Source organism: Panicum virgatum, chromosome 8N (genome assembly GCF_016808335.1).
Source record: "Panicum virgatum strain AP13 chromosome 8N, P.virgatum_v5, whole genome shotgun sequence".
Taxonomy (NCBI): Eukaryota; Viridiplantae; Streptophyta; class Magnoliopsida; order Poales; family Poaceae; genus Panicum; species Panicum virgatum.
The window spans coordinates 9,724,882-9,796,970 of NC_053152.1; the positions used below are offsets into that span (position 1 = coordinate 9,724,882).

Genomic DNA, 72,089 nt, shown 5'->3' on the forward strand with positions numbered 1-72,089 from the left:
CTCTGCAATTCACCGTCGACGCACGCACGTGTAAGCGACTGAGCGTCTTTGCACCACACAAATGAGTGAGACGTACGGTTACTCTCTCTTTTCTTTTTTTTAAAAAAGATAAGTCAATAAACAAATAACTGAGTAAGTGATAATAAATGGCAATATATATACTCACCACTATATTCACAGAGTGACCCAAGATCTGCAGTTGTTTGGTTCCAGAGGTTAAATTTTAAGCTATGTCACATTTAAGAGAATCTTAATATTTATTAATATTAAATAAAATCTGATTAAAAACTAACTGCAGAACTCTAGGACTAAATTGCGAGACGAATCTAGAAAAAAAGATTTTTGATTTTGCAGTCTTCCGATGCTCCAGAAAATTGTGGTTTTACTAGGTGGGTCGATCCTGCACCAATTGATTCTGTTTAGGAGTTCATCGAGTACCTCCAGATAAAGATCTTTGATCTAGAATGCAAGGTGAACCATTATGAGGAAGTGAGCGAGGGTAACAAAGACGACGAAGTTGATGATACCAGCAATGCTGCCGGTTCACAGGATGAACCATGCACTACTCCTTACTGCAACTGCCCTTGTCACAAGAAGAAGGGTCCTGCGCCTCCGGCACCACCGCCTGCACCACCTGCAATGGGTGGATACTGCGGAGAAGGCTCAACGCAGTTTGCTACGTGGGGGTACGGCTACTAGGACTACCCTAGTGGTAGTGACATGCTGCATCGTTGTGTTTGTTCTGTTTTTTTTTAAATTTACCTAAGGCATGTTAGGTTAGTCCGGAATCTGTTTACCAGCGTTTGCAACGAGTTCTTCCATGCCACTACATGTGTGATGTGTGTTTCATTATCGTTGTATTATGATGTAAAATTTGATGGTTCACATTATGTACTGCATTTCTTAGTTCTTATTTCTTATCGTTATATTAATTAAATGTGTGCTTTTTAGTATTCTAGTGACATGTTTATACTTCGATGCTCCATTACGACTAAGTACGATTCAAACTCGACATTATGTACATGTCCAGTGAATGCAAGTTAGGTACGAGACATACATACAAGCATAATACAACATTAAAAATACTAAATGCGAATACATCTTAAACCGATGAACATCATATGTTATAGATCATGGCATAAAATCATCTAGGTCGTCATCCCAGTTGACAGATGGTGGTGCTGCAGTTGGTGTAGTATGGCTCGACGAATCTCTTGACTTTCCCTCTCTCTTTTCTGGATCTACGTTCATGTACAGGGGGAGGAACATCATGTGTTGGAGGCCATGGTTTGGGGGACATGAAGTCATACATGTCGTCATCCCAGTTAACACAAGTTTGTGCTGCAGGTGATGCAACATGACTTGACGAACCTCTTGTCTTTCCCTTTGTCTCTTTTCTGATTCTAGGTTCATGTACAGGGGGAGGAACATCATGTGTTGGAGGCCATGGTTTGGGGGGCATGAAGTCATCCATGTCGTCATCCCAGTTAACACAAGTTTGTGTTGTAGGTGGTGCAACATGACTTGACGAACCTCCGGGCATCTGTTCTTGCACAGGCCAAGTACTATCACCCGAAGATCTTATCCGCCTCCTTCGTCTAGTTTGCGGCATAAGTCCACCACCGAAGATACATACCAATTTACGGAAATTTGGTATCATTTTGTTAATCAACTCCGTGTCCTCGGGGTAATCCTAGCATATAATTAAAAAACAATGTTACTGTTTCATAAATATGGATTCGAAATGACGGACGTGATTACAACTGAATGAGAGTTACCTTAATGTGCATCTCATACACCTCTTGCCGCATCCATATCTTACAAGAACTTTGTAAGAATCCAATGATATTAGGATGATTCGCTAGTTCACATACTCTCATGTATATCTTCCGACGTTCTAGCAGGTGTCCATTTACATCTTGCGTCGTAATACCTCGAAATAATGTGAAATCTTTAAACTCTAATACTTTGGACAACACCATCTCTATCGTACCATCCACTAACGGATCCAACTTCTTACTGATAACAAGATGGATCATGATATCAAGTATTATACTAGATTTTTCTTCGGTCCATGAAAATCCTCCACAATTGGAGGCAGTCATTGCCTTATGCTGCAATATCAATAAGGTACTTTCATAATTCTATTCTAATTAATAATTAATTTAAAAACAAATCTATAATAGTACTGAAATTGTAATACTAAATGAGTGTTCTAAAGCACCAAATCTAATTTAGCTAATCCGCTAATTAAATTAAATTTTTATACAATATCAATGGATTCATACGGAAGTTACCGGTAGATCATAAGTACGCAATTCGGCAGAGCTTCGCCGCTTTTCTTCTCCTCACCCCTCTCTTTTTCCCTAAATTTTTAGTCTCAAATGACAAAGAGGATGGCGGCATATGGCGGCCAAGGCTTATATAGGGGGAGGGGACCCTGTCACCCCCCAATGGGCGACAGGCCCTTGTCGCCCGTTGGGTGGGCGACAGGCCCTTTTTTTTTGGCCAGGGACCTCGTTGCGAATTTGAAGAAAAAAAATTACACTTAGGGTCTGTCGCCCTAAGGGGGGCGTCCGGGGGATATTTTTAAAATATTTCAAAACGGACATGTATTTTTGAAATTTTTATTTTTTAAAAATATAAAAAAGAAAAAATGGCGCCACTGGCCACTGCGGATCGCCGGCCCAGTCCCCGTTCACCTACGCTGCCCGACTGGGCCGGTGTGGTCATCATGGACCGCGCCCGTCTCTTGCATGGTTTGGCCCAGCAGGCTTTTCTCTTTGAAGCCACGTGTGGTCTGGACAAGTCTACCTATAAAATAATGGGTGTTTGTTTGAAGCCCGTCTCTTTGAGATACTTCAATTAAAACATCGATTATCCATAAGGCCTCGTTCGGCAGGCTCGGCTCCAATCCAGGCCTGTTTTGCAACCGGGCCAGGATCAAGTGGATCCTGGGCTTCTCACTCAATCCCGGCCCAGAAAAATTCCCAGCTCTGAAAAGTTCTAATGTGCCTCAAAAGCTTGTTCGGCTGGATAGGATCAGCACTGATTCACATAATGGTAATCTCAGATTGATAATTACATAATACATACTAATAATCTCATATTGATAATCAAATAAAACCATCGTACACGTGCAACATGCAAAGAACCATCATAGTAACAATGGGTGCATAAACATCTAGTTTTCAGAGAAATAGGGCACCAACATTCAATAACATGCGGCAAACTAAAACAAACTTGACAACTAAAACTTCAAGTTCTACATGACAAACTCTGGTAGCAACATGCGTAGAACAAGACTATATTACAAGAACTGCATATCTGAAGCTTCAAGCAGTAGTTTGTGTTGCTTCGCTGGTTTTGTAGTCACTGCAAAGTTAAAGGATTTCTAGGTTATAATGCTGATATAAGGCACACTAAAGCATAGAAACAAAGATCAATGCATATGCAGCAGCCCCATGTGATGTGAGATCCTCTCCTATGTTGTTCAATGCAACAGTGAGGTACCACCACTACTGTTGCATCAGCATTGGTGTGATAGTGAAACCATGAGCCTTAACAAATAAATAGGTAAAGTAGATATCAAAAATAAAGTGACTTGAAGGAAGTGGTTCCACGGGAGCAGAAATGTTTTACCTGCTAGACCATCTCATTTTTTAGCCAAATCAAAGATGATTACACATCTGCTTCATAGCCACAAATGAAAGCCTCTCTATTGTCTTTGCTCTTGATGAAGATCGCATATGCTTTTGCCATTTCTTCCTTGATCACTTCTAGTGTGTTCAGAACTGAGATGCACCTTTTGATAGAGAAATCATTACTTTTAGCAGCCTCATTTTCTCTAGCCAGATGTGCATCTTCTTCTTCTACTTCCTTAGCGCAACATGCAGCTTCTTCTTATGCTTACTTGGCTTAACATGCAGCTTCTTCTTTTGCTTGCTTTACTATCAGTGCAGTTTCTTCTTCTCTCTTTTCCAGGAATCTCTTCATCATTTCTTCTATCCTTGAACCCCTCTTAGGCCTCTTTTCTTGATTTCTTTGTGTGTGTTTTGATGCAGTAGCAGTTCTTCACAGTCCACTTTTTTGAGCAGGTGCTACCTCACGGATATCATCCAAATCTTCTCCATCATTCCTTTGATCCAAGCCTTTAGTGGTCCTTCTTTGAGCATCATCATCCCTTTGAGCATCATCATCATCTTCATCTAGTAACTCTTCTTCTTCTTTTTCTTCTACATCAACAATTTGTTGAAGTGGTTGTTCATCTTGTGATGTCTCCAAAGAAGTGCAATTGTAAGTCCCATCCGCCAGATGACCTGCATGATAACAAGGAAGTAATAACTAAAGAAATAGTCTTTTTATAATTACCGTAATCATATCACAAGAAATATATTATGACAGTAGAACCTACCATCATAAAGCTCCCCCAAGGCATCACACAAAAGAAAGCTTGCCATGTTATTGTGAAATTTCTTTATTTTAGGGAATGACTGCACATTCAAAGAAAACCACATAAAATATGAGGTTATCACTAAGAGGTTATCGATAGAATTTCTTGAAGAAACCAACTTACCACCATGAGGTTATTCCACATAGATGGTGGTCCTTCAACCATATTTCTTTTTTCATTCCAGCTAGACCCGCTCTGTCTCCTTGCCTCTTTGAGCATCTTGTAGTGCCCTGGTATTGAAAACCAAAACGTCTACACCTCTGCAGTGGCTGGTTCTGGTCTTGAGTAAAGTTCAGAACTACAGAAGCAGCAGTCACTCCTATCTTGCGGATACAGACAGCACGCTCCAGCATTTTTGAAACTTGCAACGAGTAGCCAGCATCAGATCCCACATACTAGCCTCACAACCACTCAAGAGTATCAGCACTAAACTTGGGCAGACCAGGCGAAGGATTTCCAATATAAAACCAGTCGTTCGGCCAATGGGGATTCATCGAAATCTGGGGCACTCCAAATACTTTCCGACTACTTTCTGGAGCAGTTCCAAGTGCGCACACCCTACTCTATCCATCCTCTCGGCAAATGGGAGTTGTATGAGCTTGTATAGGCTATGGAAGAACTCAAAGTGAGGCTCAATACCCAGAAAAGTCTCACAAAATTGCACGAAAATGGATACATGCAGGACCGACTAGAGTTGAATCTTATAGAAATAAAGAAGCCCCTCCAGAAATCTACTCACAGGCATCAAAAGGCCATACTCAAGAAAAGAGGTGAATAAAACGACCTCAGAATCCTTAGGGGCATTAAAATCTTCCCCCTGGGCACTCCGCCAGGGACATTCCCCCTCAGATTGCAAAAAGAATCTTTGCTCCATGACTTCCAAATCTTCGAAAGAGCACTTACTCCGCGGCCATGACGCATCTTCCGCATACTCCCCCTTGCGCTTCATTTTTTCCCTCGCCCGGAGTCCGCGGGTTTCTCCATCTCGATTCTCTCAAGCTCACCTAACGCTCGGGGGCTGCCGATGCGAAACACCCTCATGGGTTTTTGGCTTGGATTAGGAAGGCAAGAGGGCAGTGGAAGAAGATAGCGATGATGGCCAGGGTAGAAGGCGAAGAGTTATAAGATCGGATTTATAAACTCCGCAAGTGGCAATCCCATAATTACATGGAATCCGGAACAACCCGTTACCTATTTCAGTGCGGATTAGGTCACAATTTCAGGAACCTTACCATGAAAGGGCAAGGGCGAAGTACGCCATTATAAAAATTGAATATGCCACGATGCCTACGAACCCTACTTCCAAATTTGAAAAAAAGGGAAGAAAGGCTCAGGGGCTATCGACTAATTAAAATCTATTTAAACCATCTTTCTGGGACTATATTCCAAAAAAAAAGAGGAATGAATCTACCGATACAAACTAGGGTAGACTATATGGAATGAATCGACCATTAACCGATACAAAGCTTCAAAGCTTGTTATTCCTAGATGGGAATAAATATTTTACATCCAGAAGAAGAAAGTACCGAAGACCAAGGAGGCACACAACAGTCACAACATCGCAAGTCCTCTTCTTGCATGTTGAAAAGGAACTTCTCCTTCCTTCTGGATATCCTACAACGAGGAGTACTCTCATGACTGGAGATGCCATTTCTTGGGAAATCTAATAAAAGAATATCGAAGAGTATGACACAACCAGACTGCTAATATCCTTGAAACTCCTTCCACCCCTACAATAATTGGGACAAGACGCCTAGGATAGACATGATGGGAGTTACTTGGATGAAAGCTTAGCTCACAAAAAGCACTCTTGTGGCCTGCAAGTACTCTTCTAGCACCAGTTGCTGGAAAGACTACTCGTTGCACCCCCATATTTGAAGATCTTTGAAGATTTCAAGACCACTAGGGCAAGAGCACCTCGCAGCCTCAGCACAGCTCGTGAAGTACTCGGAGAACATGATCCACGCAAAGTTTCAGGAACTACTCAATGGCCCAGAAGTACTCGAAGATCTGCGACTACTCGGCTACGAAGAGCTCGGGGGCTTGTCAGACCCGGGGCCATAAGATATCTCCTATGGAATGGTCCTGTGCGAGATATAGGCTAGGAGACATTATGTATAGCATGTCACCGTCCGTATCTTGTACCAGTCGGTTTAGATGGAAATTACTCGGGACAAGCTCTAGGAGATAGACCGACTTAGGGTTTCCATGTAATCATGCTCCCCCGGCCTATATAAGGGCAGGCAGAGACCCCTCTCATTCATCTGAATACCCCATAGTGCATAGAGACTTCCTCCCAACATGTACCCAAAGCAATACAAACCACACAGGATGTAGGGTATTATTCAACATCTGCAGCCCAAAGCTGTCTAAACCCTTGTGTTACTTGCGTCATCGTGTTCTTGATCTCGTTGGTCCCCCACGATCATCTCTCTACCTGAGGGTATCCCTAGGTAGGTGTGACAGTAAAAACAATGACACCCTTCCAATCCCTCCAATCCCCTTATGGAGGGGATTAACCGAAAAAGGCCTTAGGAAGCTCTAGAAATTGGTGTCACCTGGTCTATCATTGGTGTTCGAGCTCAATTTTGAGCCTCGACCAACCTATGAAGCTCTTACAGTCAAAATTTTGTTCTAGTCAGTCAGAGTTTGATCGAATTTGAACAAAGATCCTCTAGCTAAGTCCCTTTTCTCTTGGCTAGACCACCGGCATTAATCGGACCACCAACCTACACTAGAGCCCCCCCCCCCCCATGCATGCCTCACGGTTGGACCATGACACCACCTGGTCAGACACAATCACACAATACTTGAGCCAGTAGGACCATGACCCATGTAGGTTATGACACAACCCTTGTTTGTCTTCTCTTTTGTTATGTATGCATTCTCCTGTTGGTATGTGTCTACACACTCTTATTATTTGCAATCATCTGTAGCAGTGTTTTATCGATCACTAACCAAGCTATGTGTGGTAATCATACTATAATTACTGGTTAGTGCAACTGCCATAAAGTATCACTTTTGACATTGTACCCATAATGCACTACCGGACTCGCGTACTTTGCCGAGTGTCACAGACACTCGGCAAAGGCCGAAAAATACTCGGCAAAGTCTTTTCCGAGTGTAGCACTCGGCGAAGCGCACACGGCCTTTCTTCTATTGGCGAAGCCGGCTTTGCCGAGTGCCTTTTCTCGGGCACTCAGCAAACCTTTGCCGTGTGCCAAGCCGCACTCAGCAAAAAAAGTTGAAACAGGATGGACGAACAGGCGAACAGGCGAACGGAACGGGACGTCGAAAACTTTGCTGAGTACCAGAAGCGTGGCACTCAGCAAAAATTCAAACTTCGCCGAGTGCCAATCTGGCAGCACTCGGCGAAGTTTGGCTCTTTGCCGAGTGCCACACGTCTAGCTCTCGGCAACGATTCAAATTTCGCCGAGTGCCAATCTGGCAGGACTCGGCGAAGTTTGGCTCTTTGCCGAGTGCCACCCGTCTTGCACTCGGCAACTATTCAAACTTTGCCGAGTGCCTAAGTAAATGCACTCGGCGAAACCTTTTTCAGTAAATAGAAAAATAGTTTCTTTGCCGAGTGTCTGGGTAAAAACACTCGGCAAAGCGTGCTGTTTTTTTATTCTGTTTATTGTGTAATAACCACATTCATCATCACAAATATAGCATATATACAATCCAGACATTTAATACATCATATATAAGGCACGTCCATCACAAATATCACATAATAACACAAATATATCACGCTACACCGCACGAACATCATAAATAGCACAAGTCCAACATCGATGCCATAAGTTATACGTTCAACAAGCACAAGTCCAACAAATTAAACAAGTCTAGTCCAACAACAAGTCTGTAGAACAAATACCATAAACAACTCTAAATCAGCTAGGTGGCCACTTCGACGCTGTCTGTGCCGGTGAATGCTCGTCTGGAGGCTCATTTGACTCCCCAATCGATTGATTCTGCAAAAAAATTTGACACAGGATTACAGCTCACATAAAAGGCATGAAAACTGGGCAATTTTCTTATTATCTTACATTGCCAACTCGTATTGATATGAGGAACATGTCAATATAGCAACGGCAAATAGATTTAACAAGAATGTAAGTTACTAACTTAGTTGAAAATGCCAAGTGACCTTCATTTCAAATCTCAAGCAGCTCTCTATCTTTCATCATGATTGAATGTAGTTAAATATTTCTTGAGTTAGCATGTTTACATGACCGAATTTTCCTGTCTTTTCTTAGGTGACGGAACAGGATTCTATATATAAAGTTAATAGCACTGCAACACCCTTTTTTCTTGAAGAGATCAGCAGTAACTTCAGTGCCCAAGATTAGCTTAGGCAATTACAAAGCATATCCTTCATTGACTTAGCTCATCTATATATCAGCTGTGATACCTTCTAATCATTCTTATTAAAGCATATCCAACCACTAAGTGAGTCTAGATGGGCAATTTGAATATGTATGTGCAAGCAAAGTAAATGTATATATCATACTCACAGGAGTGCCTGTAGCGCCAGATGGAGGAAAGATAGAAGGAAGGCCTAGCGGTGGCAGCGGTGGTGGAGGCCAGGGCATCGTTGGCGGCGGTTGATAGTTGATTGTCGCGCCAAGGCCTTGGAGGTATGAGAACATGGTCTGCATCTGTTGTTGCGCGGCCCGTCGCTCAGCAAGAAGCGCCTGCTCCATCCTCTGCCGCTCCTGCATTCGCTCTTCCTGCCACCTACGCTCTTGCTCCTGCCTTAGCGTCCGCTCCTCCTCCAGCCTCGCCTCGATCTCCTCCCGCCTCTTCATCTCTTCGTCCATCCGGGCCTATAAGATTTCACCCAAATGTTACAAAGCGAACAAAAGATAACTAAAAGCAACGAACGACAAATGGAGCAGAAATAACCTGGATTGCACGCACGCTGGCCACTGAAGTCTCAGGCCATGGGCGTATTGGCGGGGTCGAGTCGGTGGTCCTTGCCCGAAGCTGGGAGAGAGTCGGCGTACTGGCTATGTCGACAAGGCTGTTGGCGATCCAGTAACGGCCGTGCTTCTTCCCTCCTCCTTCCCTCATGATGGCTTCTCCAGAAAGTGGCTGGGTGGCCGGATCCCATGTGTCCCCATGGAGCGTCCTTCCCATCTCCGTGTACGCAGTGATGCGCGTGTGGACGCTCGGGTTGCTGTACGCCTCGGGTGGATCTGCCGGGTTGTAGGAGACGTCGGACGTCGCCCTGCCCTTGTGCGCCATACAGTATGCCTGGAAGTCGTTGCATTCCTGGTCTTCATGTGACGACGACTGCAAGCAAAGAGAAAGAATACAATGATTAGTGAGAATGCAGAATTTAGAGTTTGAAAGTACCAAAAAGTGTAATGACTTACCCAAGTATCCCTGTACTCGGGAAGGCCTCGGCTGCCTTGATGGTGTGGCGCACCTTGCATCAACAAGCGGCGCTCCCGGCATAAGTTGTGCCGCTGAATCCACTCCTCGCTAAGCCACATGTCCACCATCATTTCCCAGCACGCACCCTTGCCGGCGCACCAGTTCGGAGGCACCTACACGTAATGGAAGCAAAGTGTATGACATTTCAGAAATTGAAATTCAAAAGAAATGAGTAGTGATTTCGTCATTTACCCTCAAGTATTGTTCCCGCGTGAGGAACATATTTCTTGCTATGTCCTTGCCGACCTTCCTTTTTTTCCACATCGGCGCAGTAGGTAATTACGGCCTGAACACGCACCTCGTAGTGCATGTCCTTCACTAGTTTGCGACATGCTGTGTCAGCCACCTGAGCCGCGATGGCCTCATATCCTGGCTCACACCTGTAGAAATCCTGCATATAGACTCGATAATTGCAGTCAATATTCAAAGAGTTTCAAATGTATGGTAACTATTCACCAATATAGTGCGACGACTTACCCAAAATTCTCCCACCACCCGTCTCGCCTTGTTGCCGAAGGACCTCCCTTGCCGATCTTCTGCATCTGGGACGGCGATGTAGTGGTCCCACGTGTATGCCGGCTCCAAGATCCCGGCATGCATCACCAGCCCAGGGAAGAGCTCCCTGCATAGGGTTCCCAGGATGCCGTTGGGCTTCCTTTTGTGGGCACCCTCCTGCATGCGCACCCAATACCTGTAAAAGTGTATAACATAAAGTATTAGTGTCTTGTCATTTTGAACATATGAATTGAAAAATAAATGCCATTGTGCATAACATAAAGTATTACCTGTCCGGTATCGGTCGAATCATCGGGCGTCTCGCAAGAGGTATCGGCCGCTGCGACAGTTGCGACGGTCCTCTCAACCACACCGCCCTCGTATCTCCTGCTGCATCCTCCTCCTCCTCCTCCTCCTCCTGGTCCTCCTCCTCCTGTCTCGGCTCCTCCTACTCCCGCTCCTCCTTGTCCTCCTCTTCCTCCTCCTCCGCCACCGCCGCCGCCGTCAAATCTGGAGAAGGTGTCCTCTCCCTCCTGCTCCTTCTCGTCCTCCCCTGGCCTCCACCACCTGTCTTACCTCCTCTCGTTCTCCCTGGCCCTCGTCCCCAATGCCTCCTGGACTCCTCTGAGGCATAGGACCCCCCTGTTGCACTGGACCCCTCAGGAGCCTCTTGCTCTCCACCACTACTCCTGTACAAGGCACTCAGCAAACTCATCTTGCCCCCGCCTGGCATTTCGAATCAATAACCTACAATGAATAATTGTAAATGAATCAGCAAAAATGAACAATAAATATATCTACAAATATGCAAAATCAGTTCATAGAATTAAACAATTCGGTTAGTAGCAAATTAAGCAAAATAAAATAATATATATATACATAGAATTAAATAATTCAGTTCATACATGTACTAGAAATAGTCATCATGATCAGGATTAGCTGGATCATAATCCTCATCATCACTATTAGGCTCCTTGACGTAATCAGCATTATTCGAAGGAGGAATGTCATCTTCACTGTCTCTACCCAAACACAGCCGCTCGAGTAATTCTAAGTCATGAGCATTTTCAACCTCATCTCCAGCTTCCTCGTCAGCAATCCTTTCATTGTCCACTTCCATTCCCATCACGTCACTTAAGTCTATCTCGAAACTCCCTTCTAGTCCTTCTTCTTGAAAGAACTCTCTGCCATTGTTGTAGTCTTCATTGTTTGGGACAGGAAGTTTGCCGTGTGGCGATACCTTATACACAACATCCCAACCCTGAAGACATTTGTCAGTTTGGCACGGATATGAGAGATAATAAACTTGTGTGGCCTGTTGAGCCACAATGTAGACATCGTCGCCTGGTAACTTTGAATCCTGACGAATTTCGACTAGGCCAACATTTGGGGTCCGCCTGGTTAATGTAGGATCAAACCAATGGCATTTGAAAATAACAGGAGTCAGTGGTACCGAACCGTGAAACTTGAGTTCGTATATTTCTTCAAGTCTTCCATAATACTCGACCCCATCTTGGCCTGGCGTAAAGACTCCAGTATTAGTGGTTTTTCGATTGGGCCGACTTTGCTCGTATCCTGTTGTGTGAAAGCGATATCCATTCACGTCATAAACGTTAAATGACTTAACCCTATAGCTAAATCCATCAGCCACTTGTCTCAACTCGGCACTCATAGACGAATCGGTTTGCCCCTGAAAGCGAAAGGGACGAAGTTCGTCATATGGTTAAATGACTTGAACCTATAGCTACAGCAAAGATCCTGTGAATCGGAATTTACCTTTTGTTGCAACCAATAAATGAAATCGGGCTGTGAATTTCCGGCACCATTTTTAAGAAGAGATTCCGATTCATTCTGGGTCGGAGACCTTGAGCGACGCCAGAGTTGACGAAGAAATTGCCTGTGTGAAATATGATCAAGGGGTTGGATGCTGCTTAGTGCAAACGCAAGAAGATGTTAAATGAGAAGCTGAATCATGGACACGTTAAATGAGAACTTACCCTATGTACGGCTCCACCTCAGAAAGGTTGGTCAACAAATAAAGCATGATACGGCGCCACTCTTCATGGTTCAGGGTCTTGTACCTTGCATCACTTGCACTTCCAAGTTGCCCTCGGAAAATGCTGAGAATCGATTCATTATCGCCAGTATTGTAACGAGGAGGTGGATTATGCACGCTGGGAAGCTTCTCACCATATTATTTAGTCGTGAAGTTTGACACCTCCTCCAAAATATATGCCTCAGCAATCGAAGCCTCAATTTTGCATTTATTCTTACATTTCGTTCGAAGAACCTTCTGGCATCTTTCAACTGGATAGCACCAACGGAACTGCATAGGCCCTCCCATTCTTGCCTCATAAGGCAGATGCAGAAGCAAATACTGCATTGGATTGAAGAAGGCTGGTGGAAAGATCTTCTCCAACTTACAGAGCAACACGGGAGCCATTTTTTCCATGTCCGCAATAACAGCCCGAGATAACTCCTTAGCACAAAGCTGACGGAAAAAATTTCTCAACTCTGCTAGCGCGAGCCATACATTATCAGGTAAGTAGCCTCGAACCATCACCGGAAGAAGCCGCTCAATCCATATATGGTAGTCATGACTCTTTAGCCCGTTGATTCGCATAGTAGTCAAGTTCACACCCCTCCTAAGATTCGCTGCATATCCATCAGGAAATTGTAACTTTTGGATCCACTCTAATGCTTCTTTCTTCTGGGCCCTCGTGAGGACGAAGTCGGCCTGTGTCTTCTTCCATTTCCTCCCGGGTCCAGGAGTCCTCATTTCGTATCTTGGTCTATCGCACAACATTGCCAGATCCACTCTTGCCTTTACGTTGTCCTTCGTCTTATCAGAAATATCCATGACTGTTCCAAAAAGTGCCTCCCCCCAATTCTTTTCAGTATGCATCACATCAATGTTGTGTGGAAGTAGAATATCATCAATATAAGGGAGCCTCCACAGCCCAGACTTCTGAGTCCAAGCATGTTCCTCACCGTACCCAACAAAACCACCGTCATCGTTGACTCGGAGAGCGTCTATCTGAGCATGAATCGCAGCACCGGTCATGATTGGCGGTGCAATTTCTGTAACTTTTACACTTTTCGTGAAGCTCTTAACGTCTTATCTAAAAAGATGGTCAGCGGGGAGGAATTGTCGATGTTTGTCAAACGACGAATACTTACCCCCCTTCCTCAACCAGATGAACTGCAGAGCTGCCTTGCATGTTGGACATGGAAACTTCCCGTGAGTACACCAGCCACAGAATATGCCATACGCGGGTAAGTCATGCAGAGAGAATTGGTACCAAACATACATTCTAAAATTTGTCTTTGTTGCTCGGTCATAGGTCCACACCCCTTCGTCCAATGCCTTGACCAAATCATCAATCAGAGGCTCCATGTAAACACTCATTTTATCAACGACACGAATATGGACTGTCGTTGAAATAGGACCCCTGGAGGGAGATTCAGAGGGATAACAAACACAGGCCAGCATGAGTATGAGGCAGCCACCATCCCATAAGGATTGAACCCATCTGTTGCAAGCGCAATACGTACATTACGAGCTTCATTAGCCTTGTCACGATGAATCGTATCAAAATTCTTCCATGACTCACCATCGGATGGATGCACCATCTTGTCAGGGTAGTATCGAACACCTTTCTTGTGCCAGGTCATCTGTTGCGCGGATTCCTCGGTCATGAATAGTCGTTGGATCCTAAGAATGAAAGGAAGGTAGCATAGTATTTTCACGGGAATCATGAGCTGCTTCTTAGGCTGACCATCACCAGAGTCCACTTCGAGGAACCTAGAGGCTTTACATTTTGGACAGTAAGCATCTTTCTCATGCTCCTTCCTAAATAAGATACACCCATTTGGACAAGAATGTATCTGCTCATATGGCATCTTAAGTGCACCGAGAATTTTCTGTGCCTGATACATTGACTTTAGCATAATGTGATTTTCTGGAAGCATGCTTCCAAACACAGTCAACAGGTTGTCGAAGGCGTCTCGGCTCAGGCTAAACTGAGACTTCAAGGCCATTAGCCATCCGATGCCGTCCAGCTGAGAAACCTTTGTATGACTGTGAAGTGGTTTCTGTGCAGCCTCCAACATCTCGAAATACGCCTTTGCGGATGCCTCTGGCTCCACCTCCTGTGGTCCTTCACCGAAATGTGCTTCATGATAGTCATGTAACATGTCTCCAACCCCACCATCAGCATCACAATCATCGATGCGTTGCCTCACGACCTCATCCCTCATACGGTGGCCTTCACCATGAAAGATCCACCGGGTGTAGTCCGGCGTAAATCCATACTTGCAAAGATGTTGGCCCATAACCTTCTTCGTTTTCCGTTTCTTATTTCCACATCTGTTGCACGGACACCACAAGAAACTCGATCCTTCAGCCTGACTCCACGCGGCTTCCAAAAAATCATTGGTCTTTGGAATCCATTCATCGGTCATGGTAGCCTGACTTGGACAGCCCGTGTACATCCAATGACGGTCATCCATCCTCTAGACCGGAGTGAGAATAAAAATCAAATGCAACTACGTGTTGTCCCTACATTCTAATAGGTGAAGGTAGGTCCTAATCCCACCCGAGGATGAGTACATACGGTCAGTTTTCATGGTCCACTACCATCCGAGACAAAATTTTGGCAGCACCTACCCGCTGTTCTCCAGATACACGTCCCGAAAGGGAGATTGTGTATCCGGAGAACAACGGGGAGGTGATGCCGAGACTCTGTCTCGGATGGGAGTTGATCATGGTAACTATCCGTATCTACACATCCTCGGGCTGTCCAAATAACGTGGACAATTCGAAAGAGATACAATTATAGATATGCAAAGATCCGCATATCTCAATTGTATCTCTTCCGAACGGGAGACGCCTAACTAGGTTGCGGTTCCATAATCTATGAACATTATCAATAACGGGGGCAGTTGCATTGCTTACCGAGGGTCGGCGGTGTAGTCGTGGTCGGCGTGGAGTGGACTCGCAGTTTCGGCTTCTCGCCGAACACGTCACGGGCGGCACCGGGGGCGGGAACGGCCGCACCGGGGCGGGGTCGCGGCGCACCGGGGGCGGGGGCGGGGACCGGCCACTCCGGGGGCGGGGTAGGGCGCTTAGGTGGCGGGGAGGGGCGCGCAGGACCGGGCCGAGCTCCTCCTCCTCCGGCGGCGCTCGGGGGCGGCTCGCACCAGGGGCGGGGGTGGGCACCGGGGGCCGTGCCGAGCTCCTCCTCCTCTGGCTTGGCGGCGGCGGCGCTCCGGGGGCGCGGCAAGCCGGTGGCCGGGCGGGGCGCGGCTGCTCCTCCTCCAATGGCGGGGAGGGGGAAGGGGGCCGGGCCGAGGCCCTCCTTATCCGGCTTAGCGGCGGCGTGGAGGCAGCAGTGCTCCGGCGCGTGGAGGCGGCGGGGCGCGGCGCGGCGCGCCGGGCCGGGTGTGGAGCAGGCGGCGCGGCGCGCCGGGCCGGGTGTGGAGCAGGCGGCGCGGCGGCGTGGAGGCGGCGGCGCGGCGGAGTGGATGCGGCGGCGCTCCGAGGGCAGGGCTCCAGGGAGGGGCGGCGCTTCGGGGACGGTGCGCCGGGGAGTGGAGGCGGCGGGGCGCGGCGCGGCGCTCCGGGGACAGCGCGCCGAGGCGTGGAGGAGGCGGGGCGGGGCGCGGCGCGCCGGGGCGGCGGCGTGGAGGCGGTGGCGCGACGGATTGGACGCGGCGGCGCTCCGAGGGCGGGGCGGCGCTCCGGGGACGGCGCGCCGGGGCGTGGCGCGCCGGGGCGGGGCGTGGAGGCGGCGGCACGGCAGAGTGGAGGCGGCGGCGTGAGTGCGGGTGTGTGCGGCGTGAGTGAGTGCGCGTGTGTGTGCGGGTCGGCCACTTAGCTGGGGGCGGGGGCAGAGACTTTGCCGAGTGCCAGATCACGGCACTCGGCAAAGACACGACCGCTTTGCCGAGTGTCCTGATCTGGCACTCGGCAAAGCCGCGACCGCTTTGCCGAGTGCCATGCTGGCAGCACTCGGCAAAGCCAGGATTTCATTTCAAAATCCTTCAATTCAAAATTTATTTAAACATATTTTTTTGATTATAATTTAACATTTCATTACTAAACTTATATTTCAGACAAATATATCATGCTTCAATGAAAATAATTATATTATTTCAATCACTTTTAGCTATATTTCAATTTGTATGAACTAATTCACTACATTTTTCAAAAAAATTAAAAAATACAAAAACATTTCGAAAAATAACCAAAATTTAACCTAAACCAATTTATGAGGTCTATTGCGTATATAAAAAAATTAACATACTTTAACCAAAAAAAATCCATTATTTCATGCAGAATAAGTTCGAATTCAATTTACATAGTACTAAAAAAACTTTAATATTATCAAATGGGCTCAAAAAATAATGAATATTTACCATAAACCTATCCATCATGACCATTGCCTACACAAAAAATTTTGAAGTCAAAACTCAATTGGATGGTCCGTTGGACTCAAAAACTTAACTGACTCATTCAAATGTCTTTGGAACTTCTTCGGGATTCCTCATCCTGTAACCAACGTATGTGATAACTTTTTCGAAATCTTCTCAAATTTTTTCCACAGCCTCTACTTATGATATCATGCTTTCACTACAAATTTCATAATTTTCGGACTTCATTTGTGTTTTATAGAATTTAAAATCTATTCGGCCACAAATTCATTGCTATGTTTCCTGAATAAGATATTTGATTTTTTCTTTAAATTCTTGTACAAACCCTCAAATTTGACTCAATAACATGAATATAATTTTTCCATTAATTATCAACACCTTTGACAACATTTTGCGGTTCAAATTTGAATTATACACAAAATATTCTTGTAATGAAATAAATAATCTAAATATAGTAAACATAAAGGATAATTTGGCAAATTTAAATACGATGTCTTTCACATAGTATGAGAACGGAGGAAAAGTTTGGAGGTTGTTGGAGAAAGTTTTTGTATTTGTTTGCCGAGTGCCAAAGCCGACACTCGGCAAAGTTTAGTAAATGCCGAGTGCCTATTCCATTACACTCGGCATTACAATATGTTTGCCGAGTGCCCCAATTTGGCACTCGGCGAAGCATGTTTTTACCGAGTGTCACCTAACTGGCACTCGGCAAACAATAACGGTAACGGCCGTAGAAAAATGGGAACGTTCGTGGCAACAGCGTAACGGCCTTGGGGAGCTGGCGTGTGCGGTGCACGTGACAGCGTTTGCCGAGTGTCGACTGTAGGGCACTCGTCAAAGATCTGTTTGCCAAGAGTTCCCATGTAGGCACTCGGCAAACAAAAGCATCCCCCACCGTAACGGTCGTCTGCGGGTCGTCTGCGGGTGGGTGCGGTGCACGTGACGCTCTTTGCCGAGTGTCAACTGACTGGCACTCGGCAAAGTGTGTCTTTGCCGAGTGCCATCTGGTTGGCACTCGGCAAAGAGATAGGCCGCCGAGTGCCAGTTGTTCGCCGAGTGCATGTTTTTTGGCACTCGGCAAATAGTAGCTTTGCCGAGTGCTCGAGATTCTGCACTCGGCAAAGATCCTCGCACTCTGCATATGTGGGTTTTCCGGTAGTGATGATTATCCTAGATTATCACTGTCTCTTGTCGGCTCCAAGAACAGGCACATGTAATTTGGAACCAACAGCGATACATGTGCTTTTGTACTCTGTAGTAGTATGCCAAGTTGGCAATGAATCTTTAATAATGTTCATAGCTGAATTCTGGAAATGAGTAACAAAAGTTTGGATGTCTCTCTAATTAATTATTGCGGCAGATGAAGTTAGATAAATATATGTGATGGGGAATAATATTATGACAGATTGATTAGGATCCATATTATTGGTGAGCATTAAAGTTTGAGATGGAATAATTAGCACTTAATAAATGCACCAAAAGACATAATACATTATCTAGCATCCATTAAATGCATACCTATAGTATGTCAGAAAAGTTCACCACAAAGTTACGGTTTCAAACTTTCAATATGGCAGGAATTCATCAGTCATGATTAATCTGCAGGTAGCTCCCGTCTATATAAGCAAAGATACCCCAAAACAAAGAGCATCAAGAAACCAAAGCTTACGCTAGCTTCATATATGGCGCTACTCGCGATGTGCTCCAATAAGAAGACTCTTCTTGTTCCCCTTGTCGTTCTGCTGCTCATGGCTCTCTGTGCTATGTCGGCTGTGCCGATAGGCCATGACACTGCAGGAGACCAAGACCTCCAGGGCTGCTCCAAAATGAAAGGCTGCACGGAAAAGGTGTGCGGGGGGTTGTGCTTCGCCATAGGCTCCAATGGTATCGGGTCGTGCAGGACGGAGGGCCAGTCCTCCTACTGCTGCTGCCAACCAAAACCCTCCAAAACAGCGATGACTTAGGTGTCCACTAGCTTGTTTAGCGATCCATCGCTTGATTGCTCGTGCGTGATTGAGCAACTGATTTCTTCTATTAATGATGAATAAAATGTTTTGAGTGCGTGATTGGTGTTTAAAATTTGTGGCACAAAGCTGTATGACATGAATCCGTGTTTTGCAGTATGGTGCTGCTCAGAAGAATATGACTGATTGGATTGCAATTGGTGACGGAAAATTCGAATTTAAGATATGAAACAGTTTGGTCCATTTGCTTGGTCAAACAAAAAGGTAATTTCATTATTAGTACATGTCATATTTCTGTTGATTTGAAAAATCGACTGCAAGTCTGTAGCCAAAATGGAAAATGGACAGTACTAAAAAAAATAAAGAAATCCACACCTTTGCTTTTTGTTTGAGAAAATCTACACCTTTGCTATGTAGACTAGGGGCTCCACCAATGATGCACTACTCTGAGTCAGTTTTGGCCCATGGGCCCCCATCCGTGGCCTTAAATCCTCCTCCTGTCTTCTCTCCTCCATAGAAACCGTGCTCCATCTTCGAAGAGGCCGGTGCCCATGAGCTTGTGTAGTTATCCGTAATCCATCTTTTGCTTATTCATGATCGAGCAAACTGATTATTTTTTCATTTAACCGTACATGAACTTTGCATTGTTACTTCACTTTAGTTCAAACATAGCAATATGATACATCATGGTGAAAAATACGGCGATATACGGTTCAAGAGGGTGCATTGCAATATGATTCTATGCACTGCAATTGATAAAAGAAAAACTTGAAAAAGACATGAAAAAAAACCGGCCCCTTTGTAAAGAAAGTTTTTTTTGAGGGGTCGTAAAGAAAAGGTACGTGATTACGTGCCCAGATGATGAGCCCAGGCTCCTCCGAAGGTGCGCTACTAGAGAGTGGGCCGATTTTAGCCCAATGGGCCGCACCACAAAACCCTAGCCCGTGGCCTCTACCACAAAACCCAGCGGTTTTTTTATTTTTTTATTTTTTATTTCTGTTTTTTACAAAAATATATTTTTGATATGAAAATTTACAGAAATATACCCGGCCGCCCAGCTGTCGGGCGGCCGGGACCTGGCCGCCCGGCAGCCGGGTGGCAGGGGCTTATCCGCAAAAAAATACGAAAAATAATTGCAGATAGATCCCGGGGACCGGTCGCCCGGCTGCCGGGCGGCCGGCCCCCCTTGCCGCCCGGCAGCTGGGCGACCGGCCCCCACCCCTATATAAGGTGTTGGCTGACCCTCACCCCCCATTTGACTTACTAAAAATCCAGAAAAAAAAGAAAAGAGAGGGAGGGGTGAGGGAGAGGTAAAGCGGCGAAGCCCTGTCGGATTTTTAAGCCGGCGACTTTAGGTAACTAAAATTGTCTATATTTTATAAATAGATTATGTTGAAATTATTTTTTTAACAGTAGATTAGCAATCAGTTCAATTATTGTTAGGAGTGATTAGTGGTACATTTAGGTGCAGTTACTTATAGTGATTAGCATTGATATAGTATATTTAGTGTTAGATTTAGTATTAGAAAATACTAGAAAATTGTTAGACAAGTATTAGAAAATCAAAAAATACAAGATAATATTAGAAAATTGTAGAAAATGTTAGAAAATTGTAGAAAATTATAGAAAATGTTAGAAATTTTTATAGAAAATATTAGAAAATAGTTTAGCAATCAGTTTAATTATTATTAGGAGTGTTTAGTGGTGCATTTAGGTGTAGTTACTGATAATGATTAGCGTTGATATAGTATATTAACAATCTGATTGATCACTTGTGATTGCCAGGGCTCAACACCATGGCATCCTCAGGATCCACGTACATTCCATGGAATATGACGGAAACAGTCCCCCAAGGAGTCCAGGTGCCTATGTGTTTTTGCGGATCCTTGTGCAAACTAATGAAATCAAGGGTTTTGGGGGACGACTTTGGCAAGAGATTCTTCATGTGCGAGAATTACGAGTACGACCCGCCCAAGCATTACGGCAAGTACCGAGCAAAGGTACTACAAAACACTATCAGAGTTTGTCACTTTCAGATCTAGTAATGACTTCTAACATGATTTGGGGAAAGACTCCACCGCCTCCATGTGATTTCATGCAGTGTTTAGACACCGAGCAATCTCAGCAGGATAAGGACCACGTGGAGCGTCAAGCAAGGTGAGCTGCACAAAGGTGGCAACGAATGCTGCATGAAGAACAGATGGAGGAGAAGCGCAAGAAAAACCAGGAAGAGATTCAGAAGAGGATTGCAGAAGTGGAACGTCAGAAGGCAGAAGAACGTGAAGCTGATAAGGAGAGGAAGCGAGAGAGGGCCCGCCGTGCTAAGGAAGCAGGGTCTGAAGCTATTAGGAAGGGAAAATATCCCCGGTGCACTCAGTAAAGCATCACCATGTAATCCCGGCATTTTACATTTTCTAAGGCATGTTAGGTTTACTCACAACACGAGGTTATCGTGTTGCACATGCCATGCTTTTCATTGTTCAAGTATCTAGTAGTACCAACGCCTTAGGCCTCTGCTTTGTAATCGTAGCATTATTTACAAAACTGTAATGCAAACCGAAAATTATGATTCGTAACTACCATTCTATTTTCAGTACACTTTCCAGTTTTTCCAGTGAAATATTGTAAGGATCACCGGGGTGTCCGACCCTAGAGGGGGAGGGGGTGAATAGGGTCGCTAATCGCTTTTCTATCCTAGGGCTCAATCTAATTGCATAAGATAAACCTAACACGTCCTACACATGCTAGTTATGACTAAGGTTTATCTATGCTACCCTCTACTTACCCCAAAAGACTTGCAACCTAGCCAATCCTAATCAAACTAACTAGGAAAGTAAAGGTAAGCAAGAAAGAGTAAATGCGGAAACGTAATGCGGTAAGTAAAACGGTAAGGGAGAGGATATGCAAACTCCCGTGAAGACACCAAGACACACGATTTAACGTGGTTCGGTTAGGACACCAAAGTCCCTCCCTACGTCCACGGCCATTTGCTCACAAAGAACAAGTGGGATGCCGAGTCTCTTCGCTTGATCACCGTCTTGCCACGCCTCCAAGGCTCCCGACAAGCAAAGGCTAAGTGACGCCAAGTCACAAAGACGAGGTCACCGCCACCGTCTATCTCGAAGCGTCACCACGGCACCGTCTTCACTATCTTGGAGCTTTAACACCAAGTAGGGGCCTCCTTCCCCGCACAAAGTGTCGTTGCCACTCCACACCAAGTCGGAGGGTCATACGACGAGTACACAAGTTGCTTGCCGCAGCAAGACTTTCTCTCAAACTAGTTCTCTCAAGAACTAAGCCTAAACAAGCACTAAGCACTCTCACAAGTGTGCTTAAGCCTATATGATGTACAATGAAGCTCTATGGTGGTTGGAGATGATCTTTAGCTCTTGTATACTTCCTTGAACTCCAGCACACTCAAATGGTGCGGCCTTGGGGGTATATATAGGCAGCACAAGCAAATATAGCCGTTGGAGAAAAGCTGCCAGAAAAATGCTTAACGCCGGTTAATCCGATGCTCCCCAAATCGCCATCGTCGGTTTAACCGGTGATACTAAACTGCCCACTGAAAACTAGCCGTTATGTGTACGGGCAATCAACCGACGCAATCGACCGGTGTATGTAATGTTAGCGTCGGTTTAACCGGTGAGTGCAACTGTCCTCTGATCCTTGAAAAACAAACTCTCTGGACAACTGCACCGACGCCATTAACCGGTGCATCATCGGTTCATCCGATGTATGCATTTTCCTTGGTCTGCTTCTGCCATTGCACCGACGTATTCAAACTTCCTATCGTCGGTTCATCCGGTGCCAAACCCTAGCCCGCAGGCCATCTCTGTCATTGCACCGATGAGTACATTTTGCCTTACGTCGGTTCATCCGGTGATACTAAAACTCCCAGACGTGCTCAAGTCAATGCACCGACGTGTGTAATTTGCTTGGCGTCGGTTCAACCGGTGACTTGATTTCTTTTAGGGGCGGAACCCCCGTAGGGGCGGCCCTTCGGGCCTAGCTTCGCCTCTCTTCTCTTTGTCATCACTTGAACCTAAAAGCCTGAGTATATCATCTAAGCAAACACATTAGTTCAAGTGTTGCGTGTGTCATCAATCGCCAAAACATTATATTGAAATATGGCATGAGAGGCCATTTTCGCTACAAATATGAATTTTGAGTTACCACTCTCTTCTGTGTTTTTGGATTGTTCTTCCAGCCATCATATATATAATCAGGGAGCGTACAGTGAAAACTCTATTAAATGCATGAACACTTCTCATCTTGTACAAGCGGAGTCTTTGATTTTTCTTTTCATAATTCTTCAAGGAGAGTTGAAAAGTACAGAACAACTCTAAGGAATATTAATTACAAAAACTTTTCCTTTTGCTACCGAAGGAACTTGCTTTCAGATGATGATACCTTTCTCATTTACGGATGCTCTTATTTTGATTTTCTTCTCTGCAATCCCATCTGGTCAACCAGTAACAGACCATCAAGAAAAACACAGAACAATTCAAATAAAGCTTTCAAAACCCAAGCGAGCAATATAATTGAACCAACCTACACATTTAGAAGTACAACCAAGAAATGTTACTACACAAATACCTTTGTAATATTACATACTACAATCTGGTGCAAATACATATCCATACATAATGAAATGTAATTATCACATACAGATCGGAATACATATCCATACATCTGGTTCAAATACATATGCACACATAACGAAATCTATACGCGACGGGCTCCAAAATCCGGAGGCAATCCATCGTTGGGATTTTCAGAAGGTCCAACCTCAGCACCAGCATTATCTTCTTGCATTTTAGGGCACTTCTTGTAGGTGTGACCATATGCTCCACACAGGTTGCATCTTTTTTTCTTCTTTCCTGCCTCAGACTCATCCATTCCGTTACGGATACGAAGTGTCCGCCGTCGACCTACCCCTCTCCTAGCATCTGGATTGGAAATGTACATTGGAGAGATATTTGGTGTAGTGAATGATCCCAGACTGCCTATGCCATATATCTCATGGCCCCAAGTGTGCACAACAGTTTCTTTTCTGTAATATTGTGAAACAAAAACCCCAGGATCCAACCCAGATTCTGAACATGCCGCAATGATATGTGAGCATGGTAAGTGAAAAAGCTGTGGCTTCTTGCATCTGCAAAAAACCTTGCCTTCCGGCGTTATCAAGCAATACTGAACGACCCTTTGTCTGCGGACACCCTGCCCTGTCTTGTCCTTGCATGAAATCTCAAACCTTTGATCCTTTGTGCCCATGGAGACCACTCTGTGATATTGAGCCTTTTCAATTTTTTGTTTCATGTAGTTAGTGACCCTATTACAAAAAATCACACCTGGATCATTAAGTAAGACAGCAGCTGCCTGGTACCGCTCTCTGAAGTACCTTGTGCATCCGTATATGATGAATTCAACTATGCCAACAAGAGGAAATCCACGAACATGACGCATTACCATATTGTAACACTCTGCGTGGTTGGTTGTCTCGATCCCATATCGACGACCACCAGTGTCGTATAGAATTGACCACTTCTCCTTAGGTGCATCCTTAATCCACTGTGTGAAACGTCTCCGACTGGAGGTTGAGGCCTGTTCCTTTAGTAGCTCGGCGCACATGTTATCTACCACCTGCCACAATGCATCAAACCTCCGCTGCTGATTCTGAGTGCACAATCTCTTGAACAAATTCATAAGTTTTCTTATTCCTGAAGCGCTCATAAAAGTTTGCACCCATATGCCTTATGCACCACCTACTCACAACATCTGGCCAAAGAGGAGGCTGTCCTCGACTTCCTTCATGTAGTTGCCTTATTGCTGCTAGAAGACCAGCATGTCTGTCACTGATGAGACAAACATCAGGCCTTCCAGCAACAACGTGAATCTTCACACGTTCAAGGAAACAGTATCAACTCTCTGTGTTCTCATTCTCAACAAAAACAAAGGCGATGAGAATCACCTGCTTGTTGCAATCAACTCCAATTGCTGTCAGTATTGTCCCCTTATATCTTCCTGTCAAGAATGTGCCGTCAATACATAGAACAAGAAGACAATACATAAATACCCTCACACATGCACCAAGGCAGAAGAAAGCACGAAGCAGAAACCCAGGTCCCCCATCTAAACTCGGTACAATGTAGGTATCAGCCGCGCTTCTAGGATTTCTCTGCAAAATTGCTGACAGCATGTGAGGCAACTTATCATATGATGCCTCATATGTGCCAAATCTCATCTCAAACACCTTTTGTTTTGCCCGCCAAGCTTTTGTATAGCTGATTTTGTATTGAAAACGGTCGTCGATGTCCCTAATTATCAATTTTGGCTCATAATCAATTTTGTCCAGAATCACCCCATACATCTTCTTGGCAACGAAAGTGGATGTGATGTTACGGTGAGTTTGAGCAACAGCAGTTAATCTACATGTATGTGGTGTAACAATTGAACACTCCCAGTGTGTCTTGTATTTGCCCTTGTAGGCATGTACTCGCCATGTACAATCGCCATTGACACACTTCACCTCATATTCTTTGCTGCTAGACTTCACAACTCTGAATTCCTTCCTCAACGATATAGCCCAAAGCTTCACATCATCTTTCACAGCTTCAATGCTAGGATACTTTGCCCCCTGCACAACCTCATTCTCTCTGTATTCGTACTCATTACTCCTAATATCTTGTATCTATGGATTTCCAAAACCCTTGCCTCTCCATTCACCTAGCAACGGGTAGTCCTCATTGTCTGATGAGTCCCCACATTCTTCCATCATTCGAGCCTCTTGGTCTTCATTCTGTACAGCTTCCACAATTCCAGGTATCCGCTCACCCTCATCAGCTCAACCTTGCGGCTCAGGTTGAATGACATGCACGTTCTAATCTTCTTTTTCTCCTACCTGATCAGCTATATCTTGCGGCTCAAGTTCTGTGACATGCATGTTCTGATCTTCATTTTCTTGTTCCACTGCTTGGTTCATATGAGATGATGTACTTGTTGATCTTTCACTGAATTGGGCTGCCTTCTGGTGAATCTGAATTAGTATTGCAAGAGGCCACCCGCGGTCAAGAGCTGCTTGCATGTAAGTCCGCCATTCTTCGGTGTTTGCTATAAGCATCAACTCCTAGAAATCCCCTTTAGTTTCCCAATTTGTCACAGTCTGAACGGTTAGGAAATGAGTCTTTAGATTCACATTGAATATCTCGTGAAGCCATTTGCGTATGGAACCAAAACTCCTCTCTAAGGGTTTATCTATTCTGCACTCTCTTCGTTCAAAAGCTGATAGATCTACTCCATACGCATCATGAGAAATATATCCATCACCATAATGAACTTGAAAATGAAGCTTGCTCGACATATCTGGACACAGAATCATGATATTAAATTGATTGCTAATCTACTGTTTCAACAAAAATAATTACAACAAAAATAATTGCTCGACATATCTGGACACACAATCATGCTATTTGTAAAGCGTAGAAGAATTTTGGTTACCAGCAGTCGCCGGCTCGAAAATCCGGCAGGGCTTCGCCTCTCTCCCTCCCTCTCTCTTTTTTCTTGGTTTCTGGAATTGTAGTGATGCAAATGAGGGGTGGGGGGACCAGCCAACCCTTATATAAGGGTGGGAGAGCCGGTCGCCCAGCAGCCGAACGGCCAGGGGGGCCGGCCGTCCGGCCGGCAGCCGGCCCCAGGGACCTGTCTGAAATTATTTTTTGTGTTTTTCTTGCGGATAAGCTCTTGCCGCCCGGCTGCCGGGCGGGCGGCCGCCCGACCGGCCGGCATCTGGACGGCCCGGGTATATTTCTGTAAATTTCCATATCGAAAATATATTTTTATAAAAAACGGAAATAAAAAATATAGAAATAAAAAAACCGCCAAAACCCTCCTCTTTGCGGTCTCGTCTCGTCTCGTCTCGTCTCTTCTCCACCAAGAAAGAAGAGAAGACGAGTCAAAAAAAAAAAAAAAAGAAGAGAAGGCAAATTGCCTTTCTGCCCTCTTCTCTCTGTGCTGCTCTTCTTCCCCTCCCCCAAGCCACCGCAGAGGCCCCCGGAAGCACCCAGACGCGAGCGATGGACCACCTGGGCGCGATGGAGGAGCGGGTCGTCACGGAGCGGATCCGCCAGAAGCTGGAGGAGGTCAACGCCGCCGCGCAGCAGCAGCTCGCCGGCGTCCAGGACCACGTCAACTTCACAATGCAAGTAAAAGAAGTTCTTCCTCAGGTTGCCGCCCTCCGAGGGTTGCAGCGGGAAGGGGGAGCGAGTTACGTGCGGCGGCGGGCTTCGGAGCCTAGGATTGGTGGACTTTGGTTGGATGTTGGGGACATGGGGTTTGGTGTTTTGCTTGTTCTAATGCGGAATCATCGTAGGGTGGAGGAGGGCGCTAATCTCGCCTCTTGTGCGTGTTGTTAGTGGTGGTTTCTCTGGATTCTTCGTTAGCGGGGTGGTGGCGCGGTTGTCTGAACCGGAAGTATTGGGGGTTCTGGGCTCAGGCGCTCAATCCTGGATTTATTATGATTTATTCTGATGTGATTTCAAGGGCGTGAATGGAATTTTAGTGGCTGTTTATTTTCAAAAAAAGAAAATAGTGGCTGGAGCTCGAATGTGTAGGTATTCAAGCTTATTAGTGGAGCGTGGATTGGTTGGATGTTGGGGCTTGGTGGTTTACCTGTTATATGTCCTGTTTGTTTCAGATTATGGCCGATTTTGAAGGCTCGATTTTGAGAAATCCAAAAGTCATATGACTCCCAGAATCCATAATCAGATAGATTCTCGATTCTCAATTCTGAGAGTCATCTGAGTTTTGGTATTTCCCAAAATCGAGTCTTCAAAATCAGCCAGAAGCTAAAACAAATGGGGCCATAATCTTGCCTCCTGTGCGTGATGTTCGTGGGATGTCTCTAGATTCTTCATCGATGGGTTAGTGGCGCGGTTTGTCTGAACCTGAAGTATCGGGGTTTCTCGGCGCAGGTGCTCAATCCTGGATTTGTTATTTATAATTTATTCTGATGTAATTTCAAGCGCATGAATGGAATTTTAGTGGCTGGAGCTGGAATGTATAGGAAAGGAATTCAAGCTTATTAATGTAGCGTGGATGCCAGTACTGGGATATGCTGAAGTCAGTTATGGATGTTTTTTATCTTTTTTTTTGTCACAACTATTGGGAGCTCTTATATCATTATGTTGTTGTGTTTTGCGATTTTCTGGCAAATCCATGAGTTGGTTGCCCATATATATTCATTTCCATACACTATTGTGGGTATGAGAGAAAATTGGGTTTAGACTAGTTGTGGTTCATATGCTTGACACCATTGATTCTATAGTAGCAGTTATAGCTGATTCTCTTTTGAATTTCCAATTTATTTTCAGCAAGCATACTTCAAGTGTGCATATGATTGCTTTTATCGGCGAAGGAACCAAGAAGGGATCAACAACTGTGTAGAAAACTGTAGTGTGCCTGTCCTGACTGCCAACAATCTTGTTGAGAATGAAATGGCCAAGTTTCAGGTACTTATAATCTCGTGTACTAGTTCCTTGATATTGTTTTTTTTTCAAACAGAATTATTTTTCTTTGTTTTTTTAGTACTGAAATTTTGACCGGTTAATGTTTTTTGCAGTGATGTTATAGTTCACAGCTATAACTGCTACTATAGAATCGTCGTTAATTTTAAGTTGCTGCTATTTGTTTTGTGTGCTCAGTAACTTCACCATTGCGACCTCTTAAATGTTGTGTAATTGAAGTCATATTTTATATACATAATAGTTTTAGCGCTTTATTCGACCGTCACCATCTCAAATTCTTTATCAGCATGGTGTGTGGCTGATTATTGGTGGTATATTTGTTTCATGCAAACAAGCAACATGTAGGAAAATTATCTACCCAGATGACAGTATAGGATTCAAATGCATAATATGGCTATTTTATTTGATCAATTTGCTGTTATGATCTCAATGTCGCAATAGTACAGTTTTGGAAGGTCCCCTCTGCAGCAATTTAGTTCTTAATTCATCCCTGTGTATATGTTACTTCCGACATACAATCTGAGCATTTTGTTTTCCATACCACAACATTTGCCACTCAAAGCACAAGTTTCAGTGGTATTAAGTTAAAAAAAGTGTATTCCTAAATCATTACACCACCTTTTTTTGTTATAATAGGACTACTAGCTGCGGTCAGAGGTTATTAAGTATAGTCTCAAGTGTCTGGAGTTCTGGGAAGACACAATGTCACACAGCTTTGTTAGTTTCAACAGAAAGAATGCTATGGCCATTTGTAGGTAACAACAACTATATGGAATAATGCCTGACTGATAGTAATGTTGCATTGGGACCTTTGGAACTTGTTCTGCTCTGACTTTTCAAAAATTTAGGTTCTAGATTATACATGTATTTCTCTGCACAAGTCAACATCCACGAACCTTTATTAATCTTTGCCCCTTGCTCCAGGAACGGTTGAATCGGTCATTGCCAAGACAAGTTTGAAGCGGCCAAGCTTCAGAAGATGAAAACGGACGCGACTCAGGAACTGGAATCCTGTGTGAACAGATCTATAGACGATATCATCAGGGTGCTGCCCCATGTGGTGGAGCAGATCAAGTCCTCCCTCAATATCAATTAGAGGCATCGTTACTCTTTTCCATTAGAACCAGGTAGTAGAGTATCGTTCAAATTCACAGTTGCTGATCAACTCCACTTTTCTAAGTGAAAGACCAATTAAGCCAGAACTATGCAGAGCTCGTACTGATATCGATATAATATGATCGCTGTATCCTGTTACTCTCCTGGTGTCAGAATAGTTTTGGACATCATCGACATTTTGAATTGTACTGAACTCACTGCTTACGCATAAATAGTAAAGGATGGAAGAACATGTTCTGCTCCCATCAGTCCATACTCGTTTCTGTTGTTTCTGTTGCATTGCGATTTACCTTCTAAAGTCCAAACTATGCTGACACATTTGATGAGATGTAAACATGAGAAATTATTCATGCTTGGTTTGACACAGTCCGAATTTCACATTATTCTTGTGTATCGAGGTTGTTTGCTGGGAAATTCACTGGGTATTTCTGTAAACTGTATGAAATTGCCTGATTGTAGTTGACAGGGAAAAGTTTGTAAGAACTAGAAAATAGTATCAGCAAATTGTAATTTTGCAACTCGATTCAAACCAAATATGAATATGTGTTACAAAGCAAGTCAGCCTTTGAAATGCAAAACGAAACCCAACCCAGGCAGGCAGGCAAAACCTGGCGAGCCCAAATGCACAGATGCCCGCTCTGCTCCCCACCTCCGCCGCCGTCGTCCACCACTACAGCCGCCTCATCACCGCCGCAGCAGCCTCCTCCCCGGCCTCCCTCCGCGCTCTCCTCCCAATCCACGCCCGCGCCGTCGTCCTCGGCTTATCCGCCAACCCGGCCTTCGCCACCAGCCTCCTCGGCGCCGCGGCGCCCGCCTCCCTCGCCTACGCGCGAAGGGTGTTCGACGCCGCGCCCGAACGCGATGCCTACATGTGGAACACCCTCCTCCGCGCGCACGCCCACTCCCAATCGCACGCCGGCGACGCCCTCGTCCTCTACAAGCGGATGCGCGCCGCGGGCGTCGCGCCGGACCACTACACCTACCCCATCGTGCTCCCGGCCTGCGCGGCTGGGCGCGCGCCGTGGCTTGGGCGGGCGGCGCACGGCGACGCGGTGCGGTTCGCGCTGGCGGGGGATGGGTTCGTGCGCAGCGCTCTCATCGCGATGTACTTCCTGGAAGGAGCGGTGGCGGATGCCGAGCGGGTCTTTGCGGAGAGCAATGTTTCTTCCCGGACGGTCGTGTCGTGGACGGCCATGGTTGCTGGGTACGTGCAAAATTACTTCTATGGCGAGGCAGTTGCTCTGTTCGGCAGAATGATTGCTGAGGGCGTGCTTCCGAATGAGATCACTCTGATCAGTTTCCTGCCCTGCTTGCAGGGCCAAGAATGGCTGGATGCTGGCGAGATGGTTCATGGGTTTGTGATCAAGTTGGGGTTCGATGCAAACATCCCTTTGGTTAATGCACTCATCGCAATGTATGGGAAGTGTGGGAGCATTGCCATGGCAGAAGCTCTGTTCGAGGGAATGACGGCGGGCAGTCTAGTTTCTTGGAACACGATGGTTGCCATGTATGAGCAGCATGGTGACGCGGTTGAGGCAATCAAGTTTTTCCGCAGGATGCTGATTGAGAAGGTGGGGTTTGACTGCGTGACTCTTGTCAGTGTTCTGTCAGCTTGCGCACGCTCAGGAGCCCTGGATACTGGCAAATGGGTGCACGAGTTTGCTCGGAATCATGGGCTTGACGCAGATGCAAGGGTTGGCAATGTTCTTGTCGACATGTATGCAAAGTGCGGCGAGATTTCTAATGCCAGGGAGGTCTTTGACAGTCTGAATGTGCGGGGTGTTGTGCCCTGGAGTGCCATGATAAGCGCATATGCCAACCACGGGGAGTCTGCAGAGGCTCTCAAGCTCTTCTCACTGATGAAAAGTGAAGGGGTGAGGCCTAATTCATTCACATTCACTGCAGTTCTAGTGGCTTGTGGCCACTCAGGGCTTGTGGATGAAGGACTTAAGCATTTCAACAGCATCCTGACAGACTACCAGATGTCACCAACACTTGAGCACTATGCATGCATGGTCGACATGTTAGGGCGTGCTGGTAGACTTGTCGAAGCATATGAAATCATCAGGGGGATGTCAATGTGCCCAGACAAGTGCGTGTGGGGTGCATTCCTTGGCGGTTGTCGGCTTCACGGCAATCTGGAGCTAGCTGAATTCGTTGCCAAGGACCTCTTCCAGTCAGGTTCCAATGATGTCACATTCTACGTGTTGATGTCGAACCTGTACTTTGAAGCTGGAATGTTGGAAGATGCAGAAAGGATGAGAAGGGCCATGAAGGACATGGAACTCAAGAAGACTGCTGGGCGTAGTGCAGTAAGCCAATAGGGAAAGGCTTCGATTTGTCTAGGTCCCATTTTACTTCATCAGGTTTGGAAAGATCCAGCTGCACCCTTTGCAGCATCAGCGACAATCAGGCTTTTTCTAAACTCAACCTGTTCAATCCTCATTGTAAAATGATCTGTATTAAGCCTCATTGGTTGTTTATATAGGACGGAAACTTATTAGGAGAGCTATCTTTTTTACAATAACGGCCGGATCCTATCATATTATGCTCTAACAATGTCTAACCCCCCACTGTTCTTTAGGCTTGCTCAGTGCCTCCCATTTGGCACTATGATACTTGAAATCAAATCCTTGGCCGCAGCATTATTCCCTTGTGCTTGTTGGTTTCCCAAAGCTGCCCAGATATTACTACCAGCTCTTGTATTTGGATAGGGGCGGGCTTCTGATACATGCATGCCCGACAAATGTGAACCGTTATAAACTGGACAAATTTAAAACGCGTTTTTAAAAAAACCTTTGCGTTCAGGACAAATGAAACATTCCAAGCATAATGCGGTGATGCCTTCGATTCATATGCCGATGGGTCATCACCATTTTTTTTAAACGAACCAGACATGAGAGGTACCGATTATATTAAAAAGAAGGAACAACATCCATACGGGGCACAACAACACCGGCCGGTTGGATTGGGACATCAATACGGCCATGCGGCTCCACTCAAACTCTACTAATCACAAGAAGTAAAACAAGAAGTGCTACTAATTAATCTTGGCAAATAATCATCACTGCAATCTAATCAAGTATCTTGCGGACTTAGCGAAGCGTGCGGCGCCTTTCGTTCCCCTGCAAAGCACACATTTGCCCTATCCGCTCAGAAGATTAGCAAAGTGTTTATTATTATCTATATATGGGGAGCATCATGTGAAGAGGTTATAAATATAATTCATTGCACAATTAGAAAACGGTCGTTCATTGCTTTATCTTTCAGCACCGATTTAGACATGTTCAACCACAAGAAAACTAACCACGGAAGTAGATTTTTTTTACCCTCATGACTGGAAGAAGACACCTGCAGCCGGCTAGGCATTACAACTACAATACTACAAAGGAGACGCTCTTACACTCAGATGATCCAAAGATTGTACCTAGAGATGGTTCCAAATAACAAAATCATATTTGACCCAGCTTCTCTCCTTTTAGGTTGCTGCGCCGGAGGAGTGTCTCCATTCGGAGCGAAATTTCCACAAAAGTGCTTAGATCCTATTTGTTTCCAGCAGTTTTTTTAGTCCCTATCACATCAAAAGAAATCTTACAATTTAAACGAATCTAATGAGCCTAATTGATCCATGATTTGCTACAGTAACCATCTGTTAATTATGGATTAATATATCTCATTAGATTTGTCTCGCAGTTTAGCCCCAAGGTTCTGCAATTAGTTTGTAATTAAAACTTATTTAATACTTTTAAATACTAATATTCTTTTTTATATGGCATGGCCTAAAGTTTAGCTCCTGGAACCAAACAACCCCTCAGCTCGTATTCCCGGACTATAAATAGAATCCTACCACGAAGCGAACAAGCAGAACTAGCTTGGCAATGGACGGCAACGTCATAGCGCACACGGCCACAACCACGACGACGAAGCATGTCGTCTCCAAGCTCACCGGCCTCGTTGAGATGGAGTGGTACAAGCTGAGCAGCCTGCGGGACGACATCGACTTCATGAGGGAGGAGCTGAGGAGCATGCACGCCCTCCTCGCCAAGCTGGGAGCCGCTGACGACGACGACGACGGCCACCTCGATGTCCAGGTGCGGGCGTGGCGGGACGAGGTGCGCAGGCTGTCCGCCGACGTCGAGGCGTGCGTCGACGACTACAGGCGCCGCGTCACGGAGGACGGGGCCGCCCACGACGACAGCGGCAGGAAGAAGAACGCCGTGGCTGCGTTCTTCAAGAAGAGCACCCACAAGGTGGCGACGGTCGGGGCGCGCCACACGATCGGCAGCAGGATAAAGAAGCTCAAGGCCCGCATCAACGACATCAACGAGCGGCGCCGCAGGTATAGGCTTGACGGCTGATCGATCTCGCGGTGCCACGCATCCATGCTGCACCTAGAGTTTGTGTAGTTGTGATTCGCTGATCGCTCTATAAGATACCCAACTTCTATTTTCTGTTTTCCTTGTATTGCTCTACTTCATGATCTAAGAGGTGCCAGCAGGATATTGTGTCCGTCGTCCGGAGAACATCTCCAGTGTTACCGGCCCTTACGGTGTTACCAACTTTAATTACACTTAAATTTGTGTATTTAAAATTCAAACAAAAATATGAATGAATAGAGCACACAAACATCTACCATCATGCAAAATTTGAGGTTGAATAAAAATTTGTGCAAGAGGAAAAAAAAGGAGAAACTTGCACTTGAATAGTTGCTGGTTTCTCTTTTTCGTTTCTTCTTGCACAAATTTTGTTCAACCTCAAACTTTGTATAATGATAGATGCTTGTGGACTCTATCCATTCATATTTTTGTTAGAATTTTAGATGTACAAATTTAAATATAATTAAAATTAGTAACGCGGTAACACCATAAGGCCTGGTAACACCGGATACGTTCTTGTCCGTATATGGTTGGGTAGGTCCAAATTATAACCACACAAACCTAGCCAACCTGCATGTTTATATATATACTTGGATTATATATGATTATTCATCATAATTTTGTGAAGAAAATTTGTAAAATAAATATGATCATGCATGCTTAAGCTTTCGTCAACGTATAACAGTTCTTTTGGTGGAAACTTAACCCCTAAAAGTACTGATGGGATGTAAATCCGTTGATCAACTGCTTCTCATTGTGTGTTTTGCAACAAAATCAAGTAGGGGGTGGGCCTTCGCATGATGACAAAATTTTATGGAGTGTTCAATGTGACGTGGCACTCCATTTTCTGTTTGGGTAGGGCTAGCTAGCGCTTCTGATGATGCATGTCGGACAAAATCTAAGCAGTTATAAACTTGTTAAATTTTAAAAACTTTCAAATGAGTTGATCTTTAAAATTAACCACTTGAGTTCAGGACAAAAAACCAGTCCAACGTAACCAGATGATGCAGTCGATTTCATACGCGGATGGACCATAACTGTTCTATAACAAGTAAAAATAAACAAGTACTAACCTCGGCGGCGAATCAGTCCGACAATGTATGTATCTTGCAGATTTAACGAATACTTCCTCCGCTTTTATTTACACGTCGTATTAGATTTGTTTTAAGTCAAATTTAATTAACTTTGACCAAATCTATAGAAATATAGCAACAATTATACTATCCAATATATGCACTATCAATATATATTTTATGATGAATTTAATGAAACAAATTTGATATTATAAATATTATTATTTCTTTCTATAAATTTAGTCAAAGTTTGCTAAGTTTAACTTATGACAAAGATAATACGATATGTAAATTAAAATAGAGTAAATAAAAACAGAGTGAGTAATGCAGATGGCAACTTTTTCTTACCGCCGGAGCTGTCCAGATACGTCCTATGGTACTCCACCCAATTATTTAGCCACTTTAGTTTTATCATAAGCCAATCCTCTAATTTTCTATTAAGTTCAGGACCAATGTCATTGTTGGCGCAAATCTATGGCCAACACACGAACGCACTTGATCGTGCAGCAAGCAACGGCACAATTGCAGCGCCGATGCTCGGACCGGTCAGACCGGTTTGCCGGTGTAGAACGGCGAAATCCGACGAACGCTCGCCCGGAAGGGACCCCGTCAGGGCAAGTGCGCGCAGGGTTGCTCTAGGGTCGGCATGCCACCTAGAACGCCTTCAGACGTCGCGGAGACGAAGGAAGAACAACAAATATGGGGTTGGAAGAGCTAGGGTTTGAGGAAGATGAAAAACAATACAAAGTAATGAAAAGTACTAGATTGATATGTTTTTGTGCATTAAACTCATAATGACAAAGGGAACATTTTAATTTTTAAATGATCAAGACAACCATAAATTCCCATTTGTGCATTAAACTGACTAACATGCTCCCATGTAGTCCTACTATCCTCCCTAGTGAATTTAATAAATTCTGGCACCTTGAAATTATGAGGATATGATATGGAATCAAAACTCTCAGGATAAGGTTTTTGACACACAAGAGTTTTATCCTTAAGCTCTATGCCGAAAGACTCTTTAAACATAACAGCCAAATCTTTCTTATGTTTCTCAAGTATTTGATTAAAATAAAAATCATTTGGCCTTTGAACATTGATACTAGAACTATTCAGCATTTGCAGTGCATGATTTGGCTGTGTATATGGTGTTTGCTGCGAATAACTATTGTTTGGCATTGCACCATATGAATAGCCCGAACTTTGGGGAGGCATAATATACGGATTATAAGTAATAGTAGCATATGGAGGAACACAATAACCAATAAATCCATTTGTTCGGCTAAAATCAGCCTGAACATGATGCATACTAGCAATCGGTTCGGGAGACGACGGATACGCCACCAGAGCACCAGGACCGGTCGGAAATCTAGTCTGACCGGTTGGAACCGGTCCACCAAGACTGGTCTAACCAGTTTGTGAAATCGGTCTGACCGCTCCACTCACATTGTACTGCTCTAGAGGTTTCTGACCATCATAAAAGTTCATCGGCATGTCATACTGTGGTACAGGTGTTGCCAATGACTCAGGAGGCATAGTATGATTTTGAAAAGTACCAGCAACACTAGACATAGAAGCACTACTATCATTGGCCAAGGATTGTTTTCCTAACGACTTATCAATCATGTTTTGGACAGTAGCAAGCACCTTCTCCTGACCATCAACTAGTAATTGACTAATTTGCTTCATAGTAACAGGTGATGCTGAAGTACTTACATTATTTTTTGCTTTGGCTTGTTCTTCTTCATCCGAAAGAATGACCACCTCCTTGTCCTTGAAGACTTCACCCTTCCGGTTCCTGAAGAAGTGAGACAAGAACCACTGACTCTTCTCTTTGATTTCTTTCTCTTTGCGCCGTGTGTTCTCCTCTTCGCACTCCTTGATGAAGGCTCCATAAGCTTGACGATCTACAGCCGATAGTTGATCAACAGTCGGCCTAACAATGTTACTGGCATCAATGTCACCACTTGACAGCTTCACCATGGTAGTAGATGGAGTAGATTAGATCGGTTTTTAACTAACCAAGATCTATCTTCCCCAGCAGAGTCGCCAAAATATGTTGGAGCAAATCTATGGCCAACACACGAACGCACTTGATCGTGCAGCAAGAGACGACCCAATTGCAGCGCCGATGCTCGGACCGGTCAGACCGGCCAGGGTAGCCGGTCTAGAACGGAGAAATCCCACGAACGCTCGCCCGGGAGGGACCCCGTCAGGGCAAGCGCGCGCAGGGTTGTTCTAGGGTCGGCAGACCACATAGAATGCCTTCAGACATCGCGGAGACGAAGGAAGAACAACAAATATGGGGTTGGAAGAGCTAGGGTTTGAGGAGGACGAAAAACAATGCAAAGTATTGAAAAGTAATAGATTGATATGTTTTTGGTCAATTGGATATGCTCAATCGCCCGTGGCCCTTTATATTTATAGAGAGGGGAGGTCTTACCCCATCAGGAGTCCGCATCAAAATATAACTCCAAACTCGGATTGTACAGTTTGGACCGGTCTGACCGGTCTGACCTGGTGTCAATTCTTTCAGAGGCCATAACTCTCTCATCCGAACTCCAAATTAGGCGTTCTACATATGCATTTTGATCGTCTAGACGAGAGCTACATAATGGTGAAGTCCAATTTACATTTTGACAAAGTCACCTTGACCGATCAGACCGATTTGTGCATACCAGTCTGACCGGTCTGCAGAGTCTGCTAATTTCGGTCGTCATCAGTCATCTAAATATCAACTTCGGCAGAGGTGGGAATTTACGAGTTAGTGGAGCCTGGGGCAAAATTGTCTTTTCCTACTCAGTTAACACCATATTAACAGAATTGTGATGGAAATGGAAATGAAGGGATAAATCACATTCTCTATGGTAATTTCTATTTTTCTTTTGGCACTGAAGGGAGAGGCAACAATTTTTGTGGTACTGAAGGGATTAGCTAAAAAAAATGAAGCTAGACAAACACAACGTATATATACAAATTATAGCACTCAATGCTATCTGTAAATTTAAAATTTTATTATTCGATAGCAAATCAATACTAAAAAATGATTTGCAAGAGTGTCCTTTGTCAGAGCTTTAATTTCAAGAAGCCTTTGGAATGCATTTCAGTAAATCTGCTAACATCCTCTTTAGGATTTTTAGATTTTGGCGTCATTGTCATATCAGAGCACAAAAAACATAGAGCTCCAGCTTCCAAAGCCCTGAAAAAATGGAAATAATATTTTCCCCTGCTGCAGAGAACCAGTGGCGGCCCAAAAGGTAGTCCAGGCAGGCCAAGGACTTCCCTAAATTTTGGCCCAAAATCTTTTTACTACTTAGCATTTGTTGTTCAAATCAAAGAAATGATCCAACAGACAACATGCAAATACTAGCCCACCACAACTGTTGTCCGCTCGCTCCACTTAAGGCCCGGCGCGCTGTCCGTCTCGGCCTAAGTTTGCTGTCTGTGCTACTCACCCACGTGGCCACGCCCAGTTTCCGTCCAGGCTCCAGCCGGTTTAAGGTTTCTCATGGTACTCTATTCTCATTCTCTAAAAATAATATTTCTGTTTCACCATCGAGATTTTTTTCTCTATATCTAGTTTCCCCGTACTCATTCATACTCTACATCTATACTCTATACCAACTACCATCAGATGGGACCCACGCATCAGATTATTTTTCTTTTTTTACCCCCTCGGCACCCTCTCTCTCTCAGCCTCCCTCCCTCTCCACCATCTCCCTCTCCTCTCTACCCCCAGCGGCGCCTCCATCTCCCTCCTCTCTGCTCCCCCCGGCGGCGCGTCTCCCTTGAGCTTGGCGGCGGCGGCATGGCCACGGTCGCTGGCGTCGCGGCCAGTGAGGGCTCGAGCTCCAGGCGGCCCACGCCATGGCTGAGCTCACTTGACCAGGCCGCCATCTCCCCCGTGGATCTCTGCTGGAGGAGGCCTGGTGCGGGGCATCACCGGCTACCGGCGAGGGCGCAGCGCAGGCCCCCGCGCGGGGCGGCGGCGGGGCCAACACAGGCTTGGGGTGGCCATGGGCGGAGAATTCTGGTGATTGGGCGGAGCAGACTCGATCTGCGCAAGCCCGACCTCGATCTGCCCGGGTGAAACGCAGCGGCTCCACCTCCGTGGGGCTGGGTTGGCCAGCGACGATGGTGGAGACCGTGGCACGCCGGGGACCACGAGCTCGGTCCGGCGCCCCTCCTTCCTCCCACTCCACCCTCCCTTCTTCCTTCCTCTCCACCGCCTCCTTGCCACGCCTCCTCGCTCGAATGGCCGGCTCGTGCACACCTCTGCCTCTGCCGCGAGATCCATGGCGTCGAGCTCGCCGACCGTGAGCTCCGCCGTGCTGAGCTCGGGCAGATCCGTGCCTCTCCCGCCGTGCTTAGCTTGGGCTGGGGCACGCGCGGCAGCGACAGCTCTGGCTTCTCCTCCTGCGGCGGCATCCTTGCTGCTGCTCGAGCTCCGGGCGGCGCCTTGGCCAGGCGGAGGCGGCGGTGGCGGTTGTGCCACGGCGGGGCGGAGGCGGTTCCGAGCAAGGCAGGAGAGCTGGGGTGGTTGGGGCTGTCGGCCTTGGGAGGCGGTACCGGACGCCTTTCTTCTGCCCTGGGAATCCCGGACGGCGGCTCGTCCGCAAAGATAGCGAACGGCCTTCCAGTACCCGCTGCGAAGGATTTTCCGCTAAAGTGGTACTGAAAAATGGCGTACCAGATAGGTTAGCGTACCCAGTGCAGTCAGCCTAATTTGCTGTTGCCGCTATTTTCACTGTTTAACGCTCGTGCCAATGCAGCAACAGCGTCCCAATGGATTTGGTTGCTTAATGATATGTGTAAGTTTTTAAGAATTGGTTCAGTGTTCAAGTATACATTTAGTTCCTTCAAATCTCACGAATCTGTGTGCATATTTGAATGTGATGATAGTTTTTTCTATTAGATGCCCTTTTCCCCGCGGATTTCTGCCGGAGGAGGCCTCGCGTGGGGCAGCACTGGCTACCAGCGCGGGCGCATCAGAGGTCCGCGCGGGTGCAGCGGAGGCCCCCGCGCGGGGTGGTGGCGAGGCCGACGCGGGCGTGGGGTGGCCATGGGCGGAGAGTCCCAGTGGCCGGGCGGAGGAGCCTCGATCTGCAGGAGCCCGCCTTGATCTGCCTGGGTGAAGAGCAGCGACTCCTCCGTGGGGCTGGGTTGGCAGTGGCGACGGTGGAGGCCGTGGTGTGTCAGGGACGTCGAGCTCGATCCAGTGCCCCTCCTTCGTCCCTCTCCGCCCTCCCTCCTTCCTTCGTCTCCACTGCCTCCTTCCCACACCTCCTCGCCCGAACAGCCAGCTCGTGCACGCCTCTGCCTCTACCGCGAGATCCGCGGCGTAGTGCTCACCGACCGCGAGCTCTGCCGTGCTGAGCTCGGGCGGATCCGTGCCTCTTCCGCTGTGCTGAGCTCGGGCCGAGGCGCGCGCGGCAGCGACAGCTCCGGCGGCTCCTCCTGCGGCGGCATCCTTGTTGCTGCTCGAGCACCGGGCGGCACCGTGGCCGAGCGGAGGCGGCAGCAGCAGTTGAGCCACTGCAGGGCGGAGGCGGTTCCGAGCATGGCAGGAGAGCTGGGGTGGTTGGGGCTGCCGGCCTTGGGAGGCGGTACCGGACGACTTGCTTCTCCCCAGACGGCCTTCTAGTACCCATTGCGAAGGATTTTCCTCTAAAATGGTACAGGAAAATGGCGTACCGGATAGGTTAGCGTACCCAATGCAGTCAGCCTAATTTGCTGCTGCCGCTATTTTTACCGTTTAACGTTCGAGCCCATGCAGCAACAGCGTTCCAACGGAATTGGTTGCTTAATGATATGTGTATGTTTTAAGAATTGATTCCAGTGTTCAAGTATACTTTTAGTTCCTTCAAATCTTACGAATCTGTGTGCATATTTGAAAGTGATGATAGTTTTGTCTATTAGATGCCCTTTTCCAGTTTTTATTGTTATTTCAAGTATAAATTATAATGTTTTTAAATGAATTTTCCGGATCTTAATCTATTATTACTTTAACTTTAACATTGTAATTAGGCATGTTTAGAACCTATTTTTTGAATTGGAGGTACCATTGGAACTTTTGAAAATACTATTGTATACATTTGGTTAGTTTGTGCTTGTATACACCAAACTGTACGAGAATATTACAGTTGCGAGATGGAATTTTGTAAAAAAATATACTGTATCATATATTAAATTTTTAGCTAGGTCTACCCTAAATTTAGATCCTGGATCCGCCACTGCAGAGAACATCAAAAACATCAGCAACATCCGGAACAGAATGTCAACCAAGTTGCAGCCGCGAGACAGCGAGGGCTCTGACTTATATCAGTAGAAATATACTTCCTCAGTAATAAATTATTAGTCATTTTGATTTTTCTTTCCTCAGTAATAACTTATTAGTCATTTTGATTTTTCTAAAAATATTGATTTATATATAGTATAAATCTAGATGCATAGCAAAATTGATGTTGCTAGAAAACCAAAATGACAAATAATTTGGATGGAGGGAGTTTTTGTCCAGCAAATATTGGTAGCAGGGACTTCTATTTTTTTCCTTTTGTTTTTTTTAAATGTGGCCAGCAGCCAGGAGGTACTGGGTTTCAGCCCATAAAAGAGACTAAGGAGATAGTAGAAAACCACATTCTGGGCCCAGCCCAGTAGACTATATTGAATGGCCGAAAATGGAAATGTAATTGAAAGGAAAATAATTTTTTTCATCATTATAAAAAAACACAATTAAAGCTGCCCTACGCAGCTTGTGCAAGAAATTTGGTCATGTAATAGGATGAGTTCCCATCTCTCCTTTTCCCTTCCTTTTCACAAATCCTTGTATGCTACAAACTTGCATCAATTAATACTTGTTTAGGCCGGCAATTGCCTGCCGTAAGTTCTCTCAAAACAAAAAAGAAACAGAGCTAGGGCTTGCCCTCCCAACAGAGATTTAAACGGATCGAATACAGACAAATATTACTGATATCGTATTTATTTCCATATTTTTGTTTGAATATGGAGCCAGTTAGGAATAGTGTTAATTTTTTCCGGATAAAATTATAATGGATATCGACAATATAAAAATATAATTTTTAGTATCCGAATACAGATCGGTTATGGATATTTAATATCAGGAATCGGATACAGAATAATAAAAACCCTTTCAAACTGGATCGAATTCGAATACGATCGGAAAATATCTCTACCATTTACATTCCTACTCCCAAGTCTGACCTGTACCCGGTAGAAATATAGTGCGCATGAAATTTTGTCCAGCAAATATTGGTAGCAGAGACTTTTATTTTTTTTCCTTTTGTTCGAGAAAAAATTGGCCAGCAGCCAGGAGTTATTGGGCTTCAGCCCATAAAAGAGACTAAGGAGACGGTACAAAACCACACTCTAGGCCCAGAAGACTAGGTTGAGCAGGCCGAAAATGGAAATGTAATTGGAAGTGAAGGAAAATATTTCTCCAAGATGCAGAAACAAAATTATATTAACACAATATTATTTTCATTATTTCTTTAGGGCTGTTTTAAAACTAAGGAGAATTTTATAACAAAACTCGTATATTAGTATGTCACTTTGTATCAAATGTTTAGTTTTGGGCATCGCTGAAAATAATATTTACGCTTACACCATAGTTTTATCGCAATAGAAATTCGTGACAGGTGCTAACCGAACTTATGAGAAAAATATTTGGTCGCAACACTTTGGTACATTGGCCTGTTATGTTTTTACTTTCACACGTGCTAACTAAACTCTCTCATGACATTGTGTATCACAACGCTTTGCTTAATCAGTCTATATATATGATGTGTTTTTTTTGTTAGTGTTGTAAGTTTTTTTTTAATTCGTCAAAAAATTGTAGGTTAACCCCAATTTGATTCTTATGACACTTTATAGATAAAACATCATAAATCAATATCGGTTTAAGCCAGTCATAGTGTGACGGTCTTGTAACCAAGAGTCCAGATCAGCAACATCACAGGCAGCCGTCCGAGTAAGACCAAAGTAAGAAGGCTTGTGACCATAAAGTACCTCAAAGGGAGACATCTTCAGAGCAGAATGCCAAGACGTGTTATACCAAAACTCGGCCAAATATATCCAGTCGACCCACTTAGAAGGGCATGCCTGAACAAAGCAACGAAGAAACTGTTCTAGGCACTGATTGACACGTTCCGTTTGTCCATCCGTTTGGTGGTGATACGCCGAGCTCATACGAAGTTGGACATTAGCCAGCCGAAACAACTCTTGTCAAAACCGACTAGTGAACACTTTATCACGATCAGACACAATGGAAGTTGGCATGCCGTGCAGACGATAAACTTGCTGCATGAAGACTTTGGCCACTGTAACAGCAGTAAAAGGATGGCTAAGGGGAACAAAGTGACTGAACTTCGAAAACTTGTCGACAATCACCAGGATACAATTCTTTCCTGAGGAACAAGGAAGACCTTCAACAAAATCCATAGACACCATTTGCCATGCTGACTGAGGAACTGACAGTGGTTCCAGAAAGCCAGGATATTTGATTTAGCCTGTTGACACACAACACATGAAGACACAAAGTTTTGGACATACTTCTTGAGCCCAGGCCAAGCAAATAGCTGTTTAACTCGCCTATAAGTAACTGGAATCCCTGAGTGACCACCCACTGCTGAACCATGTAAGGCATGCAAGACTTTCTCATGCAACACAGGGTTACTGCCCAGCCAAATTCTGTTGTGGAACTTGATGATGCCATTATCCAGAGTGTAGTGAGGCAGTGAGGCAGGGGAAAGTGTCAACTTGGACAAAAGTTGCTGAGCTGAAGTATCCTGAGAATAACTCTGAATGATTTCCTCACACCATTGTGGTACAGCAGAAGAAATAGCCAAACAAACAGCAGACTCATGAGCCCGATGAGACAATGCATCTGCCACTCTGTTGTCAGCACCTTTCTTGTGAAGACCTTTACCCAATAACTTGGTAAAGACCTTTTGCTGCCAGGCAGTATTCAGCCTTTGTTCATTCAAGTGAATCAGACTACGTTGGTCAGTGTATATGATGAATTCCTGATGAAGTAGATAAGTTCTCCATTGTTCACCAGCCATGAGGATGACCATATACTCCTTTTCATATGTGGACAGGCCTTGTGACTTAGGACCTAGAGGTCTGCTCATGAAGGCAAGGGGGTGACCATCCTGGAGTAGTACTGCACCAATGCCATTGTGGCAAGCATCAGTTTCAATGCAGAAGGGTTTGTTGAAGTTAGGGAGTGCCAGAACAGGGGCAGACACCAATGCCTACTGCAGAGTAGTGAAAGCAATCCTCTGATCCTCATTCCATACAAACAATGCATGCTTCTTAAGCAAGTCAGTCAAGGGCTTAGCAATGATGGCAAAATGTCTGACAAAGTGCCTGTAATAGCCAGCTAGCCCCAAAAAACTTCTGAGTTCCTTGACATTAGTAGGAGGAGGCCAATTCAAGATGCTGTCAACCTTACTCAGATCAGTAGCCACACCATTTTCACTGATGACATGACCAAGGTAGGAAATCTGCCTTTGAGCAAAGTTACATTTAGACAGTTTAACAGTCCTTCTGCCAGGAGAGATAAGACCTGTTGCAAATGTACCACATGCTCTTCAAAAGTGCTGCTATACACCAAAATATCATCAAAGAAAACAATCACACACTTTCTCAACAGAGGAGACAGTAATGTGTTCATGGCTCCCTGGAATGTGCCTGGTCCTCCAGTGAGACCAAAAGCCATCACCCTGAATTCAAAATGCCCACTATGAGTTTGAAATGCTGTTTTGAACTCCTCACCAGCTTTGAGCCTTATCTGATGGTAACCAGCCCATAAGTCCAAAGTGGAAAACCAACTTGCACCAAACAATTCATCCATAAGCTGCTCAAAAATAGGAATAGGGTACTGACATTTAACAGTGAGGGCATTCAGATACCTATAGTCAACACAGAATCGCCATGACCCATCTTTTTTCCTTACTAAAAGCACAGGAGAGCAGAAAGGAGAAGAACTCGGCTGAATGAGTCCCTGCTGCAGCATTTCAGACACCTGACGCTCAATTTCATCTTTTAAGGCAGGAGGATATCGATAGGGCCTCACATTGACTGGCCTAGCTCCAGGTAGTAAAGGAATAGTGTGGTCACAATCTCGGGCTGGTGGCAAGGATGTAGGGGTAGAGAAAACTACTGCATATTGTGTCAACAAGTTTCTAATTTCCTCTGGTAAGGGATCTGAAGGAACAGCTTCTGGTGGAACCTGAATAGATAACAGCTGAACAACCACTTCTTCCAAAGCAGATGCTGTAACACCTTGCAACAGTATAGAAGAACCTTGATAAGGAATCATCATCCACTTGTTTCCCCAGTGAACCTTCATAGGACTAAACCTTTCCAACCAATCCATGCCCAATATCATGTAAAAGGTGTGCAGAGGTAACACCCTGAGATCCTGAGCAAAAGAGTAGCCCTGCATGGTCCAGGCACAAGAAGGAAGCATAGCCACACATTGCATCACCCCCCCATTAGCCACCTTAACACTGACATGGACAGCTTGTACAGGAATATCAGGAAGAAGAGTAGCCACACGCTCACTAAGGAAAGAGTGAGTACTACCTGAATCAACCAAAATCTAAACAGGTGTATCCCCCAACATACCATGCATTTGGAGGGTCTTGGGGCCGGATGTACCAGACAAGGCATCCATAGAAATGGCCACACATAGTTGGGAATCATCAGTGTCATCAGCTGCAGAACTGGTGTCAGTATCCTCTAAATGGAACAACTCCCAAACTTCCTGCATAGCATGTAACTGGACTGTAGCAGCACAACGGTGGTCGCGAGACCATTTTTCAGCACATTTATCACAAAGACCTTTGGCACGCCGGTATGCACGAAGAGCCACAAGACCATCTTCCACTGAATGACCAACAGTAGGACCAACAGAATTACCAGCAGGAGGAGCTGTGGTAATGGTCTTCTTATCAGAATTTGGTGGTGCAGGGAGTGGGTGAGGGCCTTTTGGTGCAGATTTAGACCGAAACCCGCCATCAGAACGCCGGAAATCACGCCTCCGGGCCGGTTCGGCCAATTCATCCTGCAAAAGTGCCAAGGAACAAGCAGTATCGAAGGTGGAGGGACGCTGAACAGCAACAGAGGGCTTGATGTCCTCTCTCAGACCATCAATAAAACGTGTAGTAAAATATAAGGCATCTGGTGGAGAGTCATAAGCAACAAGTTGATCAAGGAGACTGGAAAAACGTTCCACATAATCGGCCACTGTAGTGGTTTGCCGGATGTGAAACAGTTGACGCAGCAGCGTTTCCTGCTGGTCGCGACCGAAACGGTCATGGACAGCTTTGCAAAATTCAGACCAGTCCAGGTTCTTAAGGCGTTTCTCGATGGACTGAATCCAACGAGCAGCCGCATCAGTACAGTGGTAAGCAGCTAACATGATCCAACGAGATGAATCTACGTGGTACATATCAAAATTATTCTCAGCACGAGAAATCCAGAGTTGAGAATGTTCTCCATCAAACGTTGGGAAATGCAGTTTAGGTAGTTTATCTGAATAACTGAAGGAATCACTACCACGGGTGCGAGAAAATCCAGAATCAAACGTAGATCCAGGAATCCGAGAGCGAGAGGCAGGATTGGAATCGAACGTACCCTTGACCGGGGGATGAAGTACGGTGGTAACCACCCCGTATCCATCCTCCCGGCGTGTAGGATCATGGCGGTGCCCACTGGGCCGGTCGGCTGACAGTCCGGCAGAGAAGATGCCGGCAGCCGGTGGAGCAGAGGCGACGATGCCGTGCGTCAATGCCGGGTGCTCCATAGCGGAACGCTCGAAATGCTTGTTCAATTTCTTCATCTCAGCGTACAATCAACCTCGGGACGCCAATCCTGGACCTCGCCGACGGCTTGCTCCAGAACCTTCAGGCGTGGATCCTGCGCCGCCTTCAGATCCGAGAGCTGCTGCTCCTAGACCACATCGCGATCGGAGAGGCGCTTGGCCCAGGCGAGGTCATTCTCGTCGAAGCACTTGGAAAGCTCGTCGGAGAAACGCTTGGACAACTCGTCGAGGAGAACCTTGTGCTCGGGATTCATGGCGCCGTGACGACGCTGAAACCGGGTACAGTGCTCGTGCGGTGGAAGGGAATCCAGAACTGCGATTCACGCCACGAATCAACTCGGCGGGGAGAGGAATTACGAGATTCCGAGAAGAGTGTCACAGCCCAAGAAAAAAAAGAGAAATAAATTTTTCCCTCGCCGGGCCCGCCCGTCAGCCTCCCCTTCCCTCCCTCCTCCTTGCTCTGTTTCGGCACCGCACGCGTCGCCCCGTCGCCGGCCATCCTGGGGACACGCGCCGGCCATCCTCGGGCACCGCGCGCGCGTCTTTATCCGCACCGAGTCCGTCCCCTCGCCCCCTCCTTATCCGCGCCCGGCCGGCCCCCGCTCCCCCTCGAACCCTAGCCCCAAACCACCATGGCCGACGCCCCCGAGCTTCGTCGCCGCCGAGATTCGCCGCCGCCGGTGAGGTGCTCCCCAATCTAGTGCGCGCACCACCTAGCCCTCCCCATCCTCGACCGGTTTGGGCCCTCACCCGGCCTCCTCCCCCTCCCTGCTGGGCTCTCGGCGGAGCTCGCCGTCCGCCGCCGCCCAACGCCGCCGCGCCGCCCGTCCGTCGCCGCTCCTCGCCTGCGCCGCCGCCGGTGAGGTTCGCCGCCATCCCCTCCACCCCGTGCACGCCTCCCCTGCCTCGCTCCGGCTTAGCCTCGCCGTGCCGCCTCGCGCCGCCGCTCGCCGTCGCTGTGCCCGCGTGTGCATGCGCGCACCGCGCGACGCGCAACGCGATGCCGTGGCCGCACCCACGCCGTGGTCAAGGCCGGCTTTGCCTTGACCCGGCCTAGGTGGGTCGCTGGCCCGTGGGCCCCGCTTGTCGGCCTCTGGGCCGGCTCTGCGGGGTGGATCTAGCAATTTTGCTAGGATTTGTGTTATTTATTTTGTCTGCAATCTTGTAAAATCCATTGAAATTCGTGTGTAGCTCAGAAAAATGTGAAAACTATTTTGTTGGATTCCTCTAGCTTAGATCTACTCAAGAAAAATATTGTTTTGCATGTTACTTTGCTGTAGAATTATCTATAGATTTATCTTGAAAAAGTGAGTTTAATGCTTATTTATTTGTGTATTGCCTTAAAAATTTCAAACTAAATTTTGTTAGACTCCTTCTGAGGTGTAGTTTTCAGTGGTGCAACTTTGTCACATGCTTCCTTGCTGTTTAGCAAAGTTTTAGCTTGTTTTCTTATGCTTTATCAGAAAATGGTTTAATATAGAACTTTTTGCTGGATAGTGAGAAAATAGTAAAACCAGTTTTGTTAGCTTTATTTTCATGCCTAGTATCTAAGATAATTTTCTTGGATTTGTTTAGTTAAGTTTGTATGCATTTTCTGATTTACCTTGTTTAGAGTGCTGAAAACTAATATATTTATGATTAATTATAGGAAATTCTTTTGCTGCAAAACCAATATTCATGAGTTTCTTGCAATGTTCTCGGCATGCTCAAATTATTTCATGATTTATGCTTGTTGTTTAGTTCATTTCTTAATTCTTGCATCGCATTCATGCATTATAGTGACCGAATCGTCGGAGAACGAACCCGTTGAGCCTGCCGAGTCCGTCGAGCCTGAACCCGGAGTCTAGTTCATGGTCGAGCCCGAAGTTAACCAAGGCAAGCAGCTAAGCATATTCCTTGCACCTGTCTAATCTGATTTAGTTTAGCTATTCCACATGGGTATTGTTGGGCTATATATGTATAGTATGTATGTATTGCATTGTTGTACCTATTTTGATGCATAGTCCTTCCTTGATTTGTTATCCTTGTTCTTGGCACTAGTTAGTTAGTTAATTACTTAACTTGACTAGATGCTTAGCCCTGCTTAGAATACTTCCATTGCTCGCTAGACAGGAATGGTTTGGAGGATCACATTTACCGATTACCCTTGATCGCACTGGTTCGGTTGGGTTGTTAAGAGTTTGGTAGTATCGAGATTCGAGCGGAATGTTAGGGCCTAGAGAATGAAGTTACGTGGACATAGTCCGCTTGGATCGATTAAGGACCGAGTGGACGACGTCGGTTTTGAGCACCTTTTCGTGCTACCACATATCCAATATAATGGTACGGATGAGCCAATTACCTTCTTTTACTTGATCATTGATGTGCAGTCCTAGATACGTTGCTACGGGCTATGCAGAGAGGTTTAGTGTGTCCCCAGGTGGACCTATGTGTAGGAAAGTTTAGAGATGTCCCTGGTGGAACTAAGTATCTACTCGTAAGCTAGGTGTGAGGTTCAATGATCGAGCCTTGTTGGGAACGGCTGACGCGAGTATCCCCTTATCCAACTCTGGCCGGTTGGGTGAGTCGCATGGTCCTTGCGTCATGTGGGTAAAGTAGTACACCCTTGCAAGGTTTTAATCAATCGAATTGCCGCACTCTCGGTTATGAGCAAGCTCATTATCCCATGAACTCCTCGTAGAAATTCGGTTATGATGGAGATGGTTCATGGCACCTCTGTGACACTTTACATGTTACTCTCTTAATCAACTAAAACTATTTGGGGGTTTGGGCAATATTAATTAATTCTGATAGGTGATAGTGTACAGAGCTAATGCTTCTGCAATAATTACTTGACCTTAAAGCTTTTACTTGAGCCATTGCATGATCCTTGTATATGTAATCACGTAAGTCTTGCGAGTACCTTTTGTACTTAGGTTGCTTTCTAAACCTAGTTGCAGGTGATCCGGAAGTGGTGTTCGGCCACTTCTACCCCGCTGATCCAAACGCGGGGGAAGAGTAGGTCGTGGTGGCTGTAATGATGTCCTTGAGCAAGGCATCATTACTTTAGTAAGTATTTATCGTAATCGAGCTCCGTGAGAGCATGTAAATACAATAAATTTTAAGTTCATGTTTAATATAGCTTTCGTGAGCCCAAGGCTTGTGTTGGAAGTTAGCTGAACCCTCCTATATTGAATTTGTAATATTAAGTTTCGAAATCTGGTATTTTTTTAAAACTGCTCTTTGTGGTTCTTTGGTGATGTATTCGTTTGTAAACGTTATGTGCATATGCTGAATCCTGGGCGTATATTGGAACACATACCGGGACTACCGAATTTGATATTATTTTGAATGAATGACGTGTCGGTTATTCGTGTCTCTAGATGTGGGATAACACGTGGCACTCTCTCCGGCAAGCACGTGTTAACTCTCATCTGGATGATAATGACCGGCGGTTTGTTTAAAATAGTATCAAATTGGGCGGTTCTCACAACGGGTATCAGAGCTGAGGTTTCCATAAAGTGAACCTAAAATTTGCTTAGTAGGGTGTGGGTAAAAATAAAATTGGACCACTTGCATTAAGATTTACTTTTGTTAAAAATTTGAACTTAAGTTAAATTGCTACCCTTCTTTCTTTGTCTTAGAGATAACTCTCCCTTATTGCTTCACTTGTTTAATTAAGATATGCTTAACCCCTCTTGTCTTCATAAGTAGCGGGAGCATAGGAACACCCTTTCACCTGCTGGAAACCTTTTGAGCCTTTTACCGGGGTTGAGAGGGTGGGAATCACCCATTGTCCTAAGTGCTAGTAGGAGAGTTGTAGCGCTGCTGGACAATGCAGTTGTTTTGGGTCGTGAGTGAGTGCTAGAACGTTAAGGTGTGCTCACGATGTGAGGAGACGTCATGTTGCATTCATACTTCGCATGCTTGCATCATATCATACATATTGTGTTGCTTTGGGTGTTTGCTAATATTTTCGTATAAGTCTCTTCACACCTTTGCACATCTCACTTTTGATAGACCTAGTATGGTTAGAAACGTAGGACGTGCAGAGTTTTGAATCTAAGTTTCACTTTCTAAGGTTCTATAACCTTTTCTGACATTTCTTGCCATCATAAATGTTAGCTTCAAAGACAATTTGGAGAAATCTACAGGTCATCCTTGTCTCTCGGTCATACATTCGAATGCTCGACGATAATCCATCCCGATCATTCTTGATGACTAGAAGCATCATGTTGTTCTTCTAGTGTTCATGTTCGTTCATTTCTAATCGCTTTGATTCATACACCTAACTCCGATCTGTTTACATTCTTGCTCAAATAAACATGAATAAGGTCGCATATTTGTTGCATTGCATAATCACATGTTGTTTGGGTGTGAGTCTAACATAGTGAAATCCATGTGATAGACTAACTAACTTTATGTGTTCCGTATGTCTACGTAAAGCTTTTGATGTTTTTGAAATTTGAAAAACCTCTCTCTCAATTTGTGCTACTTGGGTTGCTCCCTATTATTTTCTTGTGTAGTGGTGATTGTTCCACAAACTATAGTGCCGCGACGGAACCTAGGGCCTCGTATGGACTGCAGCCATACGACTGTGCCACTGGGTGCGCACTGGTGCTTAAGTACGTGTGGATATGAACTACTACAACTATCATTTCATGCAACTCTTAAAATGTTTTTCTCTACCTCATCTTTTTTTAGGGGGTAGGCCCTAGACGAATAACGATGCGAATGGGTTGTCTTAGTTTTGAGTTTCTAGGGGTATTAGTACACTAACTGGCATGTCAACCTGTGCATTTTGCATCATGCAACTCAATTAATAAACAATATCGAGCAAGAATGTTCTTGAGAAAAACTTGCCTTGATGCCCTTTCTTTTCAGTTTTTCCGAGCTCCTTGAAATTCACCTTGTATAGCCATGATTTCTATTTTCAACCCAAGTCAGAATTATTCGTGAGAATCTTCGCATTGCTCAATCTCGCCAGAAGACTTATGCTGATCGTCGTCGCCGAGAACTTCCCCTCAAAGTTGGCGATTATGTCTATCTCAAGGTCTCTCCATTTAAGGGCACTCGTCCTTTCCAAATAATAGGAAAGCTTGCGCCACGCTATGTGGGACCTTTTCGGATTACCAAGAAAGTTGGAGCAGTGGCTTATCAATTGGAACTTCCTCAATCACTCTCCGCCGTGCACAATGTTTTTCATATCTCTCAATTCAAGAAATGTCATTGTGTTCCAACTGACGCCATCGACCTTGAGTCACTTGACCTTCAACCGGGTCTTACCTACGAAGAACACCCAATTGCCATTCTTGACCGAGATGAAAGAAAGGTGAAGCGTAACATGGTTAAGTTTGTAAAGGTTCAATGGAGCAATCATACCGAAGATGAAGCCACTTGGGAGCGTGAAGATCAATTACGTCAAGAATACCCTGAATTCTTTTCCGATGAGTAAGTTCTCTCCCTACCGCACTCCACTTCCTTTATGAAGTTCATCTTTCTAGATGTCATATATGTGGACACAGTCACCATCAAGAAAGCTCTAAGAATGTCTCATCACACCACATCATCCCTACTTTTTTGCATCCTCTCTTAGATGTTTACCCTGTCTAGGTGAATATGGCTGTTGACGCTCCTTAGCGCCCCAATTTATATACCGCAAGCGCACGGGATCGTGTAGCTTTTCCCTTAGAGTATTCCCCCAAGGTTTATCAATCCATGGATCGACAAAGAACTACCCAAGGTTTTCCATCTAATCTAACGTATCTATCCTAACATGAAGCATGAATTGCACATATAGAGTAACCTTTAATAGATATGAGTGTTGTGTAAAGGTTGATCTCATCCATGAACATAGGCGTAACCATAGCAAAACCAAAGACATGACTAGGCCTATTGTCATCTAGTTGTAGTTCAAGCTAACGAGCAAATAAATCATGCATCTCAATCAATGGCATCTTTAAACCCAAAATCTCCAATCCGATCCTTCGATACCCCATCTACTTAAAGCAACGCCCTGTCACGACGCCCCCCTTTGGACGAAAGCACCCTGAAGCAAGTCGAACCCCCTTTGGTAGTTCCGCCATGAACCTCTAGCCACCGTGACTACAAGATCATGCTAAGTGATCTATCTCGATAATAGATCTAGGATGAAGCAAACCCAAAGAAAAGAACAAAATCGAAAGAGAGAACATGGTTGCTAAAAGATTCGGAAGACATGATTATCATTACTCACATAATAGATTCGTTTGGATCGTCACCACCGAGTACATACCATTGACGACTCCAACTAGCTCATGAACTCCACCATGGCACAACCACGCAGGGAGGCCATGGCGGCTAGGGGCGGCCTAAGCCATCTCCTAGACAACTTCGAAGACTTGCGGCGGCCATTGTCTCCCTCCGGTCTTCGCCCTAGGTTTTCGTCGAGTTCTGGGTGGATGGATGCCGCGAGTTGAATAAGGTGCGAGCTATTTATAAGCCGAGGAAGCCACCGGTTGAAGGGGAGGCCGAACCGCCTCGGAAACGGGCTAGGCCGGCCGGCCGGCCTACCCTCTTTCGGGCCCGCCTCGGTCTCATCTTTCGCATGTAGACTCCTCGCATCTTCTAGAGTTTATGTCCTTCACGATTGCACCCCTTTGGACGTCATTATCTTGGAGATATTTTCGAGGAAAGGATAGGATAGGGAATCCTTCCATAAATCTTCATTTGCTTTGCTTAATCCCGAAGTATCTTGATCACATCTTCGTGGGCTCCGTCCTTTGGGCTCTCTTGGAGGATGGATGTGCATGAATGGGCTTTGAATCAACATGGGCTTTGGTCCTTCCTTTGGGCTTTGGCCTTCGTCTTTCTTCGTGTTGGCGCTCGATCACGGGCCTCGTCATTTCATGCTCCAAAATAGGCCAAAAACCTGCAAAAACGAAGTTCCTCCAAAATATATGTGCAAGTGTGAAAATGACCACTAATTAGGCCGGGGTTAGGACGGTTAGTGATTTTGATATTAAATTCATACCATTATCAAGGATAAACAAGGAATAAAATGGGTACTTAAGGAGCGCCAACATCCCCCCATGCTTAAACCTTGCTCGTCCTCGAGTAAGTCTAGGAGCTTTGCTTATAAAGAAATCAGCGTTGCCCCTCAATGTCCTCTCTGCACTTAGTCATACATAACAAGACATATTGCTCTCTCAAGTATTTAGCATTTAAGTTCATGTTGTGACCGGCTACTTTTTCATTATGGAAGATAGACTAGCAATTAAAGAACAAGCCACAATAATAAATAAATGCAATGCTCTCAAACTTAAGCGAGCTTCAAACCTTTACCTTGTTTCATCGTGAAGTGTTTTCAAAAGAATGTATATCAAACATAAGTGAGGTTCTCTTACAAAAGATCATGGAAATACTCATCTCATCAAGTCTCTCAAGCCTACATTAGATTGTCTTCAACCTATTCTACTCATATATAAAAGTGGAAGGCTTATGTGGAGCTTGGTAGGTAAAAACAATCCTAGCAAATCATTATATTTGAAATATTGTCAAACTAAGAGAGAGATCTATTGGATTTACTGAGACTTGTCAAAAAGGCCATTGGAAAATAATGTTGGAGAGGGAGAAAGATGAAACACACACATTTAGATAGGTGGACATGTGCAAGTGGCAAATGAATGATCCCGAGACACAAATGAAGTTCTCGTTATCGGATTGCACATGGTTGAAAGATTTGAGTATGGAATAATTCTTCAAAGTAACATGGAAAATTAATGAAGCCAAAAAGAGCTAAGGAGCATTTTATTCTTCTCTTTTTTTTCTTTCATTTTTCTTTTCTTTTCTCCTTTTTTTCATTTTCTCTTTCTTTTTTTTTTTCTTTTTGCTCCTTAGAACTTTTGATAACATAGAATGCTTACCCAGCCATCCCCCCATATTGAACGAATGCTCGTCCTCGAGTATGAATAGTGGGAGAACCAACTAGCTAGGGTAAGTATCTCAAATTCACCTTCTTCTTCGTAGAACCTCTTGAATCTCCGGGGAGCCTTGTCTCCCAAAACTTTTCTTTATATAGTGCCCTTGATTCTTTTGATTCCGTCGAAATGATAATCCATACTCAAATTGGGTTCTGGTCAAGGAGGTAATCGCAAAAAGATATTTTTGGTTTAGGGTGGATATCCAGCGAGGTTTGCAAAATTCCCGAAGTAGAAACTCACAATGCATGGATAAATAGGCTAGCAGAAAGAAGGTTACACAAAAAAAACGGAATGACCAGCTTCTTAGTCTCATACCAAAGAAATCAATCTTAATCCAACTTATCAAAATATAAGTTTGCAATCTAAAAGTTTCATCATGAAAGAATATGTATGTATAGGCTTTCGTAGGTAGAAATTTGCAAGAGATTCACAAATGTAGATAGCATAGGAATTAAGTTTTCAAATTAAACAACACAAGGTGTAAGGTCATCGGTAGACTTAAATCAAAGAGCAACATAGAATATGTGGGTCTAGAATTTATTCATTTAACCTCCACAAATAAAAGAGCCGGTATTTAATCATTTTAATTCCATTTAATTGAGAGCAAATGGTCAAGTCATATACAACATAGCGTAGGTAAAACAAAGCATCAACTTTCATCATTTTTCCATAAGCATAAGGCATTGCCAAAATGTATCAATGTGGTGAGCACAAAGTGATGGTGGTTATCATTCATTAAAAACAAAAACAAATCTAGGTTGTACTCCTAGTAGCCATGTTATTATAGGGAGAGATATACAAATGTTGCATCTATGGTTGAAGGCATATATGTACAAGCATTTAGAAAAAGAGAGAGTTGAGGAAGAATTACCGTCCTTCTCGATGCTCATAATGAAGTGTAGCGCGGCCTCCCCCATACTTAAGCATTGTGCTAAGCATGGAAGAAGAATGATGAGCATCTTGTGGCAACCGTGATTATCTTACTCCATGAGATCTTTCTTCCTTGTTCACGAAATCCTCCCCCATGCTTAGCATGATGCTAGGCGTGGAAGGAGAAGATGGACCATCTTGCAATTCTTGAAGTCCTTCCCTCATGTGTATGAACATCATCTTCAATGTATCTTCACCTTTCTTGCCTCAATTTTCCTTCAACTTCTTCTTGTACAAAGTCATGGTCCCAATCATTACTTCATGTCGTCGTCGCCTCCTTCAATTCCTCGTTGTCCCATTGCTGCCTCATCTTCATGAATTTTTCTTTCAATTTCCAGAACAGAATATGTACCGGGACTACCGGATTTGATATTATTTTGAATGAATGACGTGTCGGTTATTCGTGTCTCTAGATGTGGAATAACACGTGGCACGCTCTCCGGCAAGCACGTGTTAACTCTCATCTGGATGATAATGACCGGCGGTTTGTTTAAAATAGTATCAAATTGGGCGGTTCTCACAAAAAGCGAATAACGCCTATCAATCAGAAGAGCTCAACCCGATCCGATGCCAAATCGACCAATGGAATTTGCAAATCACAGAAGGAAGCCCAAGAACGAACGAATCTGATACCAATTTGTTAGAATACCAGAGATAGCGGAAGAGAATTGAGGGGAAAGGCTAGAATCAGACGAGCAGGTGAGGTTGGTGAGGAAGCAACGAGGACAGCTTCATAACAGAATATTTGTTGTTACAATTGTTCATACCCCTTTCTCAAGCTAGCATCTCCTTTTAAACTAACTCACCCAATCTCCTAAACCCACACGCTACTGGCGAACTTGGAGTTGGGCTGGGCGGTGCGACTGCTTCGGCGAGGCCCAGGCCCAGTTGGCGTGCTCACAGCCTGTTATGTTTTTTCTTTCACACGTGCTAACTAAACTCTCTCATGACATTGTGTATCACAATGCTTTGCTTAATCAGTCTATATATATGATGTGTTTTTTTGTTAGTGTTGTAAGTTTTTTTAATTCGTCAAAAAATTGTAGGTTAACCCCAATTTGATTCTTATGACACTTTCTAGATAAAACATCATAAATCAATATCGGTTTACCTGATTGGCATTATTTTTTCGTAATATATAGAATAGTAGGTTGTTGTGCTGACCGGCTGCTCAGTTCGCTACGTTTGGTACATTGATTGGTTAATTAGTAAGGCATCACGTAGTGTTCAGAACCATTTTTGAGCTCATGGTTTTAGAAGGGTTCTACCGCTGGCGAGTTCTAAGCATGTGTAGCAGAACTCAAGAATGACATCATTCAATTGTAAGACTTGACGTTTTCTCTCTGAAACTATTTTGATCCTTTGCCCAATCCATTGGCAGGCTCTTGAAATAATGCCAAGGATGGGTGCCAACACTATGGGTCACTAATCTTTCCTTGGGTCGTAGACGATAAAGTTATTGTTGATTGCTGTGTTCCCTTCTTCTGCTTGTTGGTTTCCCAAAGCTCTCTACGAATGGCGTGCTGGATGACGTTTTCCGTTTGGTGCTGAACTGGTGGCGTTTGTGTGGAGGGCCTTTATTTTTAGCTGAGTTATTAGTTTACATATAATGGCTTATTATCTGTCAGTTTTCATAATGGAAGAAGGTTCCTGTCTTTTGCACCATTTGATTCATAGATCCAAAATTCATTATGGCACTGTTTTATTTCCACTGATGAATTGAAGGAGATAACAAAATAAATTGTCATCAAACTTAGCATCTTAACCATATTTCCTATGACCAAACCACCACCCATTCTGGGTGTGGACCTCCAATGTGTGCCATGACTTCTGAATGTCTTCCCTTTAATCCTCCTTTTTTTTTACCAACCTCATCTTCAGAACCGCGGTATAATTTGAGCAAGAGCTTAAGTTTCCACGAGCCTTTTATTGGACTAATTAAACATACTGAAAAGATGAGTCCATTAACATGCTAATTCCACCTAATGGTATCAATAAGCAAGGTCCCCCGTACGACAAATCTGTATATGGCTCAGATACATGCATGTCGGACAAATCTAAACTCTAAGTGGACACATGAGCATAAAAAACATATAGATAATGGTTGGATTTAAAACTTTCAAATGCGTTGTTCTTTAAAATCCTTGATGCGTTCATGCCAAATGAAACAGTCCAGCATAAATCTGATGATATCATATATAACTGATGGTACCGTCGATTCATACGCGGATGGGTAATCACCATCACAACATTTAAAAACAAATACTAAATGGCTTGAACCTCGCCGCAAAAGAATATGTCCAATCTAATAATTATTAACCTTCGGACTCAACGAAGCGTGTGTGTAATTTTTCTAGGAGGGGCCTGCAAAAACTCACTGTACTGTTGTCCTGTCCATGCTGCATATAAGAACATTTTGACCTACATGGGAACTATTTAGAGGACACAAACTGATGCCTTGTTAACGCACTGTCGGAGGAAAAAAGGTTATAATAGCTCTTACAACTATACTAGTTTATTATTATTTTGGCACTCAAACTAGCCGTGCCAATAATGAGTGGGCTATCACAACTGGTTTGCGTGTCATGTTTTTTTTTAAAAATATTATAGTTATTTTTTTCTCTTGTTATTGTAGAACCAGATCGACACAAATTTTAAAGTAAGAGTTTCTTAGTCAGGTCTACAACAAGTTACTATTAGTCCTATCATTTGAGCGATTTAGATAAACAAAAACTCATCTATAATTTTTGACAATTAAGGTAAAAGAAATAAATAAAGTTCCAATTAGTTGTAAGTGACATGGTGAGGTGGTAACAACTAACGCGTAAGGCCTGGATTGAACTCAAGTGTATTTTTGCCAGAAAAATATAAATAATCGTGTGACTTAGAATGCTTGACCGTGGCCTACCGTCCGATACTGATTATCATTACCAGAGCGAGATGGATTATTATCACTGCCGACAAATCACTACCAGTTCCAAACGAGCAGCGAAGGTGATTTGAAACGGTGGTGATGATGAGGATTTGTCTAGTAGCAGTGTGCACATAACATATACCTTTTTCTATGGAAATTTTCTGATCATGTTCAAGGTGGGAAAAAAAGGTAAACATGGGAATAGAGGTATAAGGATGTTGTACAAAGGCATCATATGATTTATTGCCGTAGGAGGAATCACTGTACTTCGGCCTCATAGTAGCGTCAGACATCTGATGGTATACTAGAAATTAAAATCACCGTTGAACGTGGAGGTGTCAATATAATTGGAGGAATAGAGGTAATAAGGAAGGTGTACTAATTTTCTAAAATGAGCTCTCATTTTAAAAAAAATGTTAGTACAAAATTTTGAATTAAAAAGAGTTGACGGACATCTAAGGATCACCAATCGACACACCTAGTTGAATATTGGTGGGTATTTTGATTGAAGAGGAAGGTGGTTGGACTAAGTAGATGCCAAACACTAGATATGCAAGAGATGGACCCTTTTCTTAACAACCGCTAGCTGGTACGCGTATTCATGGGCTTCTATAAATGGCCTCCCCGCAGGTTGCGTCGTCCTACCACGAAGAGCAAAGCAAGAAGCAGATACTACCATGGCGGACTGCATAACCTACGACGCCATAAAAGAGACAGTGAAGACCACGACGAAGCATGTCACTTCGAAGGTGATCGTGCTGGTGGAGATGGAGTGGTGCAAGCTGAGCAGCCTGCAGGAGGACATCGACTTCATGAGGGACGAGCTGAGGAGCATGCACGCCCTCCTCGCGAAGCTGGGAGCCGCTGATGACGACGACGACGACGACCGCCTCCTCGACGTCCAGGTGCGCGAGTGGAGGGACGAGGTGCGCAGGCTCTCCGCCGACATCGAGGCGTGCGTCGATGACTACACGCGCCGCGTCGAGGACAGCGGCGGAGCGTTCTTCAGGAGGAACACCCGCAGGGTGGCGTCGATCGGAGCCCGCCACACGATCAGCAACAGGATAAAGAAGCTCAAGGCCCGCATCAACGACGTCAGCGAGCGGCGCCGCAGGTACAACCTTGACGGCTGATCGCAACAGTGGCAGTGTTACCCGGAACACCACTACCAGAGCCAGCCAGCACCAGCTTTGCCAGAATCTGTTAGACCTTGTGCAGTTGTGACTACTTTGTGCGTCGCTCTTTGTATGATACCCACCCCTGCTGTTTTTCTGTGTTTTTTTTCCTCATCTTGTTTAGTTGTCTAATTTACTTCAACAAATAAATGGATCTGGTTTTTGCTAGTGATGTTATGATGTACTCCCTCTGTTTGACCTGTAATGTAAAAATAAACAGTTTAACTCTGGATGTGTCTACCCACATCATTCGTGTGTTACCTACGGGACGGCCGTGGGTAACATCTATTTTGCCTTATATTATGACTCTTAGCTTTTGCCTTTTCGATGATGCTAATATTTTTGTCATGGCATTAACTGGTTTGGAGGAACCGTACCACACAAGAACTATTGGTTGGAAGGATCCATAAAAGAAGCTTATCAGCTGCCAAGTCCACTCTAGATAGTCTGCCAATAAATAATTCTAGGATCGTCTGTTCGATAGCATGTAAGAAAAATTGTTCCACTAGATGATTCAATGTGATTTTGGTTATTGCATGACGACATAGTCTTTTAGGACTAACAAGTTTGTCAAGTACATATTATTAGTTCCTATGGATGTAATTCAAGCATTTGCCTATTGATACTAGGGGATAAAATCGTTGTACCGAATTTGCTTCTCTTTAACCTACTCCTTTACATTCTACATTTCATATTTGCAATTTGTTTGCTTTTACCTTCTTAGAGTAGTTCTTACTAGGATTGGCACTAGGGCACTACTCTACACAGGGCTATCACTGTCGGATCAAAAGCCCATCACTGCCGGTTCTGAGATCTATTGAATTAGTGTGGACGATGATAGGTTGACCTATTACCGCCAGTTGTAAACCCGGTGGTGTAACCATTTTTGAGAAAAAAATAAAAATAGGCCGCAACACCAGATTGCCACCGCCCCTCTCCGCGCCCGGGCCACCGTGTCACTCCCATGAGGCCGTGTTGGGCACACCGCATCACGGAGAGTTGGGCGCACCGCCACAGAAAGGAAGGGAAGGGAGGGGAGGGTCGCCGGCGGTAAAGGAGTGGAGTCAGCAGCGATAGAGGATGGAAGATGGGGAGTTGGCGGCAGTAGCGGAGTAGAGGGCAGCGGTGTGGGTGGGGAGGGGAGGGAGAGAGGATTGGGCAAGGGGAGAGAAGGGGAGCCAGCGGCGCCGCGAAGCTAGAGGAGGGGAGTCAGTGGCAGTATAGGAGGGGAGGGGAGGGGGGCAGCGGTGTGGGTAGAGGGGAGGGGATGTGGCAGGGTAGGGAGAGAGGATCAAGAGAGAGGGGAAATGAGGGGGATGGGGAGAGGGAGAGGAGAAAAAGAAATAGAGGATAATTTCATCACTACCGGGTCGTATATGCACCGGCGTTTATGCCCATTATCATCACCGGTTTGTAATCCGACCGGCGGTGATATACCCTTTGAACTCATCACAGTCGTTTCATATTACAAACCAGCAGTGATGTCTGCTAGCACCGTTAGTTGTTTGCGATGATAGTTTCTGTAATAGTGATAAGTTACAAACTAGATGAACCATAGTTGCATACCTAGATAGCATGATCTAGTTCGGAGTTTATCTTTTGTATGATTCAACGGAGATCGTAATGTTAAGTTTTTTTTGGTTTCCCTAATTCACCCCTTCCTCTCTTAGGCTATCAGTACTGATTCGTTCCATAACCCAAATAATGGCTCTATTTAAGTTGCCGATGGAATTGGTCCGGCGCAGCAAAGAAAAAAAAAGAAAAAAGGTGGAAAAAGAAAGACGGACTAGCCCAAGAAATGGAAAGATTCTGGCCCAGTGAAGGAGATTTTACATATTATATGGGTTTTCTATTGAGTTTTAAAATATCTTTTCACACAATAATATGTCAAAATATTATCTGGGAAGACGGCCTTCTTTGGTGTTGTAGGTGGCGCGGGAGATGGATCCTCGGGCGTTAGATTGTGTATTTTCCAATCTTCCCATGCTGGTTCCGTAGGGGGATCATGAATCTCTCAATCTTCCAAGCCAGATTCAGCGTACAGCCCTTCTCCTTCGTTATCCTCATGAATCAGGAATAATTCCTTTTTCTTGTTTTGGAACCTGAATTTCATGTTCTTTCCCATGATGAGGAAGCTGATCTTCCCAGTTCCTACATCAATTCTGGCCTTGGCATCTCTCAAAATGGTCACCCGAGAATAAGATATATCCCCAGATCTCCTTTCATGTTGAGGATCATGAATTATGCGAGTATGAAGGTATCCTTAACTCATACCAATAGATTTTCAACGATTCCCTCGGGATATCGTATGGTAGAGTCGGCCAGCTGCACACACATCATGGTAAGGGAAAGAGTAGGATAACTTAATTTCTCAAATGTTACCTTGGGCATAATGTTGACACTTGCCCCATGGTCACACAGAGCCTGCTTGAAGTGGTAGTCGAAGATCGAGCAGCCGATCATTGGGGTCCTAGGGTCTTCTCCGACCGATGCTGCTAGTTCACCACATGATACTCTTCTTGATCGTGTAAGCTTTCTATATAACTAGATTAGGATGATCTCCTTGATGGCTTTCCCCATCTCGTGGTCACTACGTTGACACTTTCTAGGGTGGATTTGGGTTGCCCCAGGATCTTTCCGGCGGGAGTAGCAGCAGCTAGTTGAGCTAGTTAAGTTTCAAGCTTCTTGTTGATGCTCAACTGATTCTTGATGGCGATGGAGAATCCATCCAGCTTGGTATGATTGGTCTCCAGGGACTTGTCATTTGTGGCTAGCTTCTTTTGAATTGTTTCGTTGACCTTTGCTTGGCCGTAGACCAAATCCTTCAAGGTAGGTTGGTTAGGATTAAATGAATTTGAATTTTCATTACCTCCTTGATAATATGGGATTGGTTGATTCCACCCCTGACCTCCTTGTGGACTAAACTCATTACTGTTGTTCAGAAACATCGCTTCCTCCTAGGTTTCCAGGCAATCATTACCCGAATGTCCAGTATTTCCACATACCTTGCACGTCATACGAGCATCCGAGGCTTGAAGTGTCCGCGTTTGAGCCTTGTCTTGGGAATAACCCTCAAAAATTTTGAGGAGGAGATCAATTTTTGCAGCGAGCATGCCATTTTCCTTGATAGTTTGCATGCCCCGCTAACGTGATTGGAGTCATCATCGCTCCAACCTTGGTTGGATACCATCTTCTCAATTATTATAGATGGAGCTCGTTCATGAGTTAATGAGAAGAAAGCTCCAGCAGCAGCGTCTACATAATCACATGTTGTCTGAGTTAGCCCGTCATAGAAACTTTGAAGTATGAGCCAATCATCCATCCCATAGTGCGAACACACAAGGATGTACTTCTGAACTCGCTCCCAAGCTTCAGGGATGGTCTCATTGGACGCTTGCTAAAAGCTCTAAATCCTTCCACGAAGAGTATTGGTTTTGCCCGCAAGGAAAACTTCGCGAGGAATGCCTTGGTGCAATTATTCCAAGTGTTCACTACATTCTTGTTAGCACATAACCACTGCTTCGCTCTCCCTAGAAGAAAAAACAGGAACAGACGGAGCCAGATCGCATCTTGCGACACTTCCTTGATCACAAAAGTACTGCAAAGCTCCAAGAATTGCTGGATGTGAGCGCTGGCATCCTTATTGGCCTTGCAACATAAAGGGCTGACCTGCACCATCGTAATTACACCCGTTTTGATCTCTAAATTCTTCCCTTTAGAGCTGACTTCTGGCCCAACAGGGAAATTTGAAGCAGAAGGAGCAGAGTAATCATAGAGAGTTTTTTGGGCCATGGAGTTGGAAGTGGATGGCGCACTAATGACTAGTTCAGTTGCTGAGAGTGTACGCTGAGGAGGTATGATTGAGGTCCAACTCTTCTCAAAAGTGACTCTGGATTTTGTGTGAAATTTTGCGGCAAATCAAAACCGGTCATACACTACCCTGTTTTCACCACAAAAAGGAGAAAACAATCCAAGTTAACCTCTTCAGCAAATGAATATACATTTTGATTTTGTTCATAACCTTGCCTACTTAGTTAACCTATGCCTTCGCCGGCAACGACGTCAAAAAATAATTGTTGGTATTTTGTAACGTCTTCTCTATATACAAGGTTACTAAACCGATCCCCGGTAATGGCACCGGAAATGCTTATGACAGTTCTCGGGGCAATCACGAGGAGAGGGGTTAGCCATGAATCATGGATTATTCTGCAAGCGCACAAAATTACGGAAGTAGCATTTTGCCCGAGAGTATTCAGGGGTGTCATTTATATTTTCGCGGGGAAAGCGGCAGCTAAGTTGTGTAGGAAGGTTAATGAACTGATTCTAATGGAATATTCAAGTGAATAAACATGAGTAAGATAAATATTGGATAAAGATAGTGTGACACACAAGTTCATACTCATCTCAAATAAAAGATAAAGGCAGGGAGATAGGAAGAAATTAGCAGCTTGGGTTTTAATGTACTAAGTTATTTATATAGATTACTAAGCACTTTACACTTTGCATATGATTATCCTAACTTTAGTCAACCTAGTACTGCCGGGAGACTGCTCATGACTGGCAGATAAATTTGACCGAGCCATCACGGTATATTATGGACCTCCTCCCATCCCTAACCCAACATGGAGGATTACAATGACACAGAACAGGGCTGTCACCATATGCAGGCTACCTCTATGTGGGAAAGGGCGACATCCAACAACACTTAACTAACCCAGATACCATGTCCACATTATTAAGAGATACTTTAGTATCCCGCGCGGAGTCCCCACCCTTCGGATGGATAGACATCACACTAGAGCAAACTTGCGAATACTGTAGCGGGTACAGTGAACGAAAGTTAATTCTCTAACCATGCAAAGGATATAGTAAAAAGCAAGCTAATCACGAAATCTATATCTATGCAGGAGATAGATCATGCAAATATAAATAATAATAAGATAAGTCTATTACAAATGACTGAAAATTACAAAGGAGAACTAGAGACGAACTCATACCTATACTCTGAAGCAACATCGGGGACCCGAAGACTACTACTTCACCTAAACTCCACTAGCCTAAGAGCTAAACAAGAGAAGGAGCTTGAGCTTGCAACTTGAGGTGTGTTCTAATTCTACCCCCTCTCATATTTATAGAGGGTGCAAGGGGAGGCTGCTCGGCCTAGTTGCAGCAGTCCAGGCACTTGGAACCGACTTAAAGAAGGTATAAGGAAACTTCTGGCCAAAGGGGAAGGTCAGTGATGACTTAGGCTGGTCGGCCGACCAGGGGACTCGGCCGATGGCCCAGTGGGCCCCACTGCCTCCAACTTCTTCTGGTGGGTTGCCACATATCCGCTAGTCCTTTATCCACATGCCTAAGTTTCTGGTATGTCGGTTTACTGCTGCATATGGACCCTTTGATCCATGTGAGCCTGATTCTTGCGCTCTGATTGGTCGGCGATTTTTTCTTTGTCATAAGGTGCTTGTAACCTGCATTTTAGCTAATTTTCCAATATTGCATAATTTCTAAGGGCATAGTGGGTTTAGGCATTATTTTAGATAAATATGAATGCAAAAAATGCAAACTCTCCAGATTTTCGGATCAAATTAACGCTTGAAAGTGGTCTCCAGCAAGCGTCAACAGTCCACCACTGCTCCCCGCAGTCAGTTAATGGTGGGATCTCCATGGACGAGTGGTGGTGAGACACAGCAGGATGGCGACCAGATACCAACAACTGGGTGCGAGCGGCGGCGCGACGGCATGGGAGGCGTCACTCCTCTTTCCACGCTGCCGACTCGACGGTGAAAACGGCTAGGCGCAGGCGTAGACCCCACAAATGAATGGTGAAGACACCAGGTCTCGCCCCCAACCCACGTCCACCTGTTTCTTTGCTCCTCGGATTGTGTGCCGGCACTGTTTCCAGCATGCGAAATGATTTCTATGTTTTTTCTCCTCTCTCCTTACTAATTTATTTGCCACATCAGAGTTTTGTTTATGTGGCTGTGTAGTTAATTCTATGGGAACTAACTGAGCTCGAGGGTTAGGGCTGCCATAACAGTGCAGACTTCCTAAACATTTTTTACCCTAGAAATACATTTTTTTGGGGCAGAGTTACCCGTGAACATGCCGTGAAATCGGATAAACAGGGCACCACAAGCATACCCTGCAAGGTTAGTTGCAGCGTGCAGTCTTCTCAAGCCAACTCTTTCTATCCATTTTTTTATGTGTTTTCATTTTTAGGTTAATTCTCACAGGCTAGTATAAAGAGTCATTCTTACCATCAAATAAACACGCATAAGAAAATTTTGTCAACCATTTTTCAATTATCGATGATACATATCAAGATGATGACACTTTGATCAATTTTATTAACCAGCTGGTGTATCTTCTCTTGGACTCCCTACTACTTGATGAACTTCTTCATCAACAACGGCCGCATTCCATCATCATTCCATCTATGCCATGACCTAGTCAAGGAAAACAGACAAAAGGGCGAGTGTTAGAAGGAATGAACAACCAATTCCCTACTTCCCATAGTTATCAATAAAAACGCTTCACGGGCAAATCATCAAGTTCCTACCTTTCGGCGACGTTCTAGCTCGCAGAAATGCTTGAGGTCCAGGATCTTGTGGTCATCGTATTCCTTTACCTCTTTAGCTGTAAGCAGTTTGACGATGCACTGCATGTCCATCTGTGGAACCTCTCTCGCCGCCTTGCAACAGGGCTCATCTGGATCCATAGGGAACAGATCCGGTGGTCCATGGCCAATGTATTCTTTACAGTGCTCTAGGATTTCGTCCTTCTCCTTATTAGTACATGTGCTGGCCACTATGTGGGGATACATGATCACACAAACAAGCAGGGCTGCTACTTTCACAGGCAACATTTTAGCAGGATCTATCAGTGCTAATGCAGGAACTACAGCATACATATGGGATCCTATTTATAGAGAAATAGCTAGAGGGGAAGCAATGCACCCACCAATGCCTCTATATTAATGGCTCCTATATATGGTATGGATACGCTTCATTTATAGAGAATATAGTATATATGGATACTCCTCCTATATACGGGAGTGGATACGCTTAATTTGTAGAGAATAATATATGTGTGCGCGGATGTCCAAACGTTTATTTACCGCGAAGTAGTCAGTAAAGTGGAGTATGGATACATGATACTCCTATATAAGGGCCGATGGATATATTTCAATTATAGAGAATATCATATGGATAACCCAATGTACGGGAGCAGATACTCTTCATTTATAGAAAATATATCTGTCGATTTCCAACAATTAGTTACTTGCTAACATGGTCATGTGTACTTAACATGGTCATGTGTACTCCATGGAAATACACATCCTCGCTCCTGGTTTAATCCATTCGGGGTGCCATGATATAAATGAGTATAGTTCATTTTATGGATTTTTAGTAAATGGGTTCAGATAAAAAAAAGATAGGATGGATGCCCTCATCTAATACAAAGATCTTATTGAAATTAAGTTTCCTTGGGGCATGCAAGAGACCCAACCTATGTAGTGCATGTAATGGATTCGGTTTGATTTATTAAGTTGGCCCTAAGTTTCCTTGTCCAGCTACGTGCGGCCCATGGGTTAGGGTTTGCCCCCCTCACAAAGCCTTTGTGGCTAGATATGGTTGAGACTTTATGTCAAGTTATTGTAAGAATTCTAATAGACACCGTATCCTATGGAAACCAGACCTCCTATGCGAACTTTGGAAACTCCAATCAACACCACATGATCATCATCCAAGGGCTATCGGTAGAGGTGGGAACAGTTTGCAATTAAGCACCCGCCAATCCCCCATCCCGACGTCCGCGTTTTGCACCATGCCCCCACAGTACGATTCCGTCTGCACCGTCACGGCTCCCTCTGTCCGTTCCGCTTCGCCCAGGATGGGTCACCCTTCTCCATGCCGCCCTAGGGTTGCTCCGACGGAATCCAGCAGCTCCGGCGGCCTCCAACACTAGCGCCGCCGGCCTCCACTCCATCAGCGCCGCCTCCCTTGCTTCTACCTGGAGCTGCCGCCCTCCTTCCAGAGAACAGTGAGCCGCCACCCTAGAGGCAGAAGCCAGGCCACCGCCCTAGGGCAAAAGCCAGGCCGCCGCCTCTATTCTCAAACGGAGCCGCCTCCCTAGAGGCAAAAGCGAGGCCACCGACCCAGGGCATAAGCGAGGCCGCCGCTGCCGCCCTAGTGCATCTCGCTCGATCGTCAGCGCGCGTCCGTGCACTCCGCGCGTCGCTCTCGTGTGATACCGGCACTCGTCGATTCCGGCCGAGGGCACTTGCTCCCGTGGCTGCGTCGCTGCCCGTAGGCCTGCACGACTCCATACATCCGACTCTGCGATGGAGGCCGACAATCCCATGGACGATGGTGACCCCATGGAGTCCAACCGAGGTTCGCCCCCCTCCCCCCCAGTTTGCGGAGTCCCGCATAGCCATGGAGTCTGGCCTGCCCGACCTCGATTCCCTGTTTGCACGCACGAACGCATGCTGTGGTGGTAGTGGCACCCCTCCATTCATGCCATCGTTTCTTTCTCCTATCTGATCATTGCTAACGTGCAATCATGCATGCAGTGGATGATCAAGTTGCCATCACCCTTGATTCTGCGCGGGATCATGCAGTCATGATGGTGGGCGCGGTAGTTGGAGCCCACCTTGAACATCCAAGCACACCACAGCATGTGAGTATAGGAGTAAGTTACAATATTGTTATGTAAACAGATTTTAGAGCTATGTTGCCCCAGATCATACAATTGTAAATATAGTTCTGTTGAACTACTTCTGCCTAGTTTTTTGCTCATTCAATTTTACACTTTCGTAGGTTTATTCTACAAGTGACACAGCCAACACAAATTCCAAAGAACATTTGAAGCCAAAACTTGGATTGATCTTTGATACACTCAAAGATGTGGAGGAATTCTACAAGTTGTATGCACATGAAGTTGGTTTTTCTGTTCGTGTTGGTCAGCACAAGAAGAAGGGAAATGAGGAAATATTATTCAAGAGGTATTATTGTTCAAGGGAAGGGTACAGAAAGGAGAACGTAACAAACGTTAGTGATGAATCTGGGAGAAAAAGAAAGACACATAATGTGATGGAAACCAGATGTGGATGTCAGGCACATATTGTTGTCAAGTTTGGCAGTGACCAGAAGTATCAAATAGTTTCAATGGTTGAGGAGCACAGCCATGGTTTTGTGTCACCAGATAAAAGGCACTTGCTAAGATCCAACCGTAGAGTCAGTGAGAGGGCTAAGAGTACGTTGTTCAATTGTCATAAGGCTAGCATTGGCACCTCACAGGCATATCGACTTCTCCATGTTAGTGAGGGTGGTTTTGAGAATGTTGGGTGCACAAAGAGAGATTTACAAAACTATTACCGTGACCTCAGAACCAAAATCAAGGATGTAGATGCACAAATATTTGTGGCACAACTTGAGCGAAAGAAGGAAGTTAATCCTGCCTTCTTTTACGACTTTATGGTGGATTAACAAGGACGACTTGTTCGTATATTTTGGGCAGATGCTTGATGCAGGAAAAACTATTGTGTTTTTGGGGATGTGGTTTCGGTAGATGCAACATATACCACCAACCAGTATAACATGAAATTTGTGCCATTTACTGGAGTCAATCATCACTTGCAAAGTGTTTTCCTCAGGGCAGCATTCTTAGCAGATGAAAAGATCAAGTCATATGTATGGTTGTTGGCGACCTTTCTTAAGGCTATGGGTGGAGTAGCACCTCATCTAATCACAACAGATGAAGATGCGAGTATGAAGGCTGCTTTTGCTCAGATTCTACCAAATACATCTCATAGACTTTGCATGTGGCATATCATGGAAAAGGTTACGTTCCTGAGAAGATCGGGCCTTCAATAAGAGAAGATGAAAAGTTTTGGGAAAGACTAAACAAGTGTGTTTGGGGACCGAGAATTCAGAAGAATTTGTGTCACAATGGAATTCTATCATAACATATTATGGACTGATGGAAAATGATTAGTTTTCCACTAGGTTTGCCATTCGTGAATCATGGATTCCGGTATACTTTTTGGACATATCTCTAGCGGGAATGCTTAGGACTACATCACTTTCAGAGAGTGCAAATTCTTTTTTTAACTATTTCATTCATAGAAATTGACCTTTGTTGAGTTCTGGCTAAGGTTTGACACAGCTTTGGAATGTCAGCGCCAAGAGAAGTTGAAAGCCGACAATGCAAGTCTTCACACCACTCCTAAATTGATGACACCATGGACCATGGAGAAGCAATGTAGTGTCATATATACACATGAAGTTTTTTAGTAAATTTCAGGAATAAATCGTACTTGCAATAGACTATTGCATTATTCAAGGTATTCCAGAGTGTGAAGACATAAAATGTTTCACCATCAGCAGCCTATCTGGAAAAGATCGAGTTGTTCAGATGAACAAGACGAACATGTTTGGTATGTGCTCCTGTAAATTATATGAGTCCTATGGCATCTCCTGTCGTCATATCATACAAGTTCTTCGCGTCGAGAAGCAAAATGAGGTACCATCGAATTATATTATGAAGAGATGGGAGCTGTTTTGTTTGCTTCTGTATTGCTAACTTCATGAGCTCTTAATTTTTATAGGGAACTATTCTTTGACGAGGAAGGTAACCTACTAGATGAAAAGCTGTAAGGAAAATGGCCCCATTAGGCCATTGTTTTGTGATTTTGGTAATTGAGTAACAACGCAATCAATGGGACTAATGAGTTTGTCAAGTGAACTTTAATAGATCTCAGAGATGAAGCAAAAAAGCCAAGCAAAGAAAACACGAAGAAAGAACTCAAAGAAACGCTGAATTGGACGAGTTCTGCAAGAATCAGTTGCACCGGTTGAACTGGTGACCGAGCACCGGTCTATCCGGTAGGCCTCGGATGCACCGGTGACCTACCACCGGAGCAATCTGCAGTGCTGGTGCCAGGAAATCAAGTGGCACCGGATGCACCGGTGGTGCCAAATTGAAGCACCGGTGCAAGCACCATGCCATGCACCAGAGAGCATGTGAAGTGGCCAGGAAATCCTTCAGCACCGGTTAAACAGACAGTGCACCGGAGCACGCACCGGTGCAATGCCACGTCAGCTGCAAGGGAGAGAAGTAGCGCCGGTTGAACCGGAGACAAGGCACCGGTCTAACCGGTGATAGCCATGTCAGGTGTCAGAAGGCCAACGGCCACCGACGAGCCGTGAGTGACCGGTTGCATCGGTACCCCCTCACCGGTCTATCTGGTGCCCTACGCAGAAAAGGCCGAACGGCTCTTAACGGCTCTATGGACTTGGTGGCCTATATATATGCCATCCTCCGGTCATTTGAATATTGCTGGAGTTCAGGAACATCACACCCACACCCAAGAACATCTCCAAGCCATCCAAGAGCTTAGTGATCATATCTTTAGTCCTTAGCACACATTTTAGAGTGTTAGTGCAAGGTTAGCTCTTTAGAGAGTGAGAGAGCAAGGCTTTGTGCCTTTGTGCTATGGTTCTCTTGTGAACCAAGAAGATATCTTGGAGCGCCGGCCCCTTGGAACTTTGTGGCTCGCTGACAACGTCAACAACCCTCCGACTTGGTGTGGAACGGCGTGGACGACCTTGTGTGGGGGACGTGGAGACCCTCATCCTTTGTGGAGAAGCTCCTTAGTGGAAATCGGGATCAAGGTGACCGTGGTTGAGTCCGCGGAAGAGACTTGATTACCAAGAAGCAATATTCTTTATGAGTGCTTCAACAACGTGGATGTAGGGGTGCCTTTGTGGCTAATCAAACCATGGGATAAACACCCACGTCGAGAATTTTCTTCCTTCTATCCCGCTCTTTAAGCTTCCGCATTTCATACTAGCAATCTTTGTGTGCCTTTACTTTCATAGAGTAGAATCTTGATAGAAAAGGCTATAGATTGCTAAACTATTTTGGGATAGGGGTTTCACACTAGAACAATCTTAGTTGCACATATAGATAGCATGTTTTAGTTTAACATTGTGCAATTAAGTTGGAGCCATAGGTTAAGATTTTTAGTTGCCTAATTCACGCCCTCCCCCTCTTAGGCTAGAGCACCTGATCCGGTCTTTCAATTGGTATCAGAGCCAGGACTCACTTCTCTCACAAAGAAAACCAATTTCATTGGCAATTTGTGTTTACCGGCTCACTTGATCGGTTAGGCTTCACCGCCTAATGAGTTAGCTCTTTGGGGAAGGGATGGATTCATTAGGACCTCCTCCATGTTTCGATGGCACCGGCTTCCAACGATGGAAGATTTTGATGCAGTCTCACCTCCAAGTAAAGGGCCTAAATGTTTGGAGAGTAACAAGTGAAGGAATAAAAAGCATTAGTCAACAAGAGAAAACAATATGATGTTATTGCAAAATGTGCTATTTTAAGTTCTC

At 44.9% G+C, this 72,089-nt stretch overlaps 3 protein-coding genes and 1 pseudogene across 3 annotated transcripts; 3 read left to right on the forward strand and 1 right to left on the reverse strand.

The window, feature by feature from the left end:
* Nucleotides 1–3,681: 3,681 nt before the first annotated feature.
* Nucleotides 3,682–4,672, reverse strand: LOC120684761. Its single transcript, XM_039966643.1, has 4 exons — nt 4,577–4,672; nt 4,415–4,493; nt 4,105–4,319; nt 3,682–3,879 (listed from the first exon to the last, which is right to left on the reverse strand). The coding sequence occupies exons 1-4, from the start codon at nt 4,670–4,672 to the stop codon at nt 3,682–3,684; spliced, it is 588 nt and encodes a 195-aa protein (XP_039822577.1).
* A 22,066-nt stretch (nt 4,673–26,738) lies between these two features.
* On the forward strand, nt 26,739–29,685 carry LOC120685989 (annotated as a pseudogene).
* A 336-nt stretch (nt 29,686–30,021) lies between these two features.
* On the forward strand, nt 30,022–31,988 carry LOC120685988 (pentatricopeptide repeat-containing protein At3g12770-like). The gene has a single exon (XM_039968137.1). It carries the CDS (start codon nt 30,062–30,064, stop codon nt 31,754–31,756), a length of 1,695 nt encoding a protein of 564 aa, XP_039824071.1. The 5' UTR covers nt 30,022–30,061; the 3' UTR covers nt 31,757–31,988.
* Nucleotides 31,989–68,032: 36,044 nt separating this feature from the next.
* Nucleotides 68,033–69,179, forward strand: LOC120684762 (protein FAR1-RELATED SEQUENCE 5-like). The gene is made up of 3 exons (XM_039966644.1): nt 68,033–68,084; nt 68,264–68,370; nt 68,511–69,179. Exons 1-3 carry the CDS (start codon nt 68,033–68,035, stop codon nt 69,177–69,179), a joined length of 828 nt encoding a protein of 275 aa, XP_039822578.1.
* The last annotated feature ends 2,910 nt before the right edge of the window (nt 69,180–72,089 follow it).

What these genes read in the sequence shown, in the direction of transcription:
- LOC120684761 (XM_039966643.1), bottom strand. Translation starts at nt 4,672, where the DNA reads ATGCTCAAAGAGGCAAGGAGACAGAGCGGGTCTAGCTGGAATGAAAAA. An exon ending in TGTGGAATAACCTCATGGTG is followed by an intron (nt 4,494 to 4,576) that starts GTAAGTTGGTTT and finishes TTGAATGTGCAG; the next exon opens with TCATTCCCTAAAATAAAGAA. An exon ending in CTTGGGGGAGCTTTATGATG is followed by an intron (nt 4,320 to 4,414) that starts GTAGGTTCTACT and finishes GTTATCATGCAG; the next exon opens with GTCATCTGGCGGATGGGACT.
- LOC120684762 (XM_039966644.1), top strand. Translation starts at nt 68,033, where the DNA reads ATGGAGGCCGACAATCCCATGGACGATGGTGACCCCATGGAGTCCAAC. An exon ending in CCCCATGGAGTCCAACCGAG is followed by an intron (nt 68,085 to 68,263) that starts GTTCGCCCCCCT and finishes TCATGCATGCAG; the next exon opens with TGGATGATCAAGTTGCCATC. An exon ending in ATCCAAGCACACCACAGCAT is followed by an intron (nt 68,371 to 68,510) that starts GTGAGTATAGGA and finishes ACACTTTCGTAG; the next exon opens with GTTTATTCTACAAGTGACAC.
- LOC120685988 (XM_039968137.1), top strand. Translation starts at nt 30,062, where the DNA reads ATGCCCGCTCTGCTCCCCACCTCCGCCGCCGTCGTCCACCACTACAGC.